The sequence below is a fragment of the Pipistrellus hanaki genome (assembly GCF_964339955.1).
Source record: "Pipistrellus hanaki genome assembly, chromosome: 10".
NCBI lineage: Eukaryota > Metazoa > Chordata > Mammalia > Chiroptera > Vespertilionidae > Pipistrellus > Pipistrellus hanaki.
Genome location: NC_140512.1, coordinates 59350988 through 59423076, shown reverse-complemented (window position 1 = coordinate 59423076; position 72089 = coordinate 59350988). Strand labels below are relative to the sequence as shown.

The 72089-nt window shown below is 40.7% G+C and overlaps 2 protein-coding genes and 1 pseudogene across 3 annotated transcripts in view; all 3 read right to left on the bottom strand.

Annotated features, from left to right (window-relative positions):
- Positions 1 to 15348: 15348 nt before the first annotated feature.
- On the bottom strand, positions 15349 to 24341 carry SPAM1 (sperm adhesion molecule 1; the record flags this gene model as incomplete). The annotated part of the gene is made up of 3 exons (XM_084896439.1): positions 15349 to 15717; positions 22694 to 22783; positions 23388 to 24341. The coding sequence occupies 3 exons, from the start codon at positions 24339 to 24341 to the stop codon at positions 15349 to 15351; spliced, it is 1413 nt and encodes a 470-aa protein (XP_084752565.1).
- A 17041-nt stretch (positions 24342 to 41382) lies between these two features.
- HYAL4 (hyaluronidase 4) lies at positions 41383 to 54733 on the bottom strand (the record flags this gene model as incomplete). Its single annotated transcript, XM_084896290.1, has 3 exons — positions 41383 to 41784; positions 43612 to 43701; positions 53783 to 54733. 3 exons carry the CDS (start codon positions 54731 to 54733, stop codon positions 41383 to 41385), a joined length of 1443 nt encoding a protein of 480 aa, XP_084752416.1.
- Positions 54734 to 70337: 15604 nt separating this feature from the next.
- The window catches only part of LOC311629372 (hyaluronidase-like), a 2122-nt pseudogene continuing 370 nt past the window's right edge, over positions 70338 to 72089 (bottom strand). The window contains exons 2-3 of the transcript in view: positions 71633 to 71816; positions 70338 to 71079 (exon numbers count right to left, since the gene is read on the bottom strand). The product of the transcript in view is annotated as a hyaluronidase-like (transcript). The remainder of the gene's footprint in view (positions 71080 to 71632; positions 71817 to 72089) is intronic.

Genomic DNA, 72089 nt, shown 5'->3' with positions numbered 1-72089 from the left:
TCTTCAAAACGGAATCAGGAAGTATCAGAAAACCTGAACAGGCCAATAACAACTGATGAAATTGAAGCAGTAATAATAATAATAATAATAATAATAATAATAAAACTCCCACCAAACAAATGCTTTGGTTCGGACAGCATCACAGGGGAGTTTTGCCATACATGTAAAGAGCTAACACCTATCCTCCTCAAAGTATTTCAAAAAATCCAAGAGGAAGGAAAACTTCCAAGCTCTTTTTAAATTCCAAAACCAGATAAAGACACTATAAAAAAGAGAATTACAGGCTAATATCTCTGATAAACATAGATGCTAAAATCTTCAACAATACATATTACCATACTTCAGAATACAAAAAACCAAGTTTGACCATACTCAGAATTTTTGTGGCCAGATTTGTGGTTGATAGTTGCAATATTTTTATCATTATATAAATAAGTATACAATATTTGTATAATAAATCTTTGTCTTTTTCTAAAGTGTAGCAGTGACATAAACAGATACCTGCTTAAGGATATGCTTTTCTTTATTTCTGATCAAGAAACCTGAGCTTCAGCTCTGAGAGATTCTGATTCAATTCAGCTAATTTCAATAAATATTCATGTGTGCCTCTTATACATCAAACCCTGACCTGTACTGATAATTTAAACATGTATCAGACATGATTCTTATCCTTAAGTTGTGTATAAAGTATATGGATTGACATTCCTCTTCTATACAGGAACTTTTCCCCATTTTTGGTTGATTGGTTGTTTTCTTATTATTGTATTTCTAGTTCTTGTCACATTCCCAATAGTCTATAAATGTTGGTGGTGTTAATCGAGTGGTGGTAGCACACAAATGATTGTGATAAATGCTGTAATCAAGCAATAAAAATAATGGCATTAAAACAGGGAGGATAACTGCTCAATTGTCCCCAAAGTCAGTTAAAAGGATTTTACTGAGGAGGTGTTATGTGAGTGACAAAATTTTTTAAAAATATATTTTATTGACTTTTTACAGAGAGGAAGAGAGAGGGATAGAGAGTTAGAAACATCAATGAGAGAGAATCATCAATCAGCTGCCTCTTGCACACCCCTTACTGGGGATGTGCCCACAACCAAGGTACATGCCCTTGACCAGAATCGAATCTGGGACTGTTCAGTCCGCAGGCTGACGCTCTATCCACTGAGCCAAACCGGTTTCGGCTGAGTGACAAAATTTAAATGCTGGTAGATACAAATGAGGTAGAGGTATTTCTAAGCAAAAAAGAGTTGTTTGAACAAAGAAGCACTGTCAGAAAGGTTCATGTTTTATTTTGCTGAGGTTAGATAAGGGTAATGGGGGACAAATACAATGTTAAGCAGATAATTGGGAACCCAATGTGAAGCCTCTTTAAATACTATTTAAAGATCTTGAAGAAATTATCTATGATTTTCACAACTCTGACTTTATGACATGGATAAATACACCACTGTTGGACAGCCATGTGTTTAAGATCCTAAGAAAGAACGTTCATGGGCATGTTAAATTACTCTATTAAAGATATAAGACATGCTGAATCACCACTGTGCACATAGCTTTTGGTCACTCCCTTTCAATTAAATAACTGTCATAACTATGTGTATGAGCTCATCTAATTATTTTAGAAAGAACTTCTGTTGAAAGGTACCTGGCTGCTCCTGCTGCTCCTGCTGCTGCTGCTGCTGCTGCTGTGTGTGTGTGTGTGTGTGTGTGTGTGTGTGTGTGTGTCCAGGGCCATGTAATAGCAAAGGTATACTTGTAAAAGAGTTAATTTTGTGGTTTGAATATTAGTTTCCCACTTGTGGTTTGAATATTAGTTTCCCATCTGTATAATAAAGAATTGGATGCAGATTCTTTTTCCCCCCCATCAAATTACTTGATTTCAGTCTAGTTAATAAAATAAGGTAGCAAGGATAAACTAAAAGAAAATACACACATAAAAAATAAGTTGTCAAATGAATGAGTTCAAACTATTTATAGCCTACATATTAGTCAGAAATTTAGCACAGAATTTTTGAGTACTGCATAAATAGTAGTTTTAGAAACTCTTAGAATGTTTGCAATTGAGAATATTACAGTTTTCACCAGCTGGGAAGCTGTTTAATTCAAGTAGAAAGCGTGGCACAAGCCCCACACTGACCTCACTTAATGACTTGCCAAATAAAAACAGAAGTTGAGAGCTTTCACAGCTGCTGACAGAGTCCTTGGAAAGAATCACTTTGGAATATTCTTGCTGTTGCTAAAGAAGGGAATTAAAGAGGTCAGAAATAAGAAACCAGGAAGAAAACAATCTTGTCAGCATTCAAAACTGATTACCAGGGAATTACTTTGTGGCTAAAAATCCACAGTGTTTCAGCAACTTTATTTAGGAATGTGTATCCCAAAGGACTTTCATTGCCTGTGTTTTGCTGCAAATAAATGTGCTTTTACCTTAACTCTATAAAGAGCTTTACAAACCACAGCTGCTTGGATTTGAATTTGCCAGTGTTCACAACAGATACCAACTTTATTGAAAACCAGAAGCCTTCCAGGATGTGGGAGGGGCCCTGGCAGTCACAGGATCCAATTATGCGGTTGCCTCTCTTGTTGAGGTTCACATTTTAGAGATCAGATGTGAGCTGCGGCCTCCACCATGAGCAACTAGGAGGCTCTTCTCTGTGAAGGGGCCCTTATACTGAGTGTAAAAAAAGAGGAGATGTGGTGTTTTTCTAATCTAAACCGGTTGGATGATTTACTTTCATTCTCTCACGCGTTTTAATATTGGTCGCATAAGCACTTAGTGAAAATTAAATATATTAACTTATTTTAAAAATGTTTTTAATGATTTCAGAGAGAGGAAGGGAGAGGGAGAGAGATAGAAACAACAATAATGAGAGAGAAGCATTGATCGTCTGCCTCCTGTACTGGGAATGGAGCCCACAACCAGGGCATGTTCCCTGATCAGGAACTCAACCATGACTTCCTGGTTCATGACTTAACCACTGAGCAATATTGTCCAGGCTGAGAACATTCTTTTTTAATATATTTTATTGGTTTTTTACAGAGAGGAAGGGAGAGAGATAGAGAGTTAGAAACATTGATGAGAGAGAAATATCGAGCAGCAGCCTCCTGCACACTCCCTACTGGGGATGTGCCTGAAACCAAGGTACATGCCCTTGACCGGAATCGAACCTGAGACCCTTCAGTCCGTAGGCTCTTGTTCTAGCCACTAAGCCAAACTGGTCAGAACATGAGAACATTCTTAATGAGCAATAAGTCACAGTGCCATTAAGGTGGGGTTGGGGAATAGGTAGTCGAGATACAGAGGATCTATGCTCCATTGTCTACTTAAGCACTATTTGATTAGCCTTGTCTAAGGTAGGTTCATTTCCTTAGCTCAGTTTTGAGATAGGGTCTGAGGCAAAATGGCTCTAAGTAATAAGGGCTACTGGACTGTAAAGGGGAGATAGTAAAATCAACCTCAAGGGATTTATAGCTTAGAACTGGTAAAGACCAGCTCAATCCAATATGGTGACTAATTTCACCTAAAGTAACCCCTAGGCTCACTATAGCTCATCTATATATATAAAAGCCTAAGCGACTGAATGACAGAATGACTGAGTGACTGATTGGTCGACCAGTCACTATGATGCTCACTGACCACCAGGGGACAGACGCTCAATACATAGGATCGGGATCCCTCCTGTATGGATTGGGCCTGCAGGGATCGGGCTGAAACTGGCTCTCTGACATCCCCTGAGGGGTCCTGGATTGTGAGCAGGCGCAGGAGAGGGTGAGGGACCTGTGCACCGGGCCTCTAGTTGTAATATATTAGCATACTAAATGACACCCTGCAGCCGTGGTGAGGAAGCCCATCTAAGGACACAAACTGGCTGATGGAGCCTTCTGAGAAGCCTCTACCCCTTTCCCTGAAAATTCCTCAGTATTTCTCCCCCTGATCGAATGCCCTCTCCCTCGATTAAATGAACCTCAGTAACAGAAGTAAATCCCACTTTGCCAGCCTGTGGAGTAGCCCATTATCTGTCTCACTGCTTCACTAATAAACTCACTTTCACTTTAAACTCTATGCTGGTTTATATTTGAATTCTTATTTGCATGAAGCCAAGAACCCACAGTGGGTCCCGAACCCTCAGATCCCTGGATCATGAAATGCCTGCACCATCTTCTTCAACTTTAAAATGGAGGTGATGACACATGGCACAGTGATGTGGGGATCAGGAGAGACCAGGCATGCCTGCGTGTTTCATTAGGACAGTCATTTGTTTTATTGTCTCATTTCCCATCCCTCCCACAGACACATCTTCGCTTCCCAAAGGTCCTTGACCTCAGAGCTAGATTAAGACTTGGGCCACATGAACAGCCCAGCTGGGTGCCGACCTATGAAAGCGCTGCACATCCCTAAGTTTCATTGAAAATATGTTGCCACCAAAGGGGTTCAGAAGAGGTGTTCCCGAGATACGCCACTTTGGCACATGGATTATTTTTCAGCTGATGCTGGTTTCACAAGAAAGTTTTCTCTCTCCCTGAAAGAATACGAGCTGGGGTCTTGCCCGTAATAAGAGTTGTCACCAGAAATGACGTTGTATGACCCATCTATAGGACAGGGCACACATCATCTACTGAGCATCTGTTCTTCTGTGAATGACCTTTCTTCCCCTTAAAGTCCCAAGGCACCTTATCTGACTTAGTGCTGAATGCCATTTATACTTTCTGTCTCTGAACCTCTCATACATGTATATACTATGCAAATACATTTGGCCATTTTCTCTTGTTAATCTGTTTCATGTTTGTTTGACATCAAACCAGCTAAAAGAACATAGAAGGATAGAGGAAATTTTCTCACCTCCTACGCCACACATGCCCATTGCTCAAATTCATGTGGCCTATTGAAAGCTGGGCTGCTTGGTTGTTTATATAGCACCCTTCCACAATGCTCAGCTCAGCTCCAGGGGCCTGGTGCCAGGCTTGCCAAGCTACAGCAATAGAGATTGAGCCACCAGCCACCTAAAGGGTTCTGCTACCCATTGGGATTCTGAGTGGAAATAAGAACCAAGACCTTTTCCACATTAGAAGATCACCTCTAGGGCCCAGTCACCACCTCTTCAAGTGCAAATAATAACCTCTATCCACCCCCCTTTTGAGTAATGCAGCGTGAATTTCCTCAGTGGGTCTGAATCCACACAGCTCACCTTCCTTTCTGAAGAGGTTTGCTTGTGTTTAGTAAGTGGGGAGGGACAAATTCAATATAAAGAGAGAATCGATCTCACTTTTTCACGTGCAAGATAGAACAGGGGATAATTTGTTTTACTAGGTGAATTGACAGCAGGGAAAACTAACATTAAACAATGAGATTTACCAGTTTGGTGTGTATGTCCATTCTCTTCAAAACTACAGCCCTCTTCTTGAGAGTAAAAACTATGTTTTTTTCATAAATGTTATCAATAAAAATATTGGATCAATGAATTGATTGAGTGTATTATAGATTATTATATGTCTTCTGGTTTGGGGAACTTTTAGATTCGTTAAAATGTAAAAGTAGTTGAAAGACCTCAAGAACAAGCCTCTGTTCTCCAACCATATCATATTGATGAATTTCCCCCCAGGAGACACAAAGAATATTGACTGTCGAGCATGCTTAATTGGAATTTTTAAATTCTGGGGTCTAACTTAGGTTCCAGCTCTGCTTTTTACCCCTGGAAAACCACCCTGACTCGTTGTGTCACTGTGCCTGCTGGCAGAATGTCACATCAGGAAAGTGTTCTGCATTCAGATGAAAAGTACACACTGTTCATTGAGGGCACAAACATATCTTTGAAAGTGAAATATTTGACGGGCATGCAAATACTTGTGCTTCACTTTTGTTACATATTTAGCAATAAGTTTGCATCACTAATAAATATCAGAACATTTCCTGGGAGGACAAGGAAGTACCTTGGTTCCTGTACAGTCATCAGAGTATGTGTTGAAACTTCTGTGATTTTACTGTCTCAGCCCATAAATTTCCCTCCTTTAAAAGTCATGTTGAGCCAATTTTCAAGCTCAAAGCTAAAGCCCCACGCTGCTAGTTTTTATTTCTTTACTACCTAATAAAAACTCATCAGTGAACCACTACCATACATAAAAGATTGCAGTCACTCTAGTTCAGAATATAAAACTAGATCTAAATTTTATGACTTATATGTACATACATATCACTTACATCAGTGTTTCCCAGACTTCTCTCATGATGAGAATCACCTGGTGGAGTTGTTAAAATATAGATTCCTGAATCCCAACTAACAAGTGCTAAACTAGAATTTTTGGGAACATATAATACAGATTCCTGAATCCCAACTAAGAAGTGCTAAACTAGAATTTTTGGGAACATATAATACAGATTCCTAAATCCCAACTAAGAAGTGCTAAACTAGAATTTTTTGGAACATATAGGTAAAATATTTCCCCCAAATTCTAGTTTAGCACTTCTTAGTTGGGATTCAGGAATCTGTAGTTTAACCACTCCACCAGGTGATTCTCATCATGAGAGAAGTTTGGGAAATACTGACTTACATATATATATATATATAAAAATTTTTTTCTTCAACAAATCTCTATTGAGTATCTGGTATATTTAAGGCAGTGAGCCAGGTCTAGAGTGATGAAACCAAAATAATTCTACACATTGTAAAAGTTGTAGATACCTAAATGTAAGATGAAAAAGAAAATTTAAATGATCTTGGACATGGCAATGACTTTTTAGATACAACATCAAAGACAATAGAAAGGATTCACAATAGAAAGAATTAACAAGCTGAGTTTCATTAAAATTAAAAACTTCTACTCTGACCTGTCCAGCATGACTCAGTTGTTGAGCATCAACCTATGAACCAGGAGGTCAGGGTTCAATTCCCAGTCAGGGCACATACCTGGATTGTGGGCTCAATCCCCAGCAAGAGGCATGCAGGAGGCCACCCATCAATAATTCTCTCTCATCATTGATGTTTCTATCTCTCTTCCTCTCTGAAATCAATAAAATAATATAAATTTTTAAAAACTTCTGCTCTGTGAAAGACATTGTCAAGAAAATGAGAAGGCCAAAACCGGTTTGGCTCAATGGATAGAGCGTCGGCTTGGGGACTGAAAGGTCCCGGGTTTGATTCCGGTCAAGGGCATGTACCTTGGTTGCGGGCATATCCCTGGTAGGGGGTGTGCAAGAGGCAGCTGATCGATGACTCTCTCTCATCGATGTTTCTAACTCTCTATCTCTCTCCCTTCCTCTCTGTACAAAATCAATAATATATATATATATAAATTTAAAAAATGAGAAGGCAAGTCACAGACTAGAAGAAAATATTTGCAGAAGTCACATCTGATACAGGATTGTTATTCAAAATCCTTAAAGAACACTTAAAACTCATAATAAGAAAGTTAAAAACCTGATTAAAAATGGACAAGAGAGCTGAACAGACACCTCCCTGGAAAAGACATACAGATGGAAAGTAAGCATATAAAAGGCTCTCCTCATCACAAAAATGTCACCAGGAAAATGCAAATGAAAACAACACTGAGATACCAGTGCACACAGAAGTCTAATGGACTCTACAGAGACCACTCAGAAAGGAGATGTGTGATCTAGGGGATTTTCTTGATTGCAGATTTTAAGTTAGAGAGGACATAATGGGCTGGTTTGCCAGGTCCGGGAGAGATGGGAATGTGGCTTTATGAGAGGGTATAGAGAGGAAATCACATGTGATAAAAATAACCTGGGAGTTTGGTTTTATACAGTAAGGTATAATGTTGGTATGAGTTCTGACGGAACTCTTTTTCTTTTCTTTTTCAATGAAAGTTTCCATTCAATGTTATTTCATTTTAGTTTCAGGTGCACAAAATAAAGGTAAGGATATGATATAATTTACAAAGTGTTCCCCCAATATCTCAAGCATCCACCTGGCACCATACCTAGTTATTATAATATAATTGATTATATTAAAGGAGGTAAATAATCAGTCCCAATTATACCCTCCTCCTTGTCACTAGTGTCTTAGATATTTTGTAATGAGAAATTTGAGAGGGGACATGATTTTGCCAACAGCATTCAGAGTTCTGTGAGCACTGTTTTCAGTTCTGCAAGAACAACATCAAAGGTGAGAAAGATGTGGTTTTACCATGCTTTTCATTCTACACTAGAGGCCCGGTGCACAAAATTAGTGCATGGGTAGGGTCCCTAGGCCTGGCCTGTCATCAGGGCTGATCAGAGCCTTCTGGTTGCCAGCTGGAGCCTTCCTTCATTCCACACCACCCCCTGGTGGTCAGCGTATATCATAGAGATCGGTAGAACTCCCGAACTCCCACAGGGACACTTTGCATATTAGCCATATATATATTTGCTCAACTGAATTGTGAACCATTTAAGAAGGTTCTAAATTTAGGGGTGTCTGTCTGTGGGTATTAGATAAGTCCAAATCCAAGTGTAATTAGGGATTTCATTCTTTCTAGTCAATGATCACAAATCTTGTGATGTCTCCCAGAGAGAGGATGATGAAGATTCAGTAAAACAAACAAACAAACAAACAAAAACCCCACATATACACACACATTGGAGTTTATAACTTTAAACCAGCAAAAACTGGAAATGTGATGGGAGACATTGTACAACAACTTCTTACCACATGTGTGGGCATTCCAGGCAAAGGTGAGATCTCTCAAGGTAGGTCTTATGTACTTGAAAGTTGGAGCCCTATTAAAGGCACCCAGCATTAACCACATCTTTTACCTTCAGGTTATTTATGGTTTTGATTTGATAGAGAGATCAAGAGAAACAGTAGGCTTCTAAAAAGAAAAACAAAAGAGATTAAATTGATTAAAGCAGATTTGTCTTAATAGAGTATTTTGTTCAAATTCACCCACATTTCCAATATCTAATGAAATGACAAGCAAGGTCATATGCAAATTACTTAAATTCCCCTACAAAATAAAAAGGCAATAAAAATATGCTAAATGAAATGAGTCAGTCAGAGGAAGACAAATACCATATGATCTCATTTATATGTGGAATCTGATGAGCAAAATAAACTGACAAACAAAATAGAACAGAAGCATGGAACATGGGCATAGACTGAGCGATGTCAGAGGGGAGGGGAGTGGGAAGGACTGGATGAAAGGAGGTGAAAGGATTATCCAAGGAACAAGTTCATTTGATCCAAAGTGACAAGATATGCTGGGAATCAAAATCTCAACAGATTGAGAAAATGCTCCAAGGAATGGCAGTTTTATATCTTATTGTACATTAGAATTAATCAAAGGAGACTTAAGTAGGGTTACATTTATTCTATTGGTGGCAGGGTAGGGGGACGGGAGAAAGCGTAGCAAAAGTATCTTTAGGACTAGATAAAAGGCAAAATGGAAAAAACAAAAAAACGCATACTTCTTTTACCTTGGAAGGGGGACACATTGACAGCACGTGGAGATGATATGTGGGGAACAAGATAACAATGCGGGGTTTGTGCTCTCATGCTCTGGGGGCCTGGGGTTCTGGTGCAGGTGTCTGTGCCTCCCAGGGGTAGGAAAAGAAACTTACCGTGACATTTCAAAGGTATGTTATACTAGACACATACTAGGTAAGAGCAATAGGCAGGGCTCACTCCAGGTCCAGATTGACTTTGCTAACGAACCTGTAAGCCTGGGACATGACTGCCCGCCATGACCTACGCAGTTCGGAATTTGACCAGCCTGTCTCTGAGTTTATCAAGCTTTCCAGTGGCTCCCCTGAGCTTGTCAGGTTAATTGCATGGTCCCCTTTTCTTTCACATCAGTATCAGCAATTAATGGCGGGATGTTTTCCACAAAGGCAAGAAAAAGGAAAGTTTTCTGCCTTTCAGCTTTCAAGTATCTGTGCCCCATTTACTTAACTGACATGTTGTCAGAACTTGAAGGTTGCTTCCTCGAGAAATTAAGATCATAGTTGTATTTGGCCGGTTTTGAAAGGTTAACTTAGCTAAAACAAAACAGCCATGATACGGACCTGTTCTGGAATTCTACCCTGACATTTCTATCCCAGCTTTGCCTGTGATGGGCAATAGTAATGAGAGAATGATAGGGCTGGGAGGTACAAGGCATTTCAATAGATGTGAAAATCTCTTAGGACATGTTACCAACCCGTTTCTCACCTAGCCTCATTCAGCCAACCTTCTTTAAGGGATTCTTCCCTCCCGGTGTTTTCCCCTCTGAGTATCAAAACTGAATATATTTTATATTGTTCTGGTCAAGAAAGATGACTTAGCCCAAGAATTGAGAGCCCAGACTTTTGAACCAGATTACTTGATTATTTATTTATTTATTATTATTTTTTTTTACATCTCATTACCCCCTCTAGCTGCCACTCTCTCCCTCATTTTCCATTCCTCTCATCCTAAGCAGTCACTGTAAAAACCATGTAAAAAAGTGAGCTTGGCATAAAGATAAAATGTGCTTTATAGCCAGCTGTCTATCAAATACATCAAATTGTTGTTAAGCAAAAAGACAAAAAGAGAGTTACATTTACTGAGAGCTTATTGTGTGGCAGACACCAGTTGATTTAAGAAATATTTTGGCCCAGGTCAAGGCCAGAACATGACTATATGCCCCTGACAGAACCAATTCCTGTAACCCTCACAAAAATGCTCTGAAAGGCTGCAACAGACACTAAACACATACCTTGCTGTGCTTGGGCCCAGAACGTCGGTAGGAGAGAAATGAAACCTGGTCCACGTATTGTGTCCAGGCATCCACAACTCATCTAGGGAACGGAGATCTCCTGAAAGAGGCTGGCTTAAAAAGGCACCTCAGAACCTATGAGATGTGGAGGACAGGCCTGAGTTTGGTTATTGATTATTGATTATTGCCTCAATGTCAGAAGGAGCAGTGGCATCAGTAGGCTACACTTGAACTTCCCTGACATTGTCCCCTGCCCCTTAGGCTTGAGCGCGCTGCAGAAAGAAAACACTGAGATCTAAGTGACAGATCAGTTTCTAAGGGGCCTGTTAAAATATCTCTCATCATGAAATTCCAAGGGAGTTCTCCTACTGGCAGAGAGAGAGAAGCATGAAATCAGCAGTGCAGGGGTAAGAGCAGAGAACACAAGAACAAAGGAACTACAGGCAACTGCGCCTATGAGGCCTCCCAGATATAACAGAGTAATGGGAGAGGCTGCTATAAAAAGACCAAACTTTCTATTAGCCGAAGAGCTCGGGACTCAAAGCCTTAAGATTCAGTATATTATTATAAATGTGAAATATTTAATGACCTAGCAGGAGAAGCCTAAGGCTATGTGGGTTATGTTCAAGTAACCTTCACAATTAATTTGACAGGAAAAAAAACAAATACTGAGTGGGTGAGGTAATTTATCTAAGTGCACAAGGATCATAAATGGCAGAGCCAAGAGTCAAGATCAGAGCTATCTGACTCCAAAAGCCAGGATCTTTCCCCTCAACCTCAAAGCTCCTCAAGATATGGGAGGTTCGATGGTGCACAGTCAGTAAGCCTGCATAGCGTTTCAAAAAATCAGAATAAAAAATGACATGTATTGAGCAATTCATATATCCTAAGTTATTTGACTGTGTAAAAGTGTGATTTGCTGAGAAGTTTTCCAAGATTTTGATGCCTTTTTCTATTGTGTTTCTATCAGTCAAAGAATAATGTCAGAGCCTTATGCTCTTGCGGTCTAGCTTTCCCTTTTCCTGAGTGAGAGTTACTAGGACTCATTTCAGAGCCTTCAGCCATCCCCAGAGGATGAAAACTGAGGCTTCCAGAAGGTGTCCCTAGCCTAGAGTGTGTGCCCCAGTTGGAATGTGGGAGGGTTCTGTATATTTCTCCAAGTGCTTGGGCCCTGCATTCTGGGGGAAACAAGTCCTTGTAGGAGGATGTTTGAGTCCCTGTGAGCATTGACTGCATGCTGCCTCTGGAGCACCTGGTGTATGATGGGCTGTGGCCAAGCAGTCAGCAGAGAAGAACATTGTGAATAGACATTAGTCAGCCCCCCAAGGAGGCCATCTCCAGGGGACGGCAAAGAAGCAGTGCTTAGCTACTGCTGAGCACTTAGAAGGCTGAGCTGCCATCCATTTGTGTGAAGCTTGTATAGTTAGTGGCTTTGCATGTGGAAACCAAATGCATCCAAGGGGGAAAGGGCCATCCCTATTGACCAAGAACCTGGCTTTTTCCCATTTTTCTAGGAATATGCAAGCACCAGGGGTTTTGTAAACTCCAAGGAGAATAGCTTCAATAAATATCTGGTATGGGTCTTATCATTGATTGACCTTGATGGGTTTTGATTTGTAGGTGACTTTATTTAGAAAATAAAAATCCATAATATCTCCTGCACCTTTGTCAAGGAGCTATTCATATCTATTATACACACAGTAAGCCACTTTCTATTCACACTACATAGTACTGAGGCTTAGTATCTCTCTCTCTCTCTCCCCCTCCCTCTCTCTTTTATTGTTTAAAGTATTTCATATGTTTCCTTTTCCCCAAATGACCCCTCCAGCCTAGGCTAAAACCAACAGTAGCTAACATATTAACACAAAGAGACCCATTGGAAGCTAATGGACTTTGATATTCAGCAGGGCTGAAAATCAGCATAATTATCGCCCTGCTGTTGGTTCAGTGGCTGAAGGCAATGCCCTAACCTGATAATCCTTTTACTGTTTACCAAACTTTACCTTTGATATGCCTGTATGCATTGCTAAGGGCAAATGTGTATTCAAGTACATAAAAAGCAGACTGGCAAGAAGTCAGTGTGCTTCTCCAAGAGGGAGGTTTCCACCTGCCCTCTCCCAATGCCTTCCAAATTCATATTTTTTGTATAGTGTTTTCATTTGTGCATGGTCCCTTCTTCAGATCCTAAACCCTAAACCATGCTGGATGTGACACCCTCCCAGTGTCATTCTCTTCTTACAGATAAATTAATGCTTAAAGAAGTTGAGCAACTTGTCCATGCTCACACTATTGCAGTAAGCCTTTCTTAATATGAAGAGTTAGGCCTTTTGCACTCACCCCTCTTACAAAAAGCCCTGCAATCCAGCTTCATCCACGTGCCTGAGTATTAATTCAAGAAGTCTGTCACCAGAAACTATATAAACAAATTGTTATTTAGCATAAATAGAATATGCAGCAGAACTCATCCTTTAAAAGTTACTTATTGACATTTGATTGTATATAGAACATAACAGGGTTGACTGTAAACAGGTGCATCTTAAATTTAGTTGGAGAGATAGAACATATATTAGTAAAGGAACATGTAATTAAGTTTCAAGAGAATGTTTTATAGGTAATAAATGCTATAGGAATTTGGATTGGAACCCTAGTAGACAGTCCAAAGGAAAGATCCTTAGATAACAGGACAACAGTTCTAATTCCGCCACCAAGTGGCCACTCACTCCAGCTCCTTAACCTTCGAGATTCTTCTTTTCTCAGTGCCTCAGTGCTAGACTCCAGTGCCCAGTTGTTTCATCAAACACTCTCTAAATGTTGCTGTGGAGACATTTTTTGAATGTGATTAACATTGACTTTGGCAGAATTTGAGTAAAGCAGATTACCTTTCATTGATGTGGTGGGCTTCATCCAATCAGTTGAAGGCCTTAAGAATAAAAACAGGTTCTCTGAACCAAAATAAAATAAAAGGAATTCTGCCTCCAGACTGACTTCAGAGTCAAGACTACAACATTCATTCCTGCCAGAATTTCCAGGTTAGCCACCAACTCTTCAAATTGCAGACTTTACATTTCCCACAATCACATGAGCCAATTTTTTAAAATAAATAATCTCTCTCTCCAACCAGTGGTATATATATATATATTCTATTGGTTCTGTGGCAGTAGGCAGTTAGATAATAACCAAAGAGGAGGGAGCAAAGGAAATCAGATATCTGTTTAAGCCTGAATAAGGAGTCCACCCTTCACCCCACACCCTATAGGGGGAGGGAGGAATGGCACAGAGGAATTCCTTTCTCTGAATGCATGCACAGTAGGGGCCAAAATGACAACCTTAAAGCAGGAGGAGACTAGCCTGGGGAAAGGATCAGATAGCATAAGGCCATAAGCACCCAGAAAATCCAGGAAAAAGGTTGGATAGGAAGAAAGCACCATCACAGGCCGGGGGTGTGTGTGTGTGGGGGGTGTGTGGTGGTGATGGGGGGAAGGCAGAAAAGAGTTTGGGGTAGTTTGAAAGAAATCCTGCTCTTTCCCCAAACTCAAGCTCAAACTCAAATATATTGAAGTTGAATTAAGGCCCTGTTCTGTGGCAGCCACGTGGGCCAGAGTGCAATCCCCACCGGGATGCCATGGAGTGTTGGCAGCAGGCATGGAGAAGGGGAAATGAGGCACAGAGAAGTTAAGCAACTTACCCAAGGTCACGCAGCTAAGAATCTCGAGGCCAGCTGGGAGCAGAGACTGGGCTGGATTCCTGGAGCCTCCGGTGATGGACTGCAGCTCTGGCTCCTGACTCTGCAGGCCAGGTGGGCACAGGTGCAGGCCTGCAGCCCGGGAAAGTGGACTTCTTTCCCACGGAGACGGAGCTGGACCAGGCACAGGGCAAGGGGTGACCAGGCTCTACCAGCTGGGGGCTGGGAAAGCACTTTGTGGAGTACTGCAGCCTCTTCAAGGGCCTCTGTCTTACCTTCCTTGGAGCACGCCTGTACCCTTCTCTCAGGCTGTGCATTTGCTTTCTTTTCTCCTAAACTGTAAGGGTCCCCACAAGACCTGTAACCACGGGAGCAGTGGGCTTTAAGAACTCCCTTTTGACTTCTGTAACCTCCTTTCCTGAGTCTAGGCAGCCCCGTCTAGGCTTACTCCCCGTGCTGGGATCTGGCCTCTTCTCTCCTAAGCCTTCCCTTCGTTTTCGCTCTGATAAGTCTTGCCTTTATGGCTCAAGCTCTGCCTATGTGGGTGTCCCTAAAATTCCTTTCGGTGACACAGCAAAAACCTATTTCCCTGATGGGGCAGACCCACCTCAGTCCCAGTCTTTCTCTTCCCCTCCCCAGCAGTTCTATTTCCCTAGAAAACCCTAAGGCAACAGCTGTCCTTCATGAAGCACTTACTTTGACAAAGAAAAATATGGAAAGCAGTCAGAAGAACTGTAGAAGTATAATTTATTCTCAACATATTTTCTATTGATCATTTTTTTTTTTTTTTTTTTTTTTTACCGGAACCTTTCTTGACGCTCCCACTAAGTACTCTAAAAGGATTTCATACTTTTTCCTTCATAGAACTCATCACCATGTGTTCAATACATGTCTTTGTGTGATGCTGAACAGCCGATTTTGAATATTTATTAAGTAGCAAATGTAGTTTCATAATAATATCTTCAACTTGCACTTGAAAGGAATATTTCATTTTTCTAGTTTAGAGCGGTTTGTATACAAATATCTCCCGTCATACATACATCGATAATAATTTTCTGTGTTAAATCAACTGCCTGTTCACAGTCCATGTTGGAATAGCAGCTGCACTGAAAATTGTCAGCAAACTGTTGCAGGTCGTCCACCGAGGCGTTCCCTTTGATTTTGAATTTTCCGTTTGGCCCCGTTTCAATAGTGAGATGCATTGGGTTCAAATGGAGATACTCACTGGAATCCGCATCTTTCCTTGTGCAGAATCCTTGCTCCATGCAAAACACCTGGCTACACATTTTGGCCGCTAGGGTGATATTGATTATGTATGGATTCAGAACGGTATTCATGTAATTGTGTAGTCTTGTGCAGGTGGCCTGTAAAATTATAAGAATGTCAGCATATCAAAATCCAACTTAGTTCATATGTGAATTTATTCACTGCAATAGGGAATTGATAAGGAAACATGAAAAAAAAAGAAAAAAAAGAACCAGCAAGCATTAAGAAATATTTTATTTTTTTCTACCTTAACAAACAAACTTATTCTGGTTTTTGGTAACATTTATAAGTTTCACATGTTATTTCATGCCACTGAAATAAATGACTGGTTGAGGCTTAACATACCTTAGCCTTTTAATTTATAAACTAGTGAGGGCGGGGGGGTGGGAGGGAGAGAGAGAGAATGTGCTCTGGGGCCCATCTTCCCTTTCCCAAATATACTTAGTTGGCAGAGAATTGAGTGATGAGGAACTAAAATGATTCCTCTTGATATTAGTGCATTCTAAAACGGGGACACTGTCTTTTTAAAAACATAGGAGATAGTCACTTCCTTTCTTGAACAACAATATCGAGTGAGCCGGCTGTGCTGGTCCTTCAGCAAACCAAAAGGACTGGTGGCGGTAGGTCAGCAAGCAAGTCAAGGAATTTTGGCAGCTTTCACTTGACTCTGTTTCTTGTTACCTTCCTTGGGGTGACACCACTGATGGTAGGCAGAATAAAGGCCTTCCAAGGATGTCCATGCCCTAACCCAGTGGTCGGTAAACTCAGTAGTCAACAGAGCCAAATATCAACAGTACGACGATTGAAATTTGTTTTGAGAGCCAAATTTTTTAAACTTAAAACTTCTTCTAATGCCACTTCTTCTACAAAATAGACTTGTCCAGGCCATGGTATTTTGTGGACGAGCCACACTCAAGGGGGCAAAGAGCTGCATGTGGCTCCCGAGCCGCGGTTTGCCTACCACTGCCCTAACCCCCAGAAACCTGTGACTATTTAACTTACAACACAAAAGAGACTTTACACATATGATTGAGAGTATGGACCTTCGGATGGGGAGATTATCCTGAATTTTATCAGGAGTCCTTCGAAAGGTAGAAACTTTTCCAGCTGGGATTAAAAAAACAACAACATTAGATGGAATAAGGAAAGAAAAAACAAAAATCAAAGAATCAACCCAGCATTCCAGGGTTTGAAGACAGAGGAAAGAGCCAAGAGCTGAGAAATATAGCGACCCCTAGGATCCGGAAATGACCCTTAGCCACAGCCAGCCAGAAAATAGAAATCTCATTACTACAAGCCAGAGGATATTGTTTAAACCACTGCTTTTTGTAATTTGTATGACGGCAATAGAAAACCTACTCTTTTTGTAAATTGATTTTTTAGAGAAAGAAAGGAAGAGAGACAAGCGTGGATGTGAGAAACATGGATCTATTGCTCCCGTACGCCCCCCAACAGGGGATCAAACAACCTGCAGCCTGGGTATGTGCCCTGACCTGAATCGAACTCGCCATCTTTTGCTGCATGGGACCATGCTCCAACCAACCCCACTGGCCAGAGCAAGAACACTTCTTCCTAATTCTCCAATAGTTCTGCATGGTGTTTAAAATTTAACTTCTCTCCACTTGTTTATAGACTCGTGTCATATAACCCTCTTTTTTTGCACTTTAATAACATCTTTATTGAGATATAAATGCACATACTGTATTCCTTCCTTTTTCTTTTACAACCTTCCCTCACCCACTCTACCTTAGACATCCTAGCTGTTTCACAACCATGGCAGTTTCATTTCAAACTGCACTTACTGTTCCCTCTGCTTGGAATACCGTATTCTTTCTTCTAGTTTCTAACATGGCTCACTCTATCTTGTCCTTCAGCTCATAGCTTTAATTAGACAGTGCCCTTCTCAGACATCTTTTCTACCTTTGTACATCTATTTTAATTCTGTGCATAGTTCATATCACACCAAATATTTTTCTTCTGTGCCTATTGTTTCTATCCCTCCAACTTTAACGTAAGTTCCGTGAATGCAGGGACTTTGTCAACATTCTTCAACACTATGTTCCCAGTGCCAAGAACACTGAGAATGTGTGCCAAGTTCAGGTGACATTGCAGTTCTCCACAGAGACAAGAACAAGGCAACAAGTGGATGAAAGAATGGAAATGATTTTAAAATCATTAGCCTACACAAGATGTGGTCTTTGAAAATATCTAAAACTGACTTTAAGAAAAATACTAGTAAGTCCTGGTTTGTAGCATTTTTTTTATTACCTGTGGTGTAAATACTCCTACCATTGCAAGTTTTAACCTACCAACATGACATCACTGAAGGCAAAGCCATTACACAGTATGGCAGCGTGGTGTGCAGTAACACATCATTGCATAATGATTCTACTTACAGAGACAATAGATGTGAACAACCCCAACAAATGAACTAAGTAATTGATACATTGTGGGTATTGATTAATTTATTTTTAACACAATTCATTTTACTCTACATTTTTATAATTCAATTTTTTAATAGTTGCTCTATTGAACAACCAGTTCACAAAATTTATAAATATTGAATAATCAGGTCTCATGAGCTGGGACCAATAGAAGCTGGCTCTATCTCACCAATGGTTCGCTGACATTTGATAACAATTGTTTTAAGTAAATTGAAACTGAATTTGCAATTACCAGTTTCTCAAGTTGTCAGTGAATCTCAGGCAATGTGATAAACAATCCATGACTATTGATTACAAATGACATAGAAAAAGAGGGGGAGTAATAATAGAACTAGCATTCAGAATTATCATAAATTGGGAAAATTGGCAAAAATATGTAGAATAGAGTCCATAGGGGGCAATTACAAGGCAATGTCATTAAATAGAAAATAGTTACATTGAAGTTGAAGGACTGTCCCCATATGAATAATACTGAAGACAGTCTGAGTTCCTTGATAAAATATTGTGAATCTAAAATAAAAGTGCAAGTTAAGAGCGTGACAAATAAAATGTCACATCATTCTACTAATTAGTGAATGCCTGATTCACTCCTTATCAGAATAATAGGGGGTTCTCAGGTTATAAAAAACAAACAAACAAACAAACAAAAAAACACATAGTATAGAAAATTTATAAACGGTCCATCATAACCCATCAAGGACCCTTGAAAATTAAGTTTATAGGTCTGGGGAAACTACTAATGAAAACTGGGAATATATTTAGGTGAATTATAATACTTAAATAATTCTCTGACATATGAAAGATTTTGCAAAAGAAACATGTATACCTTTCTCTGAATTTACATTTTATGTTGTTTCTTTTTATTGGGGATCACACCAGAGACAATAGAAATCTACCAAATAGGCAAAAGGGCTCAGATTATCTTGAAATTATTTCGCAGAGATGAATTCTATTAAGTAATTTTATAAATGAAGTAAAAATATGACTGGTCTCTCTAAAGACAAGAGATCAAAAGGCCTCTCCTGGTCTTAGAGTACAGTCTCTTCTCTGTGGGTCATAGAATCAGCCCCTGGGCCATGAACTTGATTAGATATTCTTCATGGCATCTACATTACTAGTATTTCTATATCCATCAGAGAAAAAGTTCAGCGCCAATTCATCAGTGTCCATGTGACAGCTTTCCTCTTGCTTTGAGACAAGAGGATCAAAGTGGTAGAAGATAAAGCCCTGAGATGGAGACTCAAACAAGGATGAAAACAAAGGAAGAGAGAAAACAATGAGGCCATGATAGTTAAAGGTTTTTTTTTTAACTAAATAAAATGCACTAGGAGAAAAATGAATAAAATTCATATTCTACAGACCAAAACAGACATTTTTCTCCTCAAAAAAGAAGTTTTACTTAAAATTTTACTTAAAATAGACACCACTAAATATAACCTGAGGGAAATAAAGAATGGTTACTTTTTCCTTCCAGATAGGGAAGTTTTGAATAATTTACTAAAATTTCAAGAACCCACATCCCAATTTACTCTTTGCCCAGCCCTCACCACGCTACTTCTTAAGTCTTTCCCATCTCAGAGGCAATTCCTTCGAGCCAAAAACCTTGGAGTCATTTTAACCACTACTCTCATCTATCCAACTCACCCAACTCCTCATCCAGTCCTCTCAGTTCTACTGTTGAATTATATTCAAACCCAAACAGCTATGGTCCAAGCCATCAGTAGCCTTCTTTCCCTGCTCCTACTATTGCCCCTCTGAAACCTACTCTCAACTCCACTGTCATTCTTCTGAAATGTCCATCAAAAACTGCAACTCTTCTGCTCAACCTTCCAGTGGCTTTCACCGCTGAGTAAAAACCTATGAAGTCCCATCTCTGATCCTCTGTATCTCACTGACCACACCCTTTAACACTCTCTTCCTTGCTCACTGCACTCCAGTCACATTGACTTTCTTGCCTTTTTTTTGAAAAGTACATTCTGGCCTCAAAGCTCCTGTACTTACCATCCCCAGAAATCCATAGACTTGGTTCCTTATTTCCATCAGGTCTCTAATCCAATAGGACTTCAGAGAGGCCTGTTCTATGACTACCACAACTTAACTGCTTCATTGCTCTTCATTGCAGTTATACATCAGTTACCTGACATATCTATACTAATAAAAGGGTAGTATGCTAATTAGACCAGACGTCTTCCAGATGACCAGCTGCACTTCCTTCCAGACAAAGCCACAGCAGCTGCCTGGGGCTCAGGCAAGGCGCGAATGGCAGATGGTGGATGGCGCTTCCACTGCCTAGGGCTGGACCCAGGCTCAGGCAAGCCACCGATGCAGGCTGCCACTGCAAGGGCCCAAAACTCAGGCAACGAGTCCCCATCACACCTCTGCTATTGCCAAGGCTCAGGCAGCTGCAGCTGCTGGCAGTGGCAACAGCAGAGGTGTGATGAGGACTTTGCCTACCTTTGATCATTCAGTTGCCTCCAATGAGGGAGGCCAGACAGGCTTAGGCCCCCTCCCTACCATTAGTAGGATATCTTCTGAAGGCTCACAGACTGTGAGAGGGTGAAGGCTGGGATGAGGGATCCCCTTCGACCCTAGGGCATGACTTTTTGTGCACTGGGGCTCTAGTCCTATATAATAAAAGCCTAGTATGCAAATCGACTGAATGGCAGAATGACCAGTCACTATGATGTGAAATGACCACGAAGGGGCCAGAAGCTCAATGCAAGAGGTGCCTTTAGGCTGCAGGCCCCAGGCAAGCCAAAATAGGTGCCAGCAGAAGCCTCCTGATTGCCTCACCTGTTGCCCCACAGATTAGCCCTGTTTACCGGCCAGGCCTAGGGACCCTACCTATGTACAAATTTCATGCATCAGGTCTCTAGTTATATTTCCACTTATGAGAATATAGGTTCATGGTGAAAGGACTTTGTTCACTCCCATAGTTCTAGCATCTAAACAATAACCTAGCATTTAATCAATAAGCCAAGGGTTGGAACTTTTTCTGTAAAGGACAGATAGTGAATATTTTGGGGTTTTAAATGAAACAGCCTCAGTTATTCCTTTGTACTATGAAAGCAGCCACAGACACCTAAACAAATGAGCTTGACTATGTTCCAATGAAATCTTACTGAATGACAATGACATTTAAACTGCACATGATTTTCATGTATTATGAAAAACTATTTTTTTGGTTTTTTAATCCATTTAAAAAATGTGAAAATCAAGTAGAAGAATATCATGTAAGGGAAAATGTCCTGTAAGAAAATTTGTACTTTAGAAAATGAATTGCAATGCTAATAGCAAGACACCATGAAATACACACATGGTGTCAAAACAAGCCAGAGGAAAATAATTTGGGGAAAAAATGAAAAAGGATCCCAAGTCAAATTTATAGAAAATATTCCTTTATTAACTTTTGGTTGAGAATATGTTTGTATATTTTCAGAAAACAACTCCACTGTGAGAGGGGGAAGGTTGGGATGAGGGATTCCCTTCCCTCTCCCCAATGTATGAATTTCTGGTGGATTCTGCAACAGAGAGGAATTGACAGGACTACTCCAACCATGAAGACAGAAGAGAAGCAGTCCAGAGATGGAAGACGCTGAAGATGCCTTGCCATAATAGCAGTCAGCAGCTGTGTATCACTGCAGATTGCCCAGGACCAAACCAGAGAGGGTTGGACCTGCATTACCACCATTTGTCCAACATCCAGAACTGAAATATCATTGCTAAGATGTACACATAAGGAACTGTTTGACATTGAAATTGGGTCTCAAAAGAACTGGTGGCCCAGAAAGAAACTCACTACAGACTGATTCATATGCCTTTCAGCATAACGATTATTGCTTGTCTCATTTTTGATTCTTATAAGTATATTTCCAGTAGGACATGATCTCACTCATCTAGGGGAAATGGTGAACAACATAGACTGATGAACAAGAACAGAACCAGAGATAAGGAGCCATGGATCAGACTGTTGGACCTCAAAGGGAGGGTGGGGATAAAAGGAAGAGATCAACCAAAGGACTTAAGGGCATACATATGAGCCTACCCAGTGGTCAAGGACAATAGAGGAGTGGGGGCATGAGTGGGGAGGGGCGGGGAATTGAAATGGGGGGTTGAGGACAAATATGTGATACCTTAATCAATAAAAAAATAATAATAAATAAAAAATAAAATGTGAAAATCACTCTTAGCTCATGAGCTGTACAGAAAGAAGCAAGCAGTAAGCCAGATTTGGCCTATGGACATTGCTTGCTGAACCATGCAATAAAACTGTCACTAAATCACTAAGTGGATAAAGCAGTGCTTAATGAACAGTAGTTGAATGAGTGAAAGAATGAATGAATGCGTTCATTTTTTTGAAAAGAGATATAACATGATATAATAGAAAAGAAAAAAAAAATCTACCAAACACTGTCTGAAAACTGAGATGGTATTCCTGGACAACTTCAACTAGTCTCACTGAATTTCTGTTTTGTCACTGAAAAACAAGTACAGTATCTTCTGCCCCAAAAATAACCACACACCTCCTGCTGTGTGCCGAGTAGAGTGTTTTACTATTTAATACCTCAACAATCCTCAAAAACATTACAATTAAAAATGTTTTCATCTATGTCTTATCAATTCAACTTACCACACTTTTGCTTAAATTGAAGCTCCCCCATATTATAATTCCAGAGGCACCAAGAGAAATAGTTTCACCAAGTGTATGTACAAGGTCCTCCTGGCAAACAGAAAAGTTAGCAGATAGGAATAAAATAAAAATGTTATAGATAGGACAATAACACCAAAGCTAAGAATGATGACCCAACAATAATAATTTAAATTTTACATAATTTTTATTTTATTATGAAATACAATTTTTCTTTTGTTTTCCCCACTAGATAGTTCCATCTTCACACTACCACTACCCTACTATGAAAAAACATACAGGTATTCTATTATTTTTAGTTACTTTTATTGACAGTAGAGCAGGCCCATGAAAGAAAAAAAAAGAGAAGTTAAAATATGGCCTCTACCACCTAATCTTCCATGGTTGCTAAAATGATTGCATTAAAATGAAATGTATTCTTATTTTACATGCATGTGATAATGCAGAACTATATATGTCCATATTCCTAAAGGATATTAAAAGCTAAGTTTCATTCCCTTCAAAAATGATGTTAAGCTGCAAAACCTATATTCTCCGGAGCATTTGACATCTTGCTCCTGGCATATAGTTGTCAGTTTAGCTCAAATTCTCATTTAAAAAATGTTAATGATGTTAAATTCTATCACACACTACTTGTGGGCTCTATTTCATAGTCCTCATACCTTGATTTGCTCACCTGCTTAAGGTATTTTGAAGAATCATCAGTAAAAACTGGGCGAGTATATATATAAATCGGAAGTGGACTTTTATCATTGGGAACTACAGAAACCCGAATGGCTTCCTTAACACGGTTACGGACAAAAGGTGCAGCTAGTGGAGAAGACGATAGGATGGTATTCAAATAAACGGATGGGTAAAGAGCAGTGCTTTCAGTCCACAGCCAGTTGAGCTCATTATTTCTTTTCTTTTCTAAATCAAAGCAAGTCCCATTGTAATTGGGTTTAGTATAATGATGGTTGTAACAATCAGGAAAAAGATAATAACCCCATAAGTGTTTTGGTCGAAGGTTTATTCCCAATATCAAAGTGCCTACCATGAAATCCCTTCCTGCTTTTTCATAATTTTTTTTGGCTACATAGGAGGCTTGTGAGAGAGTAAGGGTTGGAAATCGTTGCTGAACCAGCCGAACAGACTCATCCCTGTAAATATCTTTAGGTCTCCAGTTTCTTGCCCAGATAGGCCTCCATTCTTCCCAATCAATGACAGCCAAGCCCGGCTTGTCTATCGGCAAGTAATATGCAATGTCTTGTGCAGCTTTAGTCAGATGATCTTGTAAGTTACCCAACTGGGGGATTCCTCCATGCTCTTTGTGGCCATGCTTATCTATATGAGGATATAAGCCAAGTCTATCAACATAAAATATTGTAACAGGTTGCCCAATGGCATCTTTTCTAGGGTTTCCTATAAAAGAGAAGAGGCTCAAATCTATCGACACATTAAACTTGTTAGGACAAGGGTCAGTTGGGGCATTCCAAGCCCAGAGGAAAGAAACATTTGGGAGCAAGGGGGTTGCTCTGTAGTCCTTAGTGAAGCAACATGGAATCAGAAAGAAGATGAACACAACCTGGGATGCTCCATTGCACCCAACAAAGCTCCTAAAGGAGATATGCTCGAACCTTAGCACTCCCATGGCAAAGAGCAATGACTACAAAAGTCACATTTCTTCCTACACACTTGGATTTCTCCAATGTTTGATGCAAGATTTAAGCACAGGAGACAGACTCATGGAATGATGCTTCTCTGCTGGGTAAAGGTGTATAACGATATTACTTTTAAATATTATTCTTCCTGCTTCATATTTTAGGGAGATATTGCAAATTGCTTCATCTATCGATATAACTGAAAAAGAAAGAAATATTGAATCTGTTATACTATATTTCTGTATCAGAGATTGTAAGCTTTACCAAGTTCTTAATTTTAAGTATAGGGAGTTTAACTCAATCTTTGAAGATGGAAGACTCCTGTATTTGAATTAATCAAGTCATCTCCTCCTATGTATGATACAAACCCTATAAAAGCAAACATTTGTCTCCTTTTCCCAAATCATTACTGTGCAGCTGCGACAGGTGTACGCAGCTATTTTTCCTCTTGCCTTCCCTGTTGTGCAGAATGCTGTACCGATTAATGCCTTTCCAAAGCCCCTTAAATAAAAATAATTTCCAAGTTGAACCTCTCATTCCTGTGTAATTTTTAAAGACCAATTTATAGTGTTCTGCCAAAAATTGAAAACAACCTCTCATAGATCTGTGAGATTTTATTTTTTTAAGGGGGGGCTGGTAGGAACAAGAAAAGGCAAAATTCACTTCTGAAATAGTAAATCTAAAGTTTCCTTCAAACTACTGACTCTGTCAAAATCGCCTACTGAAGTGGTATTTGGACAGAGCTTTATTGTATCTCAAAGTAATTTACTCTCATGTTTAAAGTTAATAAAACATTTTAGAACTTTGTATCTTTCCCCATATAATTCCTCATCACTTTCTCACAATCTACAACCCCTAGCTCAAACCCTTGTTTCTCTTTGTCTTGCCACACCTGCACGATTTATCATTCTTTCTTTAAATTATATATAAGCTCTCAGACCTATCCTATGCTTGGTACTTCATTTCTTTTCTAAAAATCTTCCATGCCACACTTTTCTCCTGTTCATCTCTCTTTGGTCAGTTTAGTTCTCAAGTCCAGTCACAAAATCACATACCCTACAGAATTCTCCATGGTCAATTTAGTCTTTAATGTCCTCCCACTCAATGTGAGGAAATTTTCTTGTCTCAACAGGAAACCATTTTGATGATGTGGCTTCAACAAAATTCCACTGAAGAAGAAATCCTGTTATAGCACGTGTTAAATTTACCCAAATTTAGCAATCAAAAATGTTATTTTAGTATATATTTATGGAACTTGGATACCTGATAAAACATATACAGCATAAATATATGCATGTGTCTGTGTCAAATAAATATATGCATGTGTCTGTGTCCAAGAACACCAAGGAAATATTTACCATAGATATGATATCATTAGACCATTCAGAGAAGTTTGGGTGTAATAGCAGTCATCTAAGTCTCCTTTAAAGAACGTGGTCAGTGAAGAAGGGAAGCTAGGAAGAAGAAAAATTCACTTCAAATTGTAGTAATGCAGTCAAAGTTGCATTTGCAATTGAATCGCCCCTTTACCGGAGATCAGGGGGCATGGAGGGAGGTCAGGTGCCTCTCCTTAAGGGAAACAGGACCCCTAAGTCTACCCTCCTACAGGAGACCTCAGTTAGTCCTCCCCATGGACATCCTCTATGGCCAATTACATCTCTAATTACAAAGAGCATTTTGGACAAATTTAGGAAAGTAGTCCTAGATACACATGGAGGGTAATCGTAAACACAATTATCCAAGGAAGTGGTGTAGTCATAAAATGGATTGATTGTAGTGAGTGTTTAAAAAATATAAGTAACATAGACTGTAATAGAGTAAAATAAAATAAGATAAGATAGGAAGCACTAGAATGCCATGGCATGTAGTAAGGGAGAGTATTATTTTATGAATCTTTTCTGTCAGTTATATATGTAAGTACTCACTTACTATGCAACATATATTTTTTACTGTGGATCAAATCTCTGATATACAAAAACTTTGGATTCTGACACTGTGTTTGGGTTATTTATTTATTTTTTTAATACTAATCTGTCTGAGGACTCGTTGAAATAATGTTTGTAAGTGACTAAACTACTAGACTAATCAGTTTAGTGTTCAAGATGAAGCCCAAGAGGCCTGGAGTCTGCTTATTCATGTTGTAGAAATGTGACCTTGCCCAAACTAACTGCACTGCACTTTAGTTGTTGCTTTCTTGTTTTGTTAATCCTCACCCAAGGAGGTTATTTTTCCATTGATTTTTAGAGAATAAAGGGACATAGAGAGAAACATCTATGTGAGAGACACATATTGATTGATTGCCTCTCGCACACCCCCTGACCAGGACCGAGATCAAGCCTGCAACCGAGGTTTGTGCCCTTAACTGGAATCGAACCCACGACCCTTCAGTCTGAAGTCCAATACTCTATCCACTGAGCTAAACCAGCTAGGGCTAGTTTTTTATTTAATTTTAAGCTACCAAATTCTGGTGCTCTTGCTCATTACAAGGCCCCTAGTTAAATACTTACATTTGAAGTGAACAAGTCACTCTCATACAGAGATAAAAGTATGAAACAAACACAGCACATTTTCTGAGACAGGGGACTGGGTATTGTATTGTCTAGTACAGTATAAAGATGATGGACCTTTTTGCTATTATAACTAACCATCCTACTTTGCTACTAAAATCAAACTCATTTGAAAAAAAAAGGAATTAAAGCTTACCCTAATTATCTTCAAATGTATGAATTTAACTGGACCCCAATGCAGGGCTTGTACCTCTAAACCACCTGCTTGGTTTTGGTTTAGATAATTTTAAAAGAATGGTGACATGTTTTATTAACTTTTTCATTCAACATTGTGTGTATTTATGTGTTAGCATGGCAATAGTTTGCTAAATTTTGATCAAGAAAATAAATATACTATATGCACACTTACTAACTTTCCAATGTTTAGAAACAGTGTCTATATTATTAGCCTTTGATTGGAATATCATGTTTGAGAGACACATGCATAGACTCAGATATGACCAGACAACCTTAAAGAACAAAGACTGACTTTATGGATGCTAATAAAGGGCCCTTGGGAAATATCAGCCTGGTACACGGCTCTCACTTCCCAGCAGCATTATTAGATCAGTAAGGAAGGTTACCAGAACCCCAGGATGTTTGGGGGAGCTTGAGGGTAGAGGAGTTAACCCAAATCTGAGGTCTTACAGGCAAAGTGTGATGGCAAATATCTGGCTTGGCTTCTCAACATCTAGAGGCTATTAAAAATCCAATCAGGAGATTCCTTATGAAAAGTTTGTACAAAGAAGATTTAAAAGAGCCCATATGACCCATTGCTCTTCTTGCTGCAGTGATATAAACAAGGCAAGGTTTTTATTGTAATTTGGACTTTTTTACAAATAAATTAGTATATATAATTTTTTTATTGATTTTGGGGAGGAAGAGACAGAAACACCAATGATGAGAATCATTAATCAGTCGCCCCCTGCACGCCTACACTGGGGATTGTGCCCTGACCAAGAATCGAGCTGTGACCTCCTGGTTCACAGGTTGATGCTCAACCACTGACCCACATCAGCTGGGCTAAATTACTCTTAATGTGGCTATATTTGATTTAAAACACTAGGGTGATATTAGAAAGAAAATTATGTTTCTATAGAAAATATAAAACTCCCTTGTGGATTAAGTTCAAGTTCTGTTCATCATCTTTGAGGTTTTGTTTTTCTACCTGTAAACTGGACTGGACCTTGAATTCTTCTATAGTCCTCAAATGTCTGGCTACAACTATTCAACCGATGTTTCCAACTTCTCTCCTACTTTGGACTTGGAATCCCTGAGAACTAAAGCTGCCCTTTCTCTGAAGCCTTACACACTGAAGCTGAACCACCTGATATAACCTTAAGAGAGATCAATCACCACAGTAGCTCATGCTTAGACCACCTTCATGCCTGTTGTTGTGTAAGCCAGTGTTTCCCAACCTTCTCTCATGATGAGAATCACCTGGTGGAGTTGTTAAAACACAGATTCCTGAATCCCAACTAAGAAGTGCTAAACTAGAATTTTTGGGAACATATAGGTAAAATTGTATACTTAACTAGTGCTCTAACACAGATGTTATATACAGAGCACTAAGTTAGGTATAGGTAAAATTGTATACTTAACTAGTGCTCTAACACAGATGTTATATACAGAGCACTAAGTTAGGTATGCAATTTTACCTATATGTTCCCAAAAATTCTAGTTTAGCACTTCTTAGTTGGGATTCAGGAATCTGTGTTTTAACAACTCCACCAGGTGATTCTCATCATGAGAGAAGGTTGGGAAACACTGGACTGTAAGCCATTCAGAGAGTTTACCTGAACACCCAATGTCATCACAGGAGACATTCCCAGCTGCAAAGGTTGCTTCAACTCTAATATCAAGGAAACTGCTTGACTGGCTACCACCAAGACCCAGAAACTGGCTTATACTTTGCTCCAGCCACTGACCTTTGTCTATCTTTTGTTTCCATAGAAATGCCTTTTATTGAATACCTGGTTGCTTGCTTACATAATAAAGGCTTTAGAACCCCACTTACATCACCACCTCCTGAGAAGAAATGAACTGCACTGACCAATTGTCAGGATAACTGGTTCAATAAAATAATAGAACTGTAGGGGAGCAAGATGTGCCACCCCAAAATATGTCTCTCTGGCATGAGGATTAATTTAGGTTGAGTGTTTATAAGAAACAGAGAACTTGCAAAGTATTTCTTGTTACTACCCCTTTAACAGAGCTAACACAGAGGATCTACAAAGAATCTGGGCCAGCTGTGGTGAGGGACACACTGCAGGGTCTAGAGATCTCAGTGTCCTCTGGAGGCCATTGTCTCTGTGTGGCCCAGGTGACCTGTGTTCCCAAACATTTGCTTCTCTATGTCCATGTCAAGTGCCTTCCTCCACTTTGAAGTCCTAAACCACTATCCCTTCTCCTTAGCGCAAGATAGCTATAAGCCTCATCTGCCTGATTAGCCAATGGGCCCCTGTTCTTATGGAGCCTTCATATGTACCTGTGTAGTTAGATTTGGTTATTTTCTCCTGTTAACCTGTCTCATGTCAATTTAATTCTTAGACCATCCAGAATAACCTAAAAAGGTTGTGTAAAATTTCTTCTTCCCTGACACCTTTTTTTTTTTTTTAAATCTTTATTGTTGAAAGTATTCGCATGTCCCCCTTTTTCTCCAATTGACCTCTTATAGCCCACTCCTCACCCTACCACCTTGTATGCGCCTGACCTCGTCTGCCTTCCGGACACCTTCTAACTTTGCCAAGTGACTAATGGAAGAACAGACTGGTTAATAACTTTCTTAGGAAGTACAGTGGGGATGATGGATAAAGTCTGGATTCACGTTCAGTAATGTGATATTTGGTGATATAAGATGCACTGAGGAAACGGTGGACAAAGGGTACTAGCTTGAGTCCAGCCTGTTAGGTCACCAAAGGAGGAACGCAGGAGGCCAGAGTGGTGAGGGATTATGAACTTATTTGACCATTCTCACACCAGGTGGCTGAGCCTGGATGGCTCCAGCCCCTAGTGAAGGGAGTCAGCAGCTTTTAAAGGACCTTTGGCGGGCTTTTTCCTGGGTGGAGACTTCTTTATGCATACCCGAGGGGAGATAATAGAATGTAGTCTCTGCAAGTGAAATGTGGTCTCAGCAAAGAGAATGTCCATAGTGAAATGACCTGAAAAGCCACTTCCCAGGGGAGGGGTATTAACTCAATTGTTTGATGAAACCTAACATTCCACCCTTTTTGCTTTATGGAATAGGGACTGAGGTGGGATATTGAGATCACAGAGGAATGGACTTCGATAGTAGTGGGCTGGACGAGGGGTGAGGCAGTATGATTTCCACAAGAGGCTGGATGGTGAAGTCTCAGAAGTGTTCCTGTTGAGTGACTGGGAGGTGAGAGCTGATCCTAAGGCTGCCAAGGAGTCACTTGTCTAGTTTTGCCACTTTTCTGGGCCTGGAACTGAAATACAACTGAGACCTAGATGTTATCTTTAGGGAGAAGTGTAGGGGGTCTCAGTTTCCTCACTAGTGTTATGAAAGGGGAGAAAGGTTACCCTGGGGGTGAGTTTCTTGCTTCCCCAGTTTTGCCCCTTGCTGGGCATCCACATGTTTCTTGTAGGTCCTGAGACAGAGTTTCAGAATAGGGAGAGCAGTGGTCAAGCTCCCCATGGCAGTTCCAACCCCTGCTGTGATGCCCAGGGTTAGGAGGAGAGGATTATCTGAAATCCTCTTTTGTGTCAGATATGATGGGTTATGGGGACAGTAAAGACTGATTATTGGGGGCTACATCTATATTGGGTGAGAAATGAGAGTACAGGTTCCTATCCAGCTGATGGGGAGACAGATGTATGTGTTTTCCCCACAGAGGAAGAAAAACACTTGACCATGGAGACAAGCTGAATGGTGTAAGAAGAGGTGGGTTAAAGGGTGTAAGATTCCCTTTCCCAGTTCCACACTTCAAGCTGAAAGGGTAGTCACCATGGCACAGCCAATAAGGGGTGACAGATGAGTGGTCTGAGTTTTCACTGCAGTGAACGTGGGCAGGAAGGCTGGAGTGGGATGTTATTCAAGGGGAAGAAGAAAGGGAAGGAAAGGAGTAGTGGAAGCCGGGGACCTGGATGGTTGGATAAGAAGTAAGATAAACGGGCTGTGATCAATTGGTTGTAAGACACCACTGCACTCAGCCACATTTAGTACTTTAAATTTCCCGAGGTTATAATCTCCCACTCACTAGCTTAACTTCTTAATTTTACTGACCCTTAACTCTTGCTCTTTTTACTTTTAAACCTTAAACTGCAATGTTAAAGACTTTTACTTTTTTGGTTGCCTTCCAGAAAAATATAGTGCAATATTTCAATGCATATATCTCAAGTAAAAGTAACTTTCTTTTTATTTATGGTGTCTCATTAATGGTGAGATTTAATGCTTGAAAAATAACTTTTAGTTTATTCTGTAAATAGTAGTGAAAGAGATTTTTAACTTTCTTCTTTTTAAGCTTAAATCCTATATAATTAAGAAGTAATATGCAAATGGTTGTTAAGCCCTGAAGCGTAGCAATGGACAGCATAAAGACCGGATCATGGATCAACAGGAGTGTGGGTCAGCAAGCTACAAGCAGTGGTGGAGAGCTACAGGAGGGACAGGGAAGCAAACTATGAGGGGGGTTGGGGAAGGGAGACGGGGGGAGCTACAGGAGAGTGGGGCAACGGGCAGAGAACTACTGGATTGTGGCAGTGAGCTACTGGGGAGCTACTGGCTCAGGGATTTGTGCGAGGGCTACTAATTTACTTATAAACAGCATTCCTTTTGGCTAGTGCTCATTTGCATATATATGCAAATTTTACTTTGGACTTTACTAGAAATGACTTGCTCATAAAATATTAGTTTCTCATATGAATGAGTTTTTATGTTACCTTGATTATATTTTGAAAAGCTTAACTTATCAAGTAATACACAAATCTATACATTTGACCCATGAAGTACAGATGCCACTCCCCTCCCCAGCCAATCTGAAGAGCAGGCTGGGTGGGGGTCTGAGGCATTATGTACACTCCTATTTTAAAATTACACTGCTGAATATTCTGGTTTAGCTTAAGAAGTATCCAGCAACCTTGTCCTGCCAGGCTTGGAGACTGAAACGTCAAACTTTCTTGCTCAGAGTAAAATGGCCCTTTTACAATTCTTATAAACTAGAGGCCAAATGCATGAATTCATGCAAGAGTAGGCCTTCTGTCCCCCAGCTGCTGGCACCTGTTTCCCTCCAGCAGCCAGCAGTCATCTGAGACCCAGGCAGCCCTGACTTTCATTCGAAAGGACATCCAGTCTAATTATCATATTACACTTTTATTATTATAGTTTTATTTCTTTATTTCAACATTTCCCTTTTCCTTCTCACTACATACCCAACCTTCAAAAATTTCACACTTTCAAATTAGCCTTCAAACCTTCTTTCCATGTCCTTCAAAAATGCTTAAAACCTTCCATTAAGTATTTCTACTCTAATATTCTTTCTAGCTGTCATACCTTCAAAAACTTGTATAGACCTTTTTTTAATTTTTTTTAATGTGTTAGAATTCTTCACTCTTAGAAACCTTAATTTTTTAAATGATGACCACAAAGTAAACAGCTAACATTTCTTAGATTGTACTTTCAAGAGAAATATACATTCAACAAAGTACAAGAGACCTTCTGTAATAAAAACTAAGAACAGGCGAATTAAAACATGTCTAGCAATCAATGTTTCAGTAGTGTATGCTATTTTAAAATATTTAGATGTTTATCATTTAACCCAGCAATGCTCCAAAGTCTTTAAGTTAATAAAGACTTTGGAAAATTATGTGTAGGCATATGAGGCTAGAGAAAAGACAGGGGGAGGAGGGAGCAGGCCCCACAGCCTGTTCTCAGGCCTTTAGCCACTAGGATTCAAAACTTCAGGATTTTTCCTTACAGATAACATGCTAAGGTTTGGGAGATAATGAGCTCAGCTTCTGATAATAGCCAGACTGCTAAGTAAGCCTGTGCAGTAAAGAAAGTTGTTCTTTGGGAAAGGTGGAGTGGAGGGTAGGGGGGTGAGAAGGTGCTGAGGTCAAAGCAGTTTTCAGAGCCTTAAAGGGGTGAGAATATTGGCCTTGGGATCTAAAGGCTCAGTGAGGGGGTCCCTTCGCCATGTCATGTCATAGAAGAGCTTTGCAAGAAGACTCAAATTGTGACCCTGGAGGCGAAAGTACCCAGTGAGCCTGAGAAAGAAAATTTCTTGTTCAGAGGAGGGAAGAGTATTAGGGGAGATAAAGAGATAAGGCCTTTACAATTCAAGGAATGGCTCAGTCTTGTGGGGTGAGAGTATAACGGAGGTAGTTGACTGTCATTTGGGACCACTGGGTTTTATGAGGAAACGCATGGTAGCCCTGGCTGGACACTCAGATAGAATGAGGAAAGAGTGAATGGGGGTATTTAGTAAGATGTAGTATAGACGTGAGGTGGCTAATGGCTGTGAGACTAATCTGTCGACCCCCATAATAGAGACTGAGGAGTGGACAAGTTTCCCAGCATATTTGAAGAGAGCAGAATAAGTGGCCCCAGTGTCTATTAGAAAGGAGAGCGGCTTGCCTGCCACCACTGGCATTACCGAGGCTCTGTCTTGGTGATGTGTCTGTGGGCCCCTGTCAGGGCCTTGGGCAGCTTGTATGGTGGCCAGTCCCAGGAGGTCTTAGAGTTCCAAACCAGATCCAGAGGGCAGCCTGACTGAACTGGTTGAGATCCGACCTGGAGGGGCCAGACTACAGTCTGATTTCCAGTGGCCTTCCCTTCCACACCTTGGGCAGGGCCCAGACAGGGGTCTCGGGATTGAGCAGGACTTGGACAAGTGTCCTCTCTTGTTGCATTTGGAGCATGGGCCCAGAGGAGGCTTAGCCCCTGACCTATCCTTGGTTGGAGGACTAGCACTTCGTTTGGGGCTCATGAAAGCGGTGGCTAGGAGCTGGAAGGCTTCCCCCTGGGCCTGATCTCGCTTTTGTTTTTGGATTTGGGTCTCCTCATCTCAATTATTAACCCTTTGCACTCCGAACCAGCTACTCGACGCTACTTTGCAGTGGAAACGTGCGTTGAATCAACTCAATTCCCCGTAATCACTAATAAACTGCAATGTCCCCTGAGAGGGGACATCCAAGTGATATGCTAGAATTCCGATGTCCCCTGAGAGGGGACAGTGGAGTGCAAAGGGTAAAGACCTGCAAGGCCAGGTTATGAGGTCTTTTTAAGGGGTTTGTGGACCTCTGTCTATTTTTTGAAGATTATGATGTGTGTCAGGGGCTGATTAGATATAAAGTGGGTGTTCAGAAGAAGGACTCCCTTTGGGGAAGTGGGGTCTAAGGTGGTAAATTTCTGTAGAGGAAGACAGGGGACATAGATGTCATGCCAGGTCAGGTCATAGGACTGGGTCAGGCACTCAAATTCCTTATTAAAGGTGGTTGGGTCAGTGGAAAAAGACCTGAGAGGCTTCTCAGTCTGTGTAAGGCTGGTCATAGAGAATGGTACATGGAATCAGACTGTGCCCTCAGTTCCTGCTGCCTCCGTCAGGGGTGGAATTGGTGTGGGACTAGAAGAGGCTGTTGAGGAGGGGGGTCTTTTGGTGGCCCGAGAGCAAGTGTTAGGTGGGGAAAGGCTATTTTGGAGCTTGTGTTCTTGGGATTTGGGCTCTCTGGGGCAGAGGAGAGGGTAGTTGCTGGTTAGGAAGGTCTGGGTTTCAGGAATCTATTGCAGGTGAGGGTGGGGATGTTTAAGGGAGTGGAGATCGGTGATCTGCTGGGTCAAAAGTAGATGCAGAATCAGGAGTGTGGCATGGCCCATGAGAGGAAGGGTGAGGGACAGACCACACATCCAGAGGTGACTGTTTAGGACAGGAGTCCCTGCTGCTAAACAAATCACCTCGAGAAACAAGAGGTGACCCTCAGGGCTGGGCCTCCCCAATCCAGAAGGACCCAAAGCCCAACAGCTGAGGAGTCTTCTGGCCTAGTGCTAGGACTTTTGAGACAAGAGGCTTGTGAGAAGTCAGTGAGAGAGAGTAGGCAGAAGACTTGAGATGAGGGGAATTGTGGAATGTCACTCACCTGGAGAAGATTGGCCTGAGTGGGATGGAGGGTCAGCAATGAAGAAGGAGAGATTCCTGGTCCAGCATCATCCTTGGCTGGTTGGGCGGGACCCCATAAGGGAGGGAGGCCTAAATCCAGGCCAGCAATCCAGTCACCCAAGTAGGATTCGGAGGCAAGCCCAGGACTAGCTGCCGCTGCCTACTGCTCTTTGAGTAGCAAACTCAGGGTGACTGAAGCCAGGATGATGGGTCCCATCCCCACAGGATCCTCCTGAATTTCAGCACCAAATGTTAGGATGGCTCCAGCCCCCAGTGACAGGAGTCAGTGGCTTTTAAAGGACCTTTGGTGGGGGTTTTCTGGGTGGAGACTTCTTTATGCATACCCAGAGGGGAGATAATGGAATTTGGTCACCACAAGCAAAATGTGGTCTCAGCCAAGTGAAGGTCCATGGTGAAATGACCAGAAAAGCCAGTTCCCAGGCAAAAGTTAAATAGTCATGAACAGTTCATTTCCCTCCCCCTTGTATTCCTTTCCTCTACCCTCCTCTCTCAGACACTTTACAAAACACATTAAGTCCCAACTGATAAGCACCCTTGCACTCCATTATGCCCTGCAGGGGGCTCTTGCCTCTCCTGGCAATTGTACTGTTATCCTCATTGTAGGTTTCATGATGAATGGCCTGGTCTTCAGCTTCCAGTGAACCGCCTCCCTCGGTTTCCAGTGACCACCTACACCTGGCCCCCACTTGTACCTCACAAGAGCACTGGCAGGAGAGACAGAGATTATTCCACACCCCAACCCTACCTCCTTTCATATGCTTACAAGTGGCGTCTCCATTATTTGTTGTATTTCTAATTAAATTGCCTGGCACCACAAATGTTCCCCTCTTTACCCCAAAATAATGTCATGTATTCCCTATAATTCCTCTGCTACTTTGGGGCGTGTTAGCCTCTCTAGGCTATTGTTATAATCTATTGTTTTTTAATTTCTCAATCTGTTCTGAGCCCAGGTCATGTCTCATGCAGGTGGCAACCCATTGAAGTGTTTTTTCTGTATTTCCTTCTCTCTTCCACACTCTCAGAGAAACAATGGAAAAATTTCCTCAGGTGAGGAGAGAAAGGAAGAAAGAAAGAAAGAAAGAAAGAAAGAAAGAAAGAAAGAAAGAAAGAAAGAAAGGAAGGAAGGAAGGAAGGAAGGAAGGAAGGAAGGAAGGAAGGAAAGTCATATCCTATGAAAGAGACATCTTGAAAATTCCTAAAGAAAGTTGTCATTGTTTTTATGGCGAAGGGACTGGAGTCTATGTTGATGAAAACACCTTGGCAGCCAAAAGCGGTTTGGCTCAGTTGATAGAGCATAGACTTACAGACTGACACTTCCCAGGTTAGATTCTGGTCAAGGGCATGTACTGTGTTTCCCCTAAAATAAGACATCCTCTGAAAATAAGACCTACTTCAGGATTCCTTCTGAGTGAAATATAAGGCATCCCCCTGAAAATAAGGCCCCCCCAGGCTAAACATGAGAGATTTGGTCCACTGATTCTGAAAGAAATGGAGCCACAAGAAATTGACCAGGAAATTCAGGAATTGGATTGTTATGATGATGTTCCAGAAGATGATGACATGATTGTCATTGAATAAATGAGTAAATTCTTGATATTGTAGGATTCACAGTTTGTCTGGTTTGTGTTGACAACTACCGTACTACCGTACCGTATACAGGTAATAAATTTCCTTTATTTTCATTTAACAATAAATGTGTACCGTATTCTTCTTCATGGAAAAATAAGACATCCCCTGAAAATAAGACCTAGCACATCTTTGGGAGAAAAAATTAATATAAGACACTGTCTTATTTTTGGGGAAACGGTACATTGGTTGCAGGCACATCCCCAGTAGGGGTGTGCAGGAGGCAGCTGATCAATGTTTCTCTCTCATCGATGTTTCTAACTCTCTGTTCTTCTCCCTTTCTCTCTGTAAAAAATCAATAAAATATATTTTTTTAAAAAGAAGAAAAGAAAACACTTTGGCAGCTGGCAGTGGCAGCAGCAGCAGTGGGGTAATGGGAGTGGCACCTTCCCCTGATCAGCCTGAAGAGGGAGGCCAGACTGTGGCTTAGGCCCACTCAGTAGGACATCCCTGAGGGCTCCCAGTCTGTGAGAGGGGGTAGGCTGGGCTGAGGGAAGCTCCCACTCCACCCCACCCCACCCCTGAATTTTGTGCACAGGGCCTCTGGTAAATTAATAATTTTAAATAGGGAATATTGGCACATTTTTTAAGGTCAAAGGGAAAATGGCTGTAAGTATGCACACAAATTAATATTCCTAAGTAAATGAGTATAGCACCCTATTACATTTAGGTGCACAAACTGTGCAACAGGTAGTACGTTAGGAATACAACATTTTCTGTCCATTTTTCCTTGACAAGAGAACTGTAAGTTACATTGGGGTACCAATAAATTTCATTGCAGAAAATTACTTTTCTCAGCGTCTGAACAGAACAAATGTGATGAGTGGTCTCAATGATGACCTAAGACCTTTACTTCCCAGGCCCAGGGTACAGAGTACCCCATTCAAACTGCACACAATTAAAGTGAAATTTAAAGTGAATCATTGATGGTTCCTGGTCTCACAGAGAAGAACACAGTGTCAAATTCATAGATGAATATTCAATAACATTAAAAATTTTTCTTTTTTTAAAAATATATTTTATTGATTTTGTGCAGAGAGAAGGGAGAGAGATAGAGAGTTAGAAACATCGATGAGAGAGAGTCATTGATCAGCTGCCTCTTGCACACCCCCTACTGGGAATATGCCCACAACCAAGGTACATGCCCTTGACCGGAATCAAACCCGGGTTCCTTCAGTCCCCAAACCAACGCTCTATCCATTGAGCCAAACCGGTTTCGGCAACATTAAAAATTTTTCAATGTTTTAAGATAAGCACTAAAGACAAAGGAAGCAATAAGTTTATATATTTAATTCTCTGGCAGAAACAAAAAGCATACTACTACATTCACTTTGACACAGTATTTATTTTCTGATTACATTTTATTCTGTAATTTTAAATTATAATAACATAACAAGGTTGCTGCTCAAAGCTCAGAATAAGAACATATCTAAAAAATCGATAGCACGATATATTACATATCTTATACATGGCTTAGTAGTGTCTTTCTTGATGTTATAGTTGGTCAATTGCTTATGGCGTCTCTGTCAGTATCTCTTAGAGTTCCATAACCAGTAGATGCTTAAGAAACTTGAGATTTGTTTAACCATTCCCAGGAAGTTGTTCTAAATTATGATTTGAAATACATTGAGTGGCCAGATCATTATGATCTCTGAACACATAATAATCTGGCCACTCAGTGTATTTGTATCTCAAATGGGTACCAAAAGTTTTCTAGACTTTTGCTGGAGATCAACCACATATTTGCCCTGGGCTTTCTATCAGCCAGTGCAAAGGGGAAAACTGATCAGGTGCATGATTTATAGTATCTTTGGTATCAAATAAATGAGGTACTCAAGAGAAGTACACTGAGTGGCCAGATTATTATGTAGTCAGAGATCATAATAATCTGGCCACTCAGTGTACTTTTCTAATGTATTAGGTTATAAGTTTTCCTCAATATTAAGTACTAGTTACAATAATATCTAAACAAGATTTTATTTTAAACATCTTTTTTTAGACTTATTTATTTATTTATTTATTTATTTATTTATTTAGAGGTAGAGAGAGAGGAAGGGAGAGGAAGAGAGAAAAACATCAATTTGAGAGAGAAACCTCAATCATTTGCCCCCATATGTACCCAGATCAGAGATCAAATTTACAACCCGAGTGTGTGCCCTGACTGGGAATCAAAGCAGCGACCCTTCATGCACCAACAGTGCTCAGCCAACTGAACCACACCAGCCAGGGAAAAACATCTTTTGACATCAGCATATAGAGAACTTCCTCAATTCTTTTAAAAACTAAATGTTATCTCTTTGTACAAACATACTATAATTTATTTAGCAAGCCCCATGTTGTTATAAATAAAGATTCTTTATTTCTCCTTGATATATATATATATATTTTTAGCATTTGTTTGTTGACAAAACTAACTTTTAAAAAAAAAATTTTAAAGAATTGATTTCAGAGAGGAAGGGAGAGGAAGAAAAGATAGAAACATCAATGATGAAAGAGAATCATTGATTGGCTGCCTTCTGTATGCCCTCTACTGGGGACCAAAGTTTCAAGCCATGTATACACCCTTAACCAGAATCAAATGCAGGATCCTTCAGTCTACAGGCCAACACTCTATCCACCGAGCCAAACCAATTAGGGCAGTGACTCTTATTTGTCCTGTAGAGTTCCATAGGTTCTGAATTTTGATCATTATATCCTTGATGTGTTGCTTTATATTTTTCTTTGTTTTTTATGTTTCCTGTGAATTGGTAGAGGCAGATCAGATTTCAGTTTGATTTTTATAAGGATTTCTTCTTAACTGATGCTGTCACCTACTTTAATTAGGTGGTGTGTAATGTCTCTGGTTTTATCTTTTTCTGTGATGCTAGCAGTCATTGAGAATCAGTGCCTAGGTTCATTAATTCACAGAAACTACAAAATGGTTATATTATGTCATACCTTCTTTAGGCATTGGTTTCAATAAGATTAAATTTCCCTTCCTCCACTATTTGGTTACTCTGAGATATAGTTCATATAGAATATGTATGATAAATGGTTGATTCTTTCCCTTTATTTACCTGTTTTCAGAGTAATGAGTTGGTTCTTTAACATTCTTCAAAGGTGGTCAATAAAGATTTTCCTCTTGTATCATGGTTTTACATATAATTAACGCATTTCAACCCATTGCAGCTATTTCTTTAGTTATTTTCCTTCTCTGTCAGTAGGAGATTAACTCTACGTTAATGAGTGAGCATTTTTGTACAATCCTAGTGTCCATTGATAGCATCCTTGTTTCTATGATATAAAAAGATTTTTCAAACTCATCTTGTATGTTTCCCTCTCTCAGGCCAGGGATCAGACATTTCCTAAGAGACCTTGGTATTTTTAAGGGTAAATGATATTTATATATTTAGATTAGAAGAGCTCAGGCAGCATTGATAGTAGATTAGCTAAGTAAGTGAACAGTTTTTCTACCACGTGGTCAGAAAAAAGCATTGACTGCCTAAAACCAGAATTAATGTATTTGTGGGTTATGATTCTATGTCAATCAGTAAAAAGAGCCCGACCGGTGTGGCTCAGTAGTTGAGTGTCAACCTAAGAATCTAGAGGTCACAGTACGGTTCCATACCCGGTCAGGGCACATGCCTGGGTTTCAGGCTCAATCCCCCATGAAGGAGGCAGCCAGTCAATGATTCTCTCCCATCATTGATGTTCCTATACCTCCCTTCCTCTCTGAAATCAATAAAATTATATATTTCTTTTTAAAAAAAAATTTGGTGCAAATAAGTCTTCTGCAAAAGACACCAACTGCATTTTCATTCACAAACCTCAAGCTTCCGAATCTAGGCAAGGTCAGCCTAGGCCAGTGTTTGGCAAACTGCAGCTCACAAGCCACATGTGGCTCTTTGGCCCCTTGAGTGTGACTCTTCCACAAAATGCCGCGTGCACATACAGTGCAATTGAAACTTCGTGGCCCATGCACAGAACTCAGTTTTCAGCTCTGAAAAGAAATTTCAATCGTTGTACTGATGATAGTTGGCTCTGTTGACTAATGAGTTTTCCCACTTCTGGCCTAGGCGAGCATGAATATTACCCTGAGGCCTGTCCCAGAGTTGAGATGCCAGGGTCTGTGAGGGAGAGGCTCTGGGGGTAAGAGAGGTCCATATGGGAGCCAGTGCCTGTGCATCGCCTTGGGAACAGTTCCCCTGAGCTCAGTCCCTGAACCCTCCTGAGAAGCCATACCAGGAGCTGGCTCTTCTCTCCAGGAGCCCAGGAGGGAGCAGAAGCTGAGGCTAAACAGGGACTCTCCCTTGACCTCTTCTGGGGATCAGACGGCCAGGTCACACCTGAGGGGACCCTGGTTGCTGAATCAGATGATTACCTAGTCATCTGTCTCTCCACTAAACTGAAGTTGGCAAACCAGTCTCTGAAATCAGTAATTTAATACTTATACTAGGCATACTTTATATATTATGTTCATAAAAAGACTAAAAATACTAGCTCCAGTTTAAAAACAACTTTCCTATAAGGAAAAAGAGAGCTTTGATTTTTACTCCTGGGTCTGGTTTCTCAGCTAAACTGAAGCTAAAGAGAGTGCTCTGCTACTATTTATGTCCAGTGGCATCCATCATGTCTACTCATAATGCCTCTCAGTGGGTTTCACCAGAGAAAGATTGTTGTAGGCTTCATCTCTTTCCTAAATGACTGCTCTGGAGACCACACAAGTGCCTTTGGCCTCAGTCAGCTCACAGCCGGATGCTGGAATGACCTGCTAACAGCAGCAGACACAGTGTTCCCAGGGAGCCAGGGGGAGGGCAGCCCCCGGAACAGGTGTCAGCAGTGTCCAGGTCTCTGCAGTCAGCGCCTTCGTATCCCTGGTAACAGTGACAGGAGAACTTCTGTGCCATCGCTGCCAGGTCTGCCTCAGACGCCTCTCCTTTCACATGGAACTCTCCGTCCTCAGAGGCCTCTATGTGGAAACTGGCAGGGTTCAGGTGCAGGTAATGCGGGGCTTTCCAGGCCTTCCGCACGCACCTCCCGTTGTTCCTGCAGAGGCGGAGGCTGCACACCTCCGCAGCGCTGGTCACGTTGACGATGTAGCTTCCTAAATCGGAGCTCACAAACCTCTTCACCTTGGTACAGTTGCCCTAGACGTGTAGAAACAAACGCTGTTAGTGTGTGTGTGGTTTGTGCTTTGTGTTTGTTTGTTTGTTTGTATGCTTGTTGGTTTGTTTATTTTTGGTGTGTGTGTGTGGGGGGGGGGGGGGTGGAGAAGGGGTACTGATAGGGTTAGAGCATTCTGGATCCAGAAAACATCAAGTGAAGCCGGACAGCTCGCTTCCAGTTGCTCAGGCAGATGGCACAGGGAACCCAGACCAGGAAGGGGGAGAAGTCAAAGGCACAGGAGATGGAGGTGAACTTGGAGACGGACCCCAGAGTCAGCAGACGTGGCCTTGCCTTCTTCCAGTTTTCATCCTTTTTCCTCCTCCTAGTTCCCTGCTTAATGGTGTGAAAGAAAGAGGAGCAGACCCAGGGTAGAAACCATGCCACCCTGCTGTTCTCCTGCCACCCTTCAGGTCTGTGGAATCTTCCGCGGCTGTGTTACAACCGGAAGCATCATATTCTATGAGTGATGGTTTACCGCCCTGCCTTCCGGATGCTCCTGTTAATGATGCTCAAATATCAGTTCTCCTGGGTTCTGGTTGTCTGTGCTCAATTCAAACAGGGGAAAGCAAGGAAGCTGACTAGGTGTGTGTGTGTGCGAGTGTGTGTGTGTGTGTGTGTGTGTGTGTGTGTGTCTCCTATTATGGCTCTAAGTAGAGGCCAGCCGGTGTGTGCAGTCAGCTTCCTTGTCAAGCTCTTCTCGTGAGCTTCACAGGCTGGAGGGGAAGGGTCACACCTGCAGAGACAAGAACTAATTCTGTCCGTTTTTACCTAGTTCATATGTGGACAGAGGAGGCTTTAACGTTGTGTTGTCAGAAATAATTTCATGGACAGTATCTTAGTAGCAACAGACTGAGGCTATGAAATTTGAACAATATGAGGTGATTATGAACATTCAAAAAATTCAACTTAACAAAAATGGCTGAGGGTATAGGTTAAGACAAAATACATTGCATTACAGTGATAAAAACACACAACATCTGGAAATACAGAAGAGATTGTGATTCATGTGGGTTAGGGAAAACTAGGAAGACTTCTTGGAGTAAATAGTGTCTAAGCTGGGAGAAAGTTGAAGAGCCACATAAGTCTTATTTGAAATGTCATTAATTTTCAGCTGATTTCTTCTAGAGGAACAATGAGTTCAATGTGAGGATTAAAAAGTTACCATCTGTTTCTATTTCTCAAAATAGGATGTAACATATTTTATGTGACTATTGAATGCAAGGGCTCCAGAATGAAACTATATGTGGTTAATGCCAGTTCCACCATTAACTAGCATAACTAGCTATTATCTCAGTTTCTTCTTATTTCATCAGCTGCAAATAAGGATAGTAGCTCCTGCCTCATAAAGGTTATTATGATTAATAAGTGAGCAAATCCAAAACAATCAAGCACTTAGTACAATCTTAGCACATAAACATTCAACAAATATCAGTATTTTATTACTATCTTTTTAAAAATAATTGTTCATTGTTGAAAGTATTACATATGTTCCCCTCCCCCCCCCTTTTCCCCTACTGACCCCCTCCAGTTCCCTACCCCAGGCATTCAGCACCCTGAGGTCCAGGGGTTATGCATATATGCATACAAGGTCTTTAGTTGATTACCTCCTCCCACCTGCCTTCCTTATTACTATCTTTAATAAAAGTTAATATTTATTGAGCTCCTTCTGTGTATCAGGCACTAGTTTGGACTTTTTTCTAAAGCAGCTTTACTGGGAAAGCCATGAGACCTCTGATAAGTGAGCTCTCTAGGAAAACAGAGCAAATTCTTTAAACAGCATGAACTAGACCTTCGAGGTACGGTCTTACCTTGGATGAAGTTAAATTCATGTCTCCCCAAATAACAAAGCCTGCAGCTCCCAAGGCAGCACTTTCTCCAATGGTCCTGATTAGATCTTGCTAGATTGAAGAGAGTAGAGTTCATCATTCATTTGAATATAAGACAACATGCCAGGAATTAGGATTGGAGGCTGAGTTCAGTCCAATCGGATGAAACTGTTTTCTATTTTCTCAGGCTAACAAAAATGTTGAAAGACCCAAGGCTCAGAAATTAACACTCTATAATCTCCTATGGACAAACCTATTAACTATTTTTAAAGAAACACTTCCATTTAGTCCAACAAGATATTATTTTGAAGACAATTAGCCTGTTAATAGCCACCAAAAGTTGTTTCATTGAACCTGCTATATGTATAGGACCCAGAAACAGAATGGGAAAGTTTTCCTTCTCCAAATGTGAGGAATGGCTCAGATTTCTCTTCGCTAAGTTACCTTTTCCATTTGCAACACTCCGCTGAGAGCATCGACTCTGCTGTGACTGGGAGGATTTTGTGTCATTTGGATCCCAGGACCAGGCAAAGGAGCTCAGTGAGGAGGAGCTGCAGGATCTGGATCTGGCCCTTCTATTTGGTCCCTGAAATCATTTGTGTTTAATAGCAGAGTACCTGTCTCAATAAACTTTACTTTTGACTCATCAAGTTCTAGTAGGCCTGCTGAAACTTTTATCAACATGGTTAAGATAGATGAAAACTGAATTTCAGCAGGGAGATTTTGGTTTTATAACCCTAAATGATCATCATTTTAGTGTTTAAAGATTAACTGGGAGAAAAAAAAAAAAAGATTAATTGGGATCCCTTGATCTCAGAGGGAAATTCAGACTTGAATGTATGCAACTGGTTTCCTAAATAAAGTTCCTATAGTATATTTCCTAAATAAGTTTCTTAAATTATAAAATAGTCCCCCATTAGTTATATATGCTGGAAGATGTAATTGGGTGATTTTGTGGCAAAGAAAAGCAGAACTCTTAGCTGTATTTTGCCTGGGACATTTTATATTAATCCTAGAGTCCTGGTGCACAAATTCATGCATCAGTGGGGTCCCTTAGCCTGATCAGGCCAAAACCAGCTCTCCGACATCCCCTGAGGGATCCCAGATTGGGAAAGGGCCCAGGCCAGGCTGAGGGACCCCACTCATGCATGATTGGGGAGGGACATGGGAGGTTGGCCAACCTGTGAGTGACTGCAGGAGGGCTCCAGGGCATGTCTGTTCTGTTTTGCTCAGTCCCAATAGGCCTGACCCCAGAAGCAAGCTAACCTACAGGTTGGTGCATCTTCCCCCTGATAGTCAATGCACATTATAAGAACTGGTCGAATGGTCAACTGTCTCCCCTCTGGGGGTCAGAGCACATCACAGCGACCAGTTGAGCAGCCTTACCAAATCATTAGCATATTATGTTTTGATTGGTTGAATGGATGACCAGACACTTAGCACATTAGGCTTTTATTATATAGGATCAATACTGAAGAAATAAGTCTCCTTACCTGATACTTTTATCTGATACCACTCAAATTAATGGTTTTGCAATCTCAATTAAAAAAAATTTTTTTCTGAACATTATCAAAATGAAAAATGATTTTGGTTTTAAGTGATTTCCCTTTCAGGCACACATCTTTTCTATTTGCAATGACCATAGCATCTGCTGAATAGGTCAGCACTAACATGGCAGGAAGGGGAGATTTTGTGAGGCTCAAGTGAGAAAGTGCAAGTGCCCAGAATGAAGCCTGTCCATGGCCTTTTTTGGCAAAGACATAAAAGGGTGGAGCTCCTCCCTCTTACTCACTTTGGAATGTCCCTGAATATAGTGATATAGTGATATCATACTCACATGATGTCATGCTGTGATCTGCCGGGGGTGGGGGGGCGCGCAGGGAGCAAATCCCCTACAGGCCTTCTATGAATTTCAGAGATCTCAGCTACCTTAGATATTCTGTTCTGGTTTTTTGTTTTGTTTTAGTTTTTTTTTTCTTTTTTTTTTTCTGTTCTTTTCAGTTTTGGAAGCTTCTATGCAGATACCCTGGAGCGCAAAGACTCTTTTCTCAGTCATGTTCAATCTGATAAGCCCTTCAAAGACACTCTTCATATCCATTATACTATTTTTGATCCCTAACATTTCTTTCTGGTTCTTTCTTAGAATTCCCTTCTTTCTGCTAACTTTGTTCATCTGTTCTTGCATGCAGTCTATGTTGGAGAGTGGGAATTTTTGAGCATGCTTCCAGAGAGGCCATGGACTATTCCCCAGATGGAGTTATCAGTGCTGACATCAGGCCAGGCCTTGAGATACGGTCTCATGGCCCCTTCCCAGCACGTAGGCCTTCTTTCATATATCACTGTCAGCTTTCTGAAGAACAGAATGACCCTGTGAACAACATGGTCATCAATGGCATGACTTTGACGTTGCTTGGGAAAAACTGTTTTGTCTTGGGTTACTTGTTCTAAAAAAAACAGAATGTGGTTAATGTGCTTAAAAGCAGTCCTACACAAAGGGTCATGGCTGCTCTCTGGTCTCCCTGCGTAGAGAATGGCAGAGCAGTCCCCTGGCTAGTTGCTCACCCAGCCGGCTAAAAAAGGCTCTTTACTTTTGCATCAGACTTGGTTCCCTGGTGGTCCTTGGGGATCTTAAACCTAGGCATAACATCTACTTTATTCATTAGAGTCCTTAGCATATAAATCCTTAACATATTAAATTCCTGGTCCAATCATTCCAACATCCCTGCCATCTATATCTGGTTCTGAGGCTTGCTCTGTCTCTTCAAATTGTGCTTTTGCCTTTTAGTATGTCTTGGATTTTTTTTCTTGATAGCTAGACATGATTTAATTCTTCTTGATGGACAAATAGCTCACACGTGATAAAAGGAACTACGACAAACAGGCCTTTAGTAATGTGCTAGTAAGATGTGTGTGTGGCCGAAACCGGTTTGGCTCAGTGGATAGAGTGTCGGTCTGCGGACTGAAAGGTCCCAGGTTCAATTCTGGTCAAGGGCATGTACATTGGTTGTGGGCACATCCCCAGTAGGGGGTGTACAGAAGGCAGTTGATTGATGTTTCTCTCTCATCGATGTCTTTAGCTCTCTATCCCTCTCCCTTCCTCTCTGTAAAAAATCAATAAAATATGTTAAAAAAAAAAGATGTGTGTGGGGGGTGTGTGGAAGGGTTTACAGTGCTATGATTAGGTCTGTCTTTAGTGAAGTGACTCTATATCTAGATTATGAACTTCACATATGCTTTTCCCCATTTTAGGGGGACAGGCTGGCTAAATGGGCTAGAGTTTGGCATTTCCCTTCTTCTAAGGGGAAGGCTGGAGCCAGCTGAAGTTAAAGTATCTCCTTCTCCCAGATCAGTTAGGCTCTGAAAAGACCCAGGTAGATTTGGCTCTGGTTAAATAGTTTCTCCTGTGAGTGCATTCTGTTAAGAACAGAAAGCTCTGGAGTATTCAAAATGTTTCCATTAGAGTGAAAAAACTCCAACAAAAAAGGTGTGTCCCTTGGGGGAGGGGGTGGTGGTTCTGAAGGCAGTAATCAACCAAGGACCTTGAAGGCATATATGCATGGCCCATGGACACAGACGAGATAGTGAGGGGCTGGGGGGAGAAGAAGGAGGCTGAAGGGGGCTGATGGGGGAAGAAGAGGGACATATGTAATATTTTCAACAACAAGGGATTATATTTAAAAATAATAATAAATAAAATAGAAATTTAAAAAATAAAAAATAAAAATTCCAGTGTAGACCTGTAGAGTATTACGTTAAGCTAAATAAGCCAGTCAGAGAAAGACAAGTATCATATGATTTCACTCATATGTGGAATCTATAAACAAAATAAACTGATGGACAAAATAGATCCAGAGACATACAAAAAAAAAAAAAAAAAAAAAAAAAACAACCCAAAACACTCACACATAAATGTTTCTATTTCTCCTCTGCCTGACAGATGCACTCGGGGATTTGTCTCCGATGTTCAAGGTAAGGACCCAATGAGATCCTGGAGGTAATACTCACATAAATGTTCCCCTCTCCCCACTACCCATGACTGAGTCCCTAGTGTTTTTAATCTCTCAGATCTGTCCACACAGAACCTCCAGCGATTATCTGTCACAATTCAGCTTTCCCTACTCCACACAGCAGTGGTGCCTGCGGAGGTCTCTGCTCACCAGAGGTTTTGATGTGGTGAGTTGTGATTCTCTACATTCACCTGTCTGCTCTCCGATTCTGAGGGCAGCCCTCCAAAGAACACAGCCCTTAGGACTCCAAGAAGAGCTGATTTTTCATTTTGTTAAGATGGAGTAGTAACTTTCAAGCTTCTTACCTGCTGGACTGAAAACCAGAAATCTCCCATGAATGCCTTTGGGTTATGGCATTATCATTAGAGGGAGACACAGCATTTACCTTTTGTATTTATAGGTTATTGATCCATGTTAAGGTAGCTACAGAAGTCTGTCATGAAAGCCACACTTTGCAAGGTTGATATCAGGAGAGAATATTAGTTTCTTTTCTCTTTAGTATCATTATCAGAGAGAATTTATTGGGGCTGATTCAAAATGGCAGGTCTTCATGCAGATGTTGACTGGAGATAAGGAGGAAGTAGCAGAAGTGAATGGGAATTTCTGTACCAAATTAGCTTGCCGTCATCTCGCTGAGAGCAGGGTTCTGAATGAATCAGAGAATAGCTGTTTGGGAGATCAAAAAAGTAAGGGCATTACTCAGGGAAGTCATAGTTAAAGTGCCTCTGGGAGTATATTGGGACCACCTGAGTGATGTCCCATGAAAGGAGAAATAAAGAAAATAAAGGAATAAAGCAAAAGCAAAACCCTGTGTCAGTTGGTAGAGAATTGTCCTGATATGCAAAATTACAGATTCAACCTCCAGTCAGGGCACATACAAGAATCAACCAATGAATGCATGAATAAGTGGAACCACAACTTGATGTTGTTCTCTCCTTCCCCCATCCCTCTCTCTCTCTTTCTCTCTCACAAACAAAAAAAAGGAAAAAAAAGGACATAATAGCAACAAGTCTTCCAGGCCCTAGCATGGTATAGGGCTATTTGTCCTGCTCGTGGTCTTTGGAAGTAGAGCCTATGGGCACCCAGAGGACTCATAATCCATAATCCACACTAGGATTTCTGTCCCTGTCAAACCACAGCACAAGTACATATGGTACCCACTGTTTGGAGCTGGAGCATCACTAATAAGCTTCCTTGGTGTGTTCCCAGAGGGAATATTAATCTGTTCCAGGGGAAATCACCTTAAAATTTGCAGTCAAGAGACTGCTTGCATTATTATGTAATGCAGACATCAAATGATATCTAGGTTGTATTTATATGTAAGGAATGTAGATGTTTAATTGCTCTTTATTCTTCCCCCAAGCTGTGACTACTGACAGGGATTCCATTCTGAGGTATTCCCCTCCCAAATGTAAGGCTTGAATGCTTGATAAAAAGTGGTAGCTTTACCACATGCATTTCTGTATTGTTTCCAATTCTCACACATTTTCTCATTTGACTTTCATAAGACTTCAGCTATGTGGATAGGCATGTAATACAGTCCCATTTCATAGATTAGCACAGTGAGGCACCGAAGTCTGGAGAGGTTAATAGATTTGCTACTTATTGGTAAATCCTTTTTCTTTTAATATATTTTTATTCATTTCAGAGAGGAAGAAAGAGGGAGAAGGAGATAGAAACATCAATGATGAGAGAGAATCATTGATTGGCTGCCTCCTACATGCCCCCTACTGGGGATCTAGCCTGCAATCTGGGTATGTACCCTTGACTGGAATCAAGCTCTGGACTCTTCAGCCACAGGTCGACACTATCCACTGAGCCAAACTGGCTTGGGTAGTTAATCCTTTTTCTAATCCTAACTACACGTGTACACACACACACACACACACACACACACACACACCCTTTATAAAATGCAGATATCTTTGAGAAAATCAGAAAAGAAAGCCATTACTGGTCACTTATGTGTTGGTATCAATAAATATTAAGTTTCTAAAAATTAGAAACAAATGCTAGACATCATATAGCTAAAGTAAAATGGTGGTTCAACTGATGGCTTCAAACATTTGAAAATACCTTACCGTGCAGAAAGTTTTCCAAATGATACAGAATGTTACCTTGGGGTGGCCAAAGAAATCTGCTTCTAGATAAGATCCTAACTGTTGTTTCCTCTTCCCCACAAGAGAACATGAGCTTTTCTGAGGGTGCAGCTACTCATGAATTAGCTTTCTCTCTGTCTGGGTAATGTGAAGAATGTGCCAGTAGTCTAAAGCAATCTCACTGAAATGAACACTTTGTGCTTTGAAGTTTATTGTTTCTTCCTAAAGTGAATGTATTATCACTAAAGAAAGAAACTTATTTCAGCCAAACACAGGAAAGGAGAAAAAGTTTCAGAGAAGAAGGTGGTAGTTAACTTTCAATCCCAGAGTCAGGACTATTTTGTAAAGATTTAGATAACTTTTTTTAACCCTTCCTATACGACGTCTAGCATTTGTTTCTAATTTTCTGGGTAATACAGATATCAATTCACAATAGAGTGTGCTTTTCTTTCTTTCTTTTTTTAATTTAGTTCTTTTTTAAAAAATATTTTTTTATTGATTTCAGAGAAGAAGGAGAGGGAGAGAGATAGAAAATCAATGATGAGAGAGAATCATTGATTGGCAGCCTCCTGCACTCCCCACATTGGGGATTGGGCCCACAACCCAGGCCAGTGCCCTTGACTGGAATCGAACCTGGGAACTTTGAGCCAAATTAGCTAGGGCTAGAGGTTTTTTTTTGTTTTTGTTTTTGTTTTCTTATCCATCTCATTAATGGTGTCAAATGCATAGCATGTACTAAGTCCTCATATCTTTGTGCCATTCCTCTGAGGGGTAAGCCTACTCTCTCCACAGATACCTACTGGCTATGGTAGAGCCCTCCCCTGAGTTTCCTGAATCTCTGCCTTTGGATGCCTAACACTCAGAGCATCTCTATAGATTTATACGTTTACAACATGGCGGAGAACTGACACTGCAATGGTAGACAAAGAAGAACTGTGGTGAACCCGTCATATTTTAGAACACCACTGTACCGTATCACAAATAGGAGACCTGAGCAGGCCGCCTTACAGAAAAGTTAGGTAGAATTACTCAAGTCCCAAGGTCCGTGTGTCATTTACTTTTAAGTTTTTATTTCTAGATTTTTTTCATTGAGTAGGCAAGGGAGAAAAGAGGAGGGAAAATTAGGCTGAAAGTTTATTTATTTTAAAAGTTAATCTCATGGTTTGTGTGAGGTCTTTGGCGACGTGTATGACATAAGTAAAACAAACAGAATAAAACTTCAATTTGTAGGTTTTAACCTAGGATCACACAACCATCTACTAGTGATGAATTTACTACTGAATTTTAGAAACTCATACTGCTTTTACCCACTTCCCATTAGCCGTGGTCATAAAGTCAAGGATAAACCAGACGGCTTTTTCACAAAGGGTTTGACCCCAGAACACAGGTGTTGTGAAAACCACCCCTAAGTCAAACCCAAAACGGGAAAGGAGGCGGCTCTTATCTACATCATCGTCATTGGACACATAGATTCTGGCAAGTCTGTCACTACCGGCCACCTGATCTACACATGTGGTGGGGCTGACAGAGAACCACCGAACATCTGGAGAAGAAGGCTACTGCGGTGGGGAAGGGCTCCTTCAAGTATATCCCGGTTCGTGGGTAAACTTAAAGCTGAGCGTGAGCATGGTATCACCACTGATATCTCCTGTGGAAATCGAGACCAGCAAGTATTATGTGGCCATCATTGATGCCCCCGGACACAGAGACTTCATAAAAAATATGGTTCCACACCAAAACCTCTTTTGCTCAGTGGATAGAGCATTGGCCTGCAGACTGAAAGGTCCTGGGTTAGATTCTGGTCAAGGGCATGTAAGTTGGTTGTAGGCACATCCCGGTGGGGGTTGTGTAGGAGGCAGCTGGTTGATGTTTCTCTCTCATCGATGTTTCTAACTCTCTCTCTCTCTCTCTCTCTCTCTCTCTCTCTCTCTCTCTCTCTCTCTGTCTGTCTCTCTCTTCCTCTCTGTAAAAAATCAATAAAATATACTTTTTAAAAAATATGGTTCCAGGCACATCGCAGGCTGCCAGCGCTGTCCTGATTGTTGCTGCCGGTGTTGGAGAATTTGAAGCAGGCATTTCCAAGACTGGACAGACCCGTGAGCAGCCCTTCCGGCTTACCTAGTGGGTGTGAAACAACTGATGTTTGATGTTAATAAAATGGATTCCACTGAGCTGCCCTACAGCCAGAAAAGATACGAGGAGACTGTTAAAGAAATCAGCACCTACATTAAGAACATGGGCTACAAACCTAACACAGTAGCATTTGTGCCATTTTGTGGTTGGAATGGTGACCACACGCTGGAGCCAAGTGCTAACATGCCTCGGTTCAAGGGATGGAAGGCCACCCATAACGATGGCAATGCCAGTGGAACCACGCTGCTTGGAGCTCTGGGTGGCATCCTGCCACCAACCGGTCCAAATGACAAGCCCTGCGCCTGCCCCTCCAGGTTGTCTACAGAATTGGCGGTGTGGGTCCTGTCCCTGTGGGCCCCGTGGAGCCTGGTCTTCTCAAACCTCTCCTGCCTCTGCAGCAGCACTACCAAGCAGTGGCTGCAGGAACGGCCAGCTGGCATGAGTGCGGGTGGTGCAGTGCCAGTCCCAGCTTGGGCTTCTTCTTTGGCACACTGCTACATTCCTTGAGGGATCCTGGATTGTGAGAGGGCCCAGCCCAGGCTAAGGGCCTCCCCTTACCTCCTTGAATCCGTGCACCAGGCCTCTAGTTTAAGTATATAGTAAAAGACTGGTTAATTATTACAATGCATTGCAAAATCTTTGGAAGGAAAGAATGATGTTTTTGTGGACCACTTGGTTCTTTTGTGCGTGTGGCAGTTTTTTAAGTTATTCTTTTTTTAAAATCGGTATTTTTTAATGGAAACAACTTAACCAAAAATCTGTCACAGAACTTTGAGACCCACTAAAACAAAGTTTAATGAGAAATCTGTGTATTCCTTTAGTCAACACTGTAACATTCCATTGTGCTGCTTAGGTAAAAAGACTTCATAGTTGCCATGACCTATTTCTGGTGTTATATATCTGCTGATACTTTAGAATTGGATAACTCTATTAACATTTTTTTCTGGGTGAGAACTTTGTTTCTTTCCCTTTGTCCTAAAGGGAGGAATCATCTGTTTCTACATGATAAAAGCTATGGGAGGGGGGTCTGTTGGTGTAACACTAAATAATTTCCTCTCTGAAATAAATAAAAATATATTCAATTTTGCAGTTACATAAATACTGAGTGAATTGGTTGGTATGGCAACTTTCAGTTTTTTAGTTTTATTCGAATGTGAATTCACATTTACAAATTGTGAGGTAGTTTAAGAACCTAAAAGGAGGCTTATATAGTATTGAGCACTGTCTTGCTATAAAATAAATTATGATGTTGTGTGTGTGGGGGGGGGGGGGAGAGAAGAATAAACCAGATGGCCAAATCTATAAATTCACCTACTTTTAGCAGATTTGCAACTGCCTTATGTCTTAAATAAGAAAAGTAATTACTGTTAAAAAACACATACAGAAAATTAACTACCTTAGCCATGCCTAAGTGTACAGGTCAGTAGTGTGAAGTGCATTCACATTGCTGTGCCTCATTCACACCTTTCCTCAAAGCTGGCCTTTTACATTTAAAAAAATCACTTTCTTCCCTCTTGACATTTTAGACGGCGCCTTCCCTTGCACTTCCACATGTGTGAGCAAACTGCTCCCTTTTCAGACATCCTCTCTGACCTTGAACCTGTTTACCACCAGCTGTTTCAATAACCTTTCCAACGAGCACAAAGCTGGGGAGCAGGTAGCCTCGTGGTTGACAGTGCATTTTAACCTGGTCCCTTTTTACTTCATTCCTTAAAAGAATAATAATAAATTAGACCATCAACATGTATGTTGCTTACCTAAAACCTTAAGCGGATGAGTAGTCAAAGGAGGATGCATGCTCCTTTCTAGAGGACCACTCACTGGGAATTCTTCAACGACCTAAATTAACAAAGAAATGGCTCTTTTGGAGTCAGGGAGGAAGTGCCCTGTCTGTGGCAAGGGGGCACGTCTTACCTTGGAGAGAAAGAATAACGGTTCATCTCTGTAGTCCAGCCTTGTGTAGACGAACACAGGCAGAGCATAGTCCCGGGAGGTCAGGGCGGAGATCCTCATGGATTCTCGCACCCGAAATTGCGAGAAGTGCAAAATGCTCTCGCCGTCTCCCAGGGACTTCCTGAGGCCAATGGCAGGGTACAGAGCTGCGCTGCTGTTCCACAGCCAGGCGAGCTCATTGTTCCTCAAGACCTCCTTCTCCGGGCACGACCCCGTGTAGTTCGGGGCATACACGTTGTAATTGTGGCAATCGGGATATAAATAATAACCCCAGAGACCATTGGGTCTGCTCTTCAGCCCCAGTTCGATGGTTTCCTTCATGAAGGCGCTCGCACTCTGCTCAAAGGCTGCTTTAGCTAGACGTTCAAGGTCAGCGGCGGACACATTCTTCAGCCTCTCGGACAGGAGCTCTCTGGACTTCTGTCTGTAGACATTCTTTTCCCCCCAGTTCCGGGTCCACTGAGGCCGCCAGTGTTCCCAGTCTATAACAGCGAGCCCACTGAAGTCTTTGGCGGGGATGTAATAATTAATGTCCTGGCCAACTTTTTGTAGGTGAACTTGCAGACTCGTGTTCTGGGGCAAACCCCCATGCACGGGAGCCCCCTGGGGCGTGTACCAGGGGTAGTATCCCAATCTGTCGACATAAAATATGGTGACGTTTTGGCCCCTGGCCCTGGCAAAGGGGCTTCCGATCATCTGAAACATTTTCAGATTTAGCCTTATGTTGTATTTTATCCAACACTTATCGATGGGAGCATTCCAAGCAGCTACAAAAGGTTTCCTCTGATAAACTGGGAGCCGGGCAGGTTTTAGAGATGAGATAGACTTCAGAAAGAAACATGCGAGCAGCCACGAGGTGAGATGCATTGGTTGGACACAGAACTTTAATTGTCCTTCAGGTAATAGTTTCATGATAAGACGAAAATGTTATCGTCTGCTTTTACGCACTCTCCGAGACCTGTGGAAAGATGTAATTTTCTGTTAGTGGCAATTTTGAGGAAAAAGGCTCAAACATTGGGTGGATATTATTCTTGTTGTTACACATTTACATTTTAAAGTATATTTTATTTAAAGATTTTTAAGAGGCCTGTAACTAAATTGAGTTATAGAAGCAAGTGTAGTAACCCAGTTTGTATTCAAGGGCAAGCAATGCAATTCAGCAAATATTCATTGAGATCAGAGCCTGTGTCCAGAATTAAAAAAAAAAAAAAAAAAAAAAGAATAAAATGAGGTCTTTGCCATGAAAAAAGCTCATGATCAAATAAAGATGTAAAATATTACTGCTCTCATTTTGGAAAATTCATCAAATCCTAGGCACCGTGCTTAAATACTCTATAGTTATCTCATTTAATCTGGTAGTAACTTTTAAATTACTTCATTAAGTAAGCCAAAATGTCCAGCCTTCCTTGCAGCTAGGACCATGGCCGGCCAGTTAGACACATCCTGTTCCGGAGCTGGGAATAGAAATCTTGGGAATCAAGAGTCTGAAAGGAGGCAGCACCAGCGGAGAAAGAAACTCCAGGGATCCGGAGTGGCAGTGCCTGCCAGGGCCTCCAGAACCTGCATCCCTGGTGCTAATGTTCAATGGTGGCATTGTCCTCAGGGACAGCACCTTTCTGCTCAAGTCAGCAAGGTTTTGTTTTGGTTGCTTAACACTGGGAACTCTGTTTCACAGCAGCTCTGGAATATGTGGCTTTTGAGTATTTCCTTTAACCAAGCTGATCACCTGTTATGATGCCTGTTATATGTCATTGTCATTTTATAACACCAGCTGTCACCAGCCAAACCTTATAGCATTTTCAGGCCTGGACACTGAAGTAAACAAAATTTTAAAATATTTATATGACCTTCACTGGTTTGGCTCAGCGGATAGAGTGTCAGCCTGTGGACCAAAGGGTCCCGGGTTTGATTATGGTCAAGGGCACGTACCTTGGTTGCAGCTTCCTCCCTTGCCCAGGGCCCTAATTGGGGCCCATGCAGGAGGCAACCAATCGATGTGTTTCTCTCTTTCATTTTCCTTAAAAATCAATGGAAAAGAGAAAGCAAGAAATTGAAAACCTATTTGAAGAAACAATCACTGAAAACTTTCCTGCCTTGGAAATAGACATACAAATCCAGGAAGTAGAGAGTCCCAAACAAGATGAACCCAGGAGTCCCAAACCAAGATACTTTGTAATTAAAATGCCAAAGGTTAAAGACAAAGAAAGAATTGTAAAAGCAGCAAGAGAAAAGCAGTGTGTTTATCTACAAGGAAACTCCCATAAGATTGCTTATTTCTCAACAGAAACTTTTCAGGACAGAAGGGACTGGCACAAAACATTCAAAGTGATGAAAAGCAATGACCTACACCCAAGATTACTCTAATCAGCAAGGCTATCATTTCAAAGTGAAGGAGTGATAAAGAGCTTCCCAGACAAGAAAGAGTTAAAGGAGTTTATAACCACCAAACCAGTATTATAAGAAATGTGTCAGAGACTTCTTTAAGAAGAAGACAGGGGGAAAAAGAACATAAGTATTACTAATTAAATGGCAATAATTTCATAGCTATCACTAATTATTTTAAATTAAAATGGATTAAAAGCTCATATCAAAAGACTTAGGGTAGCTGAATGGATAAGAAAACAGTACCCATATATATGCTGACTACAAAAAGACCCATCTCAGAATGAAATACACACAAACTAAAAGCAAAGGAATGGAAAAAGATATTTCTTGCAAATGCAAATGTAAAAAAGCTAGGCTAGTAATACTTATACCCTGTTTCCCCAAAAATAAGACAGTGTCTTATATTAATTTTTGCTCCCAAAGATGTGCTAGGTCTTATTTTCAGGGGATGTCTTATTTTTCCATGAAGAAGAATACGGTACACATTTATGTTAAATGAAAATAAAGGAAATTTATTACCTGTATACGGTACGGTAGTATGGTAGTTGTCAACACAAAGCAGACAAACTGTGAATCCTACAGTATCAAGAATTTACTCATTTATTCAATGACAATCATGTCATTATCTTCTGGAACATCATCATAACAATCCAATTCCTGAATTTCCTGGTGAATTTCTTGTGACTCCATTTCTTTCAGAATCAGTGGACCAAATCTCTCATGTTTAGCCTAGGGGGGCCTTATTTTCGGGGGATGCCTTATATTTCACTCACAAGGAAACCTGTAAATAGGTCTTATTTTTGGAGGATGTCTTATTTTCGGGGAAACACGGTATCTGACAAAATAGACTTTAAAACCAAAGTTATAATAATAGACAAAGCAGGATACTACATAATGATTAAGAGAGCAATCCAACATTCATGCAATCAACATAGAAATACCTAAATATATAAAGCAAATCTTAATGGACATAAAGGGAGACATAGAGAGTAAAACAACTATAACAGGGGATTTTAATACCCTATTGATATCTGATCTTTCAGGCAGAAAATCAACAAGGAAACAGCAGCCTTAAATGACACATGAGATCAGATGGATTTAATTGATATTGTTATGCCCAGACTTCGTGATCCCCAAGGACCACCAGGGAACCGAGTCCGATGCAATAAACAAAAGAGCCTTTTCCATGCTAGCATGGGCTCTGTCCCACTCACGCCGGCAGCATGGCGAATTTTGCCAAGCCCTGGGGTTTTACTCGGGTCAGTGGTGATGTCACTGCTTTGGCTGACCCCGATTGGTTGGGTGAGGGCCAGGTTCCAGTTACACAAAATGGAGGATAACCCCGCCCTGCCCCACAGTGGAGTCAGGAGTTTATCCTCGCCCTGCCCTGCCCTCTCAATATCTTCAGAATATTTCACCCCAAAGCAGCAAAATATATATTCTTTTCAAATATACATAAAACATTTTCTAGGACACATGACAGAACACAAAACAAGTTTCAATAATTTTAAGAAACTTAAAATCAAGTCCATAATGGTACAAAACCAGAAATCAATCACAAGAAAAAAGAAAAAAAAAAAAAAAAACCTGAAAGGCACACATAGACATGGAGGCTAAATAACATGTTACTAAACAATGCATGGGTTATCAATAAGATTATGGACAAAAAGCAGCCACATAATAAACCTGATAAGCTCAGGAGAGGCCTGTGAAGTAACCTCATTGGATGGTCTGAAATAAAAACTTTTTTAACTGAAAGTTTATGATGGGTAGTCAATATCCTATGATAGATACAAAAGATAGTAGACAGGGTCAATTGAGGTAAAGATTAACTTTCTTCCCTGAGAAAGTTAATCTTTACCTCAATTGACCCTGTCTACTATCTTTTGTATCTATCATAGCATACCTTTGGAATGTAAAGGTAACTTCTGTTTTTCTGGATTCCTCAGGGCAATACAACCAGCCAGAGCAGACACTATAAGTTCTACAATTGTTACTGTTGTGTTAATTGTTGAATGCTACCTATCCTGTACCCACCTATGTAAAAGATGTACATGCCTATGGTTTTACTTTTTATTCAATTCCAGAGGTTTTTACACTTTGCTTTCTCTCAACTCCCTAATCCAGGGGTCCTCAAACTTTTTAAAGTGGGGGCCAGATCACGGTCCCTCAGAGAGCTGGAGGGCCGGACTATATGAACTACTAATTCCTACTGTAACACCTTGGCTGCGCTCACTGCCCAAAAAACCTGGCGGGCAGGATCAGACTCCCCTGGGGGCTGCATGTGGCCCGTGGGCCGTAGTTTGAAGACCCCTGCCCTAATCTATCACCAATAAGCTTCATGTAACACACTCACGTCTTCCCTTTCTTTAAAAATAAAGTGATCTAAGCTTTATTTTTAAAATATGTTTTTATTGACTTTAGAGACAGTAGAAGGGAGGGGAGAGAGAGAAACATCAGTGAGAGAGAAACATTGATCAGTTGCCTTCTACACACCTCCTACCAAGGATAGAGCCAGCAACCCAGGAATGTGCCCTGACCAGGAAATGGAACCCTTGTGGATGGCTGATGAGATTGCAAATTAGTATAGCCAGTATAGAAAACAGTTTGGAAGTCCCTCAAAACATTAAAAATAGAACTGCCTATGACCCAGCAGTGCTCTTTTGGGTATATATTCCAAGAAACCCAAAACACTAAAATTGAAATGATATACACACCCCTGTGTTCACTGCAGCATTGTTTGCTATGGAAGCAGCCCAAGTTGCCCATCAATAGAGGATTGGCTAAAGAAGATGTGCGTATATACAATGGAATATTATTTAGCAATATAAAAGGATGAAATCTTGCCATTTGTGACAACATGCATAACCCTAGAAGGAATTATGCTAAGTGAAATAAGTCAAACAGAGAAAGACAAATACCATATGATTTAATTCTTATGTGGAATCTAAAAATAAAAATAAATGAACAAACAAAACAGGAACATACTCAGATACAGATAACAAATTGAGGACTGCCAAATTAGAGGGGGTTGTTGGGATGGATAAAAAAGTGAAAGGATTAAGAAGTACAAAATTGTTAGTTATAAAATAGCCAAGGGGACATAAAGTACAGAATAGACAATATATTCAATAATATCATAATTACTGTAGTGTCAGATGAGTACTAGAATTATTGAGGGGATCACTTCATAAATATATATTCGTCTTACCACTAAGCTGTTCACCTGAAATTAATATAAAATATTGAATATCAACTATAATTAAAAAATTTAAAAACTGCCGAGACAGGTTTGGCTCAATGGATAGAGCGTTGGCTTGGGGACTGAAAGGTCCCGGGTTCGATTCTGGTCAAGGGCATGTACATGGGTTGCGGGCACATCCCCGGTAGGGGGTGTGCAGGAGGCAACTGACCGATGATTCTCTCTCATCGATGTTTCTAACTCTGTATCCCTCTCTCTTCCTCTCTGTAAAAAAATCAATAAAATCAATAAAATATTTAAAAAAAAAATTTAAAAACTATTTTAAAAGAAAAAATAAAAGAATTTATAAAATTTTATTCAAAGACATTTAAAAAGTCTTAAGCAAATGGCTTTACAAAAATATATTAGTTTTAAGAGCTATGAAGGTAAATATTTTCTTCATCCATTCATTGAATAAATACCTGTAGTCTTCCACAATATAAAATTACTAAGATGGATTCACTTAGTAGCATGAAATATATTCCACTGAATATATAATGAAAAAGGAGACAGTACTTTTAAGGAAATATAATTTTGTGAATACAATAGAAATTGTGGTTTTTAAAACTGTTTTTTATTTTTATTTTTTTTAGTTTATTCTGCCTCAGGATAAGAAAAATGAATCTGCTTACATATTCATTAGTAGCAGGGAAGCTTTTTTAACAAGTTAAAATTTGTCATGGCAGAGAAGGCTATACCTGTGTACAAAAAAATAAAAAATAAAAAAAGTCTATTCTTCCAAAATCCTTCCTGCTTTCGGTTTTATTCAGAACATAGCTTTTTACTGAGTATCATTTGCCTTTGGTCAGCCCCCTCATCACTGCCATAGAATGTCCTCATTTATTTATTACAAAGTTTCCAAGTGATTCTTTTCCTCTCTCCTGGGACATTATTATTCTCGCAATTCTGCTTAGTAGAGGGTACACATTCCATACCAGTTGGCAGGCAGAGCTCCTGATAAAATGTGAGGGTGCACAAAGAACACTGGCAAAATAAATAAGTCAAATGCTGTGCCTGTGTCTTTGTTTGCTGTGTATCTCAGGTGCAAGGCAGGTGATGGTGATGGTGAACCCTCCATCCCTCTCCTAATCCCGCCTTGCTGAGAGGAAATCCCTTTACTTGGTACCTCCCAGACACCTTTTTCAGTCCCACCTCACACCAGGCAATCATTAGCTGTCTGATTCTCCTACCCTCTCTCCCTCACCTGGATCTTCCCCAGGCCTGCCTTTCCCAAGATACCCTTTGCTTCAGAATTTCTCTAGACCTCTTTCTCTCCTCACATCCACCCCATCAAAATCCTCTACCAGAGGCCCTCCCAAGAGGCCCCAAACTAACACACCTAGGGGCAAGCTTCAGACCACACCAGAGCACCACCCAACCACCTCTTCAAATGGTACATTGAAAGGGAAGATCCGGCAGGCACCAGAGCCCCACTAAAGCAAATCTTGTTTCACGGGGTCAGCTCCTCTGCTATAGTCATAGCCAGTGCTCAGAGTCAATCGGCCTGAGGATTGATTCCTCCCATCTGTCATGCCAATAGCAATCAAGGCAAACCTATAACAGGAACATGCACACAATCCATAAGGGAAAACTTGGAGCACCCAGCTCAGGTGCCCAGGGAGACTGCAAGACTGGGCACCATAGGGGCACCTACTGCATAAGTCCACTCTACTGAGACTGAGATACATATCAGTTCTACCTACTATACGGGGGGGGGGGGGGGGGGGGGGGGGGACGACACACACACACACACAACTCAGAAAAGCAGCCAAAATGGGGAGACAAAGAAATATATCCCAAATGAAAGACTAGAACAAAACTTTAGAAAAAGAACTCAGCAAAATGGAGACAAGCAATCTACCTATGCAAAGTTCAAAACATTGGTTATAAGGATGATCAGTGAGAACTTTAACAAAGAAATAAGAAACAAAATAAAGGAGATAGAAAGAAAAAAAAAAAAAGAAGCAGTCAGAAATTAAAAATACAACAACTGGAATGAATACATTAGAGAAAATCAACATTAGATTGGATAAAGCCGAGGACTGAATCAGGTATTTGGAAGACAAGGTAGCAGAAAACACTCAATCAGAACAGAAAAAAGAAAAAAATAATTTAAAAAATGAGGATTGTTTAAGGAGTCCCTGAGACAAAATCAAGTGTACAACATTTGCACAATAGAAGCACCAGAAAGAAGAGAGAACAAAGAAATGAGAACTTATATGAAGAAAAAATAATGGAAAACTTCCCTGTCCTAGAGAATGAAATAGACATACAAGTCTGGAAAGCATAGAGAATTCCAAACAAGATGAACTCAAAGAGGCCCATGCCAAAACATATCATAATTTAAATGCCAAAGGTTAAAGACAAAGATAGAATCTTAAAAGCAGCAAGAGAAAAGCAGCTAGTTATCTTCAAGGGAGCTTCTATAAGAATGTCAGCTTTTTTCTCAACAGAAAGTTTTCAGTATAGAAAGGATTGGCACAAAATTTTCAAAATGATAAAAAGCAAGAACTTACACCCAAGATTACTCTAAACAGAAAGTCCATAATTTCAAATTGATGGAGAAATGCAGATCAGACAGAGCAAAAGGAGTTCATCATCACCAAACCAGTATTATAAGAAATGTTACAGGAACTTCTTTAAGAAGAAGGGGCCTTGGCCAGTGTGGCTCAGTTGGTTGGACATCATCCCATGCACCTCAAGGTTGCTGGCTCAATTCTGAGTCAGGGCACATATTGATGTTGCAAGCTTGATCCCCTGTAGGCAGTTTGCAGGGAACAGCTGGTTGATGATTTGTTATCGCATTGATATTTCTCTCTCCCCACTCCCTTCCTCTCTCTCTAAAAATCAATAAAATCTGGGGTAGCAATACTTACATCTGATGAATTAAACTAAAACAAAGATTATACAAGAGACAAAGAAGGACCCAGAAATTCCACTTCTGGGTATTTACACTAAGAAATCCAAAACACTAATTCAAAAAGACACATGCATCCCTATGTCCATTGCAGCATTATTTATAATAGTCAGGATGTGAAAGCAAAGTAAGTATCCATTGATAAACAAATAGATAAAGAAGAGATGGTACATATATACAATAAAGTATTATTCAGCCATAAGAAAGGATCAAATCTTGCCACATATAACAACATGGATAAATTAGAGGTTACTAGGCTAAGTGAAATAAGTCAGTCAGAGAAAGAAAAATACCATATGTTTTCACTTATATGATGAATCTAATAAACAAAAGAAACACACACACACACACACACACACACACACACACATACACAAAATGCATAGATGTAGGGAATATTTTGATGGTTTCAATATGGGAAGGGATTGTAGGGCTTTGCTAGCTATAAATACAGGCACAAGATATGGAGTACAGCATAGGGCATGTAATTAATAATAATGTAGTAAATATATTGGTTTCAGATGGTAAGTTGACTCATTGGGGTCATCACTTCATAAGATGTATAAATGTCTATTCACTATGTTATACAATGGAAATTAATATAATAATATATGCCAACTGTAATTTAAAAATAAAAAATTACTAAATAAATAAAATAATAAAGTAAAAATTGTATTTTAAGAATAGCAATCTCAAGAAAATATGAATGTCTTTATATAAGAGTATAATACTTAGTCTTTGTAAAAAAAAATATTACTTCTCCTTTAAGACTTGAAATTTTTTGCAGCCAAAATTAACATCTTTCTTGGAAAAACACATACCAGTCTTAGGACTATGTTTTGAATAAATGTTCCCTTAGTTTTTAACTAAGTCGGAATGTTCTTTGACCCAGTTCTCCGGATCCTAGATCTTATGTCAGAGAACAAAAATGGAGTGGAGCCCTTACCCGTTGGCTCAGTTGGCTGGAGCATTGCCTGTACACCAAAAGGCTGAGGGTTCGATTCCCAGTCAGGGCACATACCCAGGTTGTGGGTTTGATCTCCCATCAGAGTGGTACAGGAAGCAACCTATTGATGCTTCTCTCTCACATTGCTATTTTTTAAAAAATCAATAAAAACATATCCTTGGGTGGGGATTTAAAAAAAGAATGCAGTAGAAAGCAGGCACTTTAGAGGCCAAAGACTGTGGCCATATTACACTGATTTGTTTTAAGTAAACACGACATAATTTAGAATTCTGCCTTAGTTGCTTGGAAAAGAGGTTGACCTGGCCTTGCAAATCATACCCACCTCTCTGTGCAAACATACATACTTTTGCAAAGTGCAAAATTTGAGCAAGGTGAAATGTGTGGGCACTGATTCCAAATGTTTGTAATGAAGAAAGAGTAAAGAACTATGGTGCATAACTGGTCAAAACAGAAGATTGGGAATTTCTATCTGAATTACAAATGCACAATTCCTTTCACCTAGAAATTCCATTTCTGTTATTCAGTCAAGCATTGTCTATAATTACTAATATTAGAAACAGCTGTCCATCATTAAGGGAGTGTTTAATGTTTAATAAACCATGGACTTCCATGCAATGGAATACTATGCAGCTGTAGCAAAGGATGAGATTGCCTCTGCATATTGACATGGATATTCACTAGATATAATTATTCTGTAAGACATGTATTTGTTTTAGACCCAGAGAAAGAGAAAATAGCAGACCTTTCCTGCACCTCCTCCCAGGGCCAGACTGGAAATAAAAATGAAGTGGGGAACATCCACCTGGAATTACCAACTGAGGTCCAGCTGAGGAGGAGACAGATCAAGAAAGGACAGCCGAAACTGGTTTGGCTCAGTGGATAGAGCGTCGGCCTGTGAAAGGTCCCAGGTTTGATTCCAGTCAAGGTCATGTACCTTGGTTGCAGGCACACCCCCAGTAGGGGGTGTGCAAGAAACAGCTGATCGATGATTCTCTCTCATTGATGTTTCTAATTCTCTATCCCTCTCTCTTCCTCTCTGTAAAAAATCAATAAAATATATTTAAAAAAAAAAAAAAAAAAAAGAAAGAAAGAAAGAAAAAAAGGACAGAAAACACCTGGAGACCAGTAGGAAAGGCCTGGTCGTGAGTGAGAAGAGCTGACCCAGCTTCCAGGCTGGCAGGGCAGCAGCCTGAGAGTGAGGAGGGAGCTCCCTGCTATGGGGTGGTTATCCCCTAAGTACCTCAGAAGATCGAGGCCCAGAACCAGGCTGGGCTTCCCAGTCGGGAGCACCAGAGCAGAGACACACAGCCCATGAGACACTCAGCTGTGAAAGGCGGCGGGGCTGCTGGCCAACGTAGAGCCTGGAGCTGGTAGAAGGGCAGCCAGTTGAAGAGAAAGTCACATTTTTTGTTTGTTTGTTTTTTTTTTAACCCGGAGCACAGAGGTTTTCTGCTCACCCAAGGTTTCCATGCAGGGAGGGAGGCGCGGACTTGAGGTGCTGGGATGGGAAACATTGCGGGGAGACGTGTATGCCCCCAAACCTAAATGGCCATTTGTCCTGAGAGAAGCTAGCCACTCCCAGTAGCTGCAGGGAAGAAAGAGAAAAAACCTGACCCAGGTGACATAGCCCACCCCACCCTCAGGAGCCCTGCCACACCCTGCATTTGACCTTTCACAGGAAACAGAAGCAGTGATTTACCTACGGGTTTGAGCAGTGATGGGACTTTCTTGGGAGAGGGCCTTTCTGCCCCCACTGTCCTGGGAACATGACTGGTACTTTCCCCACATGGAGGAGCCTATAGAAACTCCAGGATTCCAGCAGATCCCCCTGGGACCACATACAAGGATCTCTGCCCAGCCGAGGGCAGAGGAATATTCGAGGCCACTCTCAGAGGAGGTGCTCTGGGACAGGGAACCACACACACCACATTCCCTGAAATCTGAACAGCACCCCCCCAGGCCTACAGCCCCTACAGAAACAAACTTCTGAGTGATCAAGATTGACACCTGGCTGGCAGGCAAAGGCGAGCAGAAGCCAAACCCAGGGAACAGGGACAGTTTGCTGACCCAGCCCTGGGCCCCATGCTGCTAACAACCCTGATTCAGAGGGGAGATTGGCCCCTCCTGCTTGCACAGTGAAAGCAGTCCTGAGAGGGAAGTTCACAGGTCTACCTCAGAAAAACAAGAAAAACGTCTAACAAACTGTCTAACCCTATAATTTAAAGAATTAGAAAGAGAACAAGGAAAGCCTAGAGTAAAGAGAAGGAAGAAAATACGATCAGAGCGAAAATAAAGGACATAGAGACTAAAAATACAGTACAAAAGATCAATAAAACCAAGAGCTGGTTCTTTGTAAAGATAAACAAGATTAATGAACCGTTAGCCAGATTCATCAAGAAACAAAGAGACAGAACCCAAATAAACAAAATCAGAAACTGAAGCGGGGAAGTAAGAACTGACCCCCACAGAAATATAAAAATAAATTATGAAGCTATTGCAAATGAAGTGTTAGGTTATGATAGCATACTGCAACTACTGCAAAAGAGGCTTTTTTACATAGAGAGAAATTGTGTATGTAGAGGAGAGGTAAATAGTCTTAAATAGTCATTAAAGTAAGAATCATTTCCAAATATAAACTTACAATAAATAAAAAAATCATCAAAACTTAACGTAAGTATCAGTAACTAATATACACTGAATTGCCAGACTATTATGATCTCTGAATGCATATTAATCTGGCCACTCAGTGTACTTCTCTTGAGTACCTCATTTATTTGATACCAAAGATACTATAAATCGTGCGCCTGATCAGTTTTCCCCTTTGCACTGGCTGATAGAAAACTCAGGGCAAATAGGTGGTTGATTTCCAGCATAAGTCTAGAATACTTTTGGCACTCATTTGAGATACAAATATTTTGAGTGGTCAGATTACTATGCATTCAGAAATCATAATAATCTGGCCACTCAGTGTATTTTTGAGGGTTATAGATTTACAAAGCAAGCTCACATTTTGAATGATTATATTTGAAAAGTTAATAAAGTTGGGCCCAAAAAGAAATTGGGGCATTACAAGACACTTAACAAAATTAGTCTTTCTCCAATGCCATATAACAAAGCATATTTCTAAAAATCAGTCCTTAACATTTTTCAAACACAACAGAAAGTAGATTTTACCTTTGCTTTTGTTTGCTGCTGGTCCTTTAGTCACCTGATGCGAAGCAGAGGTTGAGTGGTAAAGGATGCCTTGTGGTGGTTCAGAGAAACATGTTATTACAGGGGTGACTCAGTCCTGCAAGTTAAACTGGAGGCTTGCATTAAATCTCTTTATAACCAAAGTCAGACTCTCTTAAAAGTATATTGGTATAAGTGACCATTGCTTTCTGAAAATACCCAATTTAAATGCACTGACTTAAGAGGGAAGGAGGAAAGCTTTGATTAAGACTTTAGTTGGAAAATTGAGAGGTAAAGAAAATGGTATATATAAAAGATTTCCAAATTAAAGAGAAAAAAAGAGGTCAAGTGCTTTATATACTATAATATATATTATTTTTAAATAGATCCCAATGTGCTATCCTTGATGGTTATAGAATAATTAACTCTTAATGGGGCACTACCTCTCATCTTGAATAAATATGTATTAATTTACTACAACTAATGGTTCAGGATGATGAACTGAGCACATGTATTTTCTGCACCATCTTCAATACATGTCCATATCTATAATAATAAAAGGGTAATATGCTAATTAGACCAGACATCCAGACAAAGCCAGGGAAGGAGGGAAGCCTGGGTCCTGGGTGCCAGAGGGGAGCTGGTGCCAGCAGCCAGGGAAAGGGAGCCCTACTCTTGCATGAATTTCATACATTGAGCCTCTAGTGTTAATTATAATTATGTAAAACTTCATGAAGTTAATGATTATTTCAGTTAGAATGGATGCAGCCATAATTCAAATTATTTTTAATAGATTCATATTTCAATATGTGAATATGTAACTTAGAAACATTCTGGTTATCTATCTATATATTGTATAAAAGACTAATATGCAAATTGTCCCTGAGGGAGTTCGACCAAGAGACCAGGAGTTTGATTGCTCGTTATGATGTGCGCTGACCACCAGGGTGGCATGTAACAAAGGAAGGCCCCAGCCAGCATCTGGCAGCTGGGGAAGGGAGGCCCCAGCCGGCAGCCAGAAGGCCTCCATCAGCTCTGATCCCTGGCCAGGCCTAGGGACCCTACTTGTGTAGGAATTTCATGTACCGGGCAACTAGTAATATATAATATAATATAATATAATATAATATAATATAATATAATAATATAATATAATATAATATAATATAATATAATATAATATATATCTATAAAATAAAAGCATAATATGCTAATTAGACTGAAAAGTCAAACGACCCTCCAGACATCATCCAGATGTTCTTCCAGACAAAGCTGCAGCAGTGGGGGCTGAGGTAGAGGTGGTTAGGGGCAATCAGCCAGGCAGGCGAGCTCTTAGGGGCCTACAGGAAGGCAGGCAGGCGAGCAGTTGGGAGCTAGCAGTCCTGGATTGTGAGAGGGATGTCCAGCTGCCCCTAAATGGGCAGTTGGACATCCCTCGATGGGTCCCAGATTAGAGAGGGTGCAGGCTGGGCTGAGGAACACCCCCCAATCCTGTGCATGAGTTTCATGCACCAGGCCTCTAGTATAATATAATACTGAAAACAAGAAGGGTGACACAATTCTAAGACTGAAAACAGATACAATTGAATCAGAAATTTTTAAATAGTAGAAACTTACTCCAGAGGTATTAACTGTCCCATCCAATGGAGATAGTTACCTTAATAAACCCAGAGAAAGCAGATCTAAAAAACCACAAGTGCATGGAGGGCCAATTATCAGAGCAATCAATTAAATTATTGCTTTCAGTTAGCAGAACCAGTCAGACCATTCAACTTCCAAAAGTATGTAGAATGACAAGTAACAGAGACATTTGACCCAAGGACATTGAAATACAGAGAAAGGTCTTTCTAGCTAAAGTTCACAGTTTGCCTGAGAAAGAGCTGAGCTGATATTTATCCGTGTCTCCTCAGAGGGCACAGAGGGAATACAGAAAGAAAGTCTGTTCAACTCTTGAGGGAATTGCATTCCTCTCCCATGGCAATTTCCCCCTTAATTTGGTAATTGCGAGGATTCTCACCAATCTTCCTGTTTTCTGCTCACATGTTCCAGACGGAATCCTTTAACAGTTTACAGTTCCTCCTTGCATTCAACAGAAGAATTCTGTTGAGTAAGGATATCCAAACAAGTGCAGGGGGTAGACCCATATGTGGTATTGGGATTTTTAGTTAGGCAGTGCATCAAGCAACCAACAGGATGTGTTCAAAGTCAGTTGTGGAAAAATATATTATAGTTATTTCATATGTGCACTGCGTTCAACAGTAGGTTATTGGTACGTCTTTGTATTCATATCTTCTTCTTCCCAGAACATTTCTATCATAGTGAAGTAGGAATTTTTAGGGGTGACATAGGCAGCTTTAGAAAATTTTTAAAATTAAGGGGTCCATGGACAAAATACAGGGCTACAAAGTTGCAAAAGACAAGGGAGCAGGGAGACAGCAGAAGTTACATATCCATAAGATAAGGGAACTGGGAGGGGGGCTCAATAAAGGCAAGGAACCATGACGAGGGCCTCAATAAAGGCAAGGTCAGTCCTTGCAAAGTAGAGGGGACAGGTTGAAGAGTTATTTGGAAATCAGAATGGATAAATCTTGGTTACCTATTGAATAATGGAAACAGAAGGGAGATATCTAAATAACTCTCAAGTTGGGTGACTAAGTAGATTATAATTTACCAAGACAAGAAACCGAGGTTATGGTGTCCATGAGTAGAGACCAAGAGCAACGAAGCAGAAAATAGGGAGAAATAAAAAATAGAGGGGGGGTGATTGACAGAGCAATCTGCAATATGTCCTTTCCTTGCAAGGTGTGGACATTCAGAAACCCAATGGAACAGTGGAGTGTTCAAACACCAGAGTGAGAAAATGGCCCTGCCTCAGCAAAGCTTCGCTGCATCATAGGAAGTCTCCAGGAACTCTAGCGCCTGGGTTCCCTGACTTGTCAGCAAGTATTAAAGCACTTCCACAGAGTAATACTTAGGTAATTCTACAGTCTATGGGGTGTGGCCTATTGATTTCTGTAGTGGACCTCAGAGGTAATATAGCCCATAATTTACTTCAAAAGGAGAACAGTACAACAAAACAATGGGAACCTTATAAATAAGATTTTTATTAAAATGAGTTTCACCTAATTCTCTCTTCTGTCATGACAAACTGTATGACTGCATGGATTATTATTGTTTCCTATTATTATTATTATTATTATTGACATATGTCTGACACATTGTGAGTACTCATAATTTTTTAATGAATAAAGATAACCTAGTCTTTTTCTCAAAAGGATTTGAGAAAATGACATGACTTGAGAAATCTGTTACTTGAGGAATAATACTTTGGTAGAACTGAGTGATGTCTTCAAATATCTGGAGAACTGGTGTTTGAAAGGATTTGATCTATTTTATGTTGCACCAGAAGGTAGAACTTCAACCGGTGATATGAAGCTATCTAGAGGCAGAAGAGGCTCAACATTCTCTACATGCAATATAACAGAAACTATAGTTGGTTAGTGACTGACCCAAGCTCTATTTTGCATGTTTTTAATTTGGACAATTGTTGCTACTCTTTGACATTAAGCAGCTGAATCTGAAATTTCTCCTTGGTTACATAATTTAATTCAAGCTTAGCAATTGTTCTGCAGGAAACCCTGCAACTGCTAAGTTTGTAAACATCATTATCTAAAACTAACCCTTGTCGCTGGTACAGTTTTAGAATTCACTTGACATTTGAAGAAATATATACTATTAATAATAGGACTCCATTATTAAGGGAAAATAGCATTTTCATAGATGTTATAAAGTAATTTTACTAAATTAACATTTTCGTGTGTACTTGCACTGTTTCTTACGTGTGACAAAACTTCAATATTATGTGTACAAAATAGGTTGGGAAAATAAAAACTGGCAAAACGTAGTCATGTATAGCCTTTTCAGCAATTCTCATGGCTTCTCTAACTCTATAATGAACACATTTCAAAGCATTTGAACTTGAATTCAGTATTTTATCCAAATATATTGAAGTATAAAGTGCTGTGCTTTGCCCCCATAGTCACTGCAGCTGGTCATTGCAGAAAAATGTCATCATTTGGAGAATTACCTGTGTAGGTATGTGGATTCATCCTGTAATCAATCATAACTGTAGCAGTCTGGATAGAGATAAAAGCTCCATAACATCTTGGTCTCAAGTCTAAAGCCAGTGTGAGAGTTGTGTTCACAAAACTCCTCCCAGCGTATTCACCTTCCTATTGGGCAACTGTTTTTACTTCCATTGCTGACCAGCCAGGACGGCGGTTTCTAGTGAAGGCTAAGTAGTCGTTTTTATATAATATCCCATTGCCCCAATTTTCATCTCATTGTGGTTTCCAATTTCCCAGTCAATGACAGCAAGGCTTTCCGATCTCCACCAAGAGACAACTTTGCAATGTCATCAGCAGTTTTCTTAAGGTGCTTAGAAAGGCTAATATTCTGCGTTACCCCTCTATTGAAGGATTTTCATCTTGAGAGAAATAAGGATAATACCCTAATTCACTTGGATAACATATGGCAATTGTTGATCCACTGGGAGTCTCTAAAAAATTTGCTATAATCTATACTAATAAAAGGGTAATATGCCAATTAGACCGGGAGACTTTCCAGACAAAACCATGGTGGTGGGGTGGAGGCAGAGGTGGTTAGGGGCGATTAGGCCAGGAGGGAAGGGCAGTTTGGGGGTGATCATGCTGGTGGGGGGAGGGAGGGAAAGTTGGGGGCAAACAAGCTGGCAGTGGGGGGCAGTTGGGGAAATCAGGTTGGTGGGGGGGCAGTTGTGGATGAGCAGGCCGGCAAAGGGCAGCTGGGGGTGAGCAGACTGATAGGGGAGCAGTTGGGGACAAGCAGGACAGCAGGCAGAGTGGTTAGGGGTGATCAGGCAGGCAGGCAGGTAAGCGGTTAGGAGCTAGTGGTCCCAGATTACGAGAGGGATGTGTGACTGCCCTGTGGAATCGGGCCTAAACAGGCAGTCAGACATCCCCCAAGGGGTCCCAAAATGTCTTCATCCTTGGGGGATGTCTGACTGCCTGTTTAGGATGTCTGACTGAGTGCAGGCTGGGCTGAGGGACACTGTCCCCGCACTGCACAAATTTTGTTCACCGGGCCACTAGTTTTAAATAATTGAAGATTCAGATCCATATTGAAGAAGTGTTGACCCTGCATTGTTGAGACAGCCCAGAAAACGTTGAAAGGCCTGTTCTTGATCACTGGAGGTTTGCTGGCTTGAGCGCTGAATGAGTGAACGGGATCAAGAGCAGCAGCACTCCTAACCATGCCACACATGTATGACATATAGCTTGTGGTTTTCACCATTACAGCAATCTCCTAAAAAATAAGGGTTAAAAATATTAGACATGGTGGAGTTAAAGGTCCCATTAGTTTTATTCTTTTTATTTTTGTTGTTGTTAATCCATACCCAAGGATATTTTTTTCCATATTTTAAATATATTTTATTGATTTTTTACAGAGAGGAAGAGAGAGGGGATAGAGAGTTAGAAACATAGATGAGAGAGAAACATCGATCAGCTGCCTCTTGCACACCCCCTACTGGGGATGTGCCCGCAATCAA